The 72,089-nt window shown below is 39.6% G+C and overlaps 1 protein-coding gene across 6 annotated transcripts; it reads right to left on the bottom strand.

Annotated features, from left to right (window-relative positions):
- Positions 1-34,437: 34,437 nt before the first annotated feature.
- pax2a (paired box 2a) lies at positions 34,438-68,207 on the bottom strand. Of its 6 annotated transcripts, none has more exons than XM_027015796.3 (12): positions 67,905-68,207; positions 63,502-64,226; positions 61,550-61,715; positions 60,508-60,705; positions 56,999-57,084; positions 56,591-56,710; positions 55,626-55,670; positions 49,384-49,559; positions 46,784-46,904; positions 39,468-39,569; positions 37,642-37,728; positions 34,438-37,186 (listed from the first exon to the last, which is right to left on the bottom strand). In XM_027015796.3, exons 2-12 carry the CDS (start codon positions 63,542-63,544, stop codon positions 37,110-37,112), a joined length of 1,221 nt encoding a protein of 406 aa, XP_026871597.1. In that variant the 5' UTR covers positions 63,545-64,226; positions 67,905-68,207; the 3' UTR covers positions 34,438-37,109. The 6 variants fall into 6 exon arrangements, with proteins under 6 accessions (XP_026871597.1, XP_081580220.1, XP_026871598.1 ...); XM_081724094.1 differs by having other exon boundaries at positions 34,438-37,167; XM_027015797.3 differs by lacking the exon at positions 55,626-55,670.
- Between the last annotated feature and the right edge of the window lie 3,882 nt (positions 68,208-72,089).

The raw sequence follows: 72,089 nt of genomic DNA, 5'->3' as shown, positions 1-72,089 counted from the left end.
AGCAAAAGAAAGGGGGGAAAATCTTTCTCCACTAGCTAAAACCTGAATAACCCAAGTTGTGATCAAGTTTCTGTGTTTTTGGGTCTGCATTAGCTTAGCATATTTGTGGAAAACAAAACCCCTTGTGGCATAGTACGGCCCTTGTTGTTGGTAATGTGAGTGCTATTGCAGCTCCTCATTTATCCATTGGTGACTTTATTAAAGTGTATAGTTTCAGACCCCTGTGCCTGAGCCATTGTATTCTCACCCCTGGATAGTAGGGTTAAGTCCTTTGCTGCCTGGGAATACACAAAACACCTCTCAGCCACACTGGCATTCTAATCCAGCACACAACAAAGAATAAGCCATTGCTTTTTTGTTCACCCAAATGCCCAATTATTAGCAGAAATGATCAATATTCATTTTTATTATTAATTTTTAAAAACTAAAATATATATTTGATCAATTTTGTTGTGCTTTGTTTACCAATAAAACTAATGTACTTGAATATTCAGAAGGGCTTTGTACACTTTCACACATCATTTGTTAATGGAATCTCTCATTCACTAGAGACTGTCTGTAGTGGGAGATTTTGCTTTGCTGTGCTGAGTTCCCAGAGTCTGGTTTTGCCAAGTGCCCTCTGGAGGGGAAGACACAGTGGCCTGTCTGATCTCAGGTGCTAAGTGAGCATGTAATATTCACCTCTGGGCTGAAATGCAATCAGTGGCCAGTAGTTGGAAAATTATAGTGATGAGCACAGCTATCAAAAAACGCTCTGTAATGCATGGTTGTGCTTGTTGCTTGCAGTGCAATTCACTGCCAGTGCTGAGATATATATCTTGGTAAATAAGTGGCTGTTATGGGCAATGATCATTGATAAGCAAATACCCAAACAAAAAAATCCCTTACAAAAAAATCCCTTACCAAAAAATCTACATATTTCTTAGGTTTACAGTTTTGTAGATTAGCAGTTCTTCTCAAATGAGTTCTTAAAAGCAAGTGAACAAACCTAAAAATTTTTTGGATATAGCACTCTGTCAGTGGGTGTAGCCCTGTTACTGTTAATTCACTTACAGTATGTAGTTTGTCACAAGAGGTGTAAAGTAGGAGCGTGAAAGGCTGGCTGTGTGTTAATTTATTGTGTGAAATTTGCCACACCAGCATAGCACATTGCCAGGATGTGAGGAAGATAAATTAAGTTCAGTGTTGAGTGGGGATGATCATAACAGATGATTTTTACTCATGCAGCTGAGGATGACTATGCAATATCTTTTAATAATGCAAGTAGGCTATAGGGGGCAAAAAGTATAAGGAATTAGTATTTATATTTTTGGAAAAATATTTTTAGAAAATAGCTGTTTTTTTGGTGTATATGTTGCTTTTTCATTTCGCAAATTATAGCGGCATTTCTAATAAAGCTGTTGGTTTAAGTAGTTGGCCAGTTGTTATTTAAATATTTAAATTTCCCCCCGTCATCTTACTCTCCCTCTGCCTCTGTCTGTATATAACAGTGATGTAGAACACAAATGCAGTGAGGATACTGAATATAAACAGTTGTCAGAAATATGTTTGGGCTCAAGTCTATTTGTCACAAAGTAGTTTGTTGGCAGAGCCTAAAGATTCATTTTGCCTGATTGTTATGTGCTAGGCCTGCATTACATGAGCATGTGTATTTTTTTCTTTTAGTATCATTGATGTCTGCTGGAGCCAGAAAGCTCTTTAGCAGTGACAGCTATTGTTGGTGTCCTGGTAAGAGCTCCGCTGAGCTTGCAGTAACATTTAAGTGCCTGAGACAGACTCTCTTAGAGGACTGCAGAAGTCAGTGGAGAGGACATCATACCTCTTCACTTAGCTAAGACTCACTCAGGAGATTTGTGCTGCTCTCTTAGTTTTCCTTAAGATTTTAGTAAACAGACATAAAGAAAGCAGACCTGACCACTTCATTGTTAGGCACCTTACAATATATAATATATTAGCATATGAAAAGAGGATACATTGGTTCTTAAAAATATTTTTTATCATTAGCTGTTATCTTGTTTTTAATTGTCACATAGTGGCCACAATGTCATTTACACATTTTGTACAAGGATTTTGAGTGAAAGTGAAATACTCAGACAAAATGTATTAATTCAGTTAAATTAGTGATACACATCATTGAAAATTAATGTTTTCTTTACCCTTAGGTTGCATCCAGAAGACTTCCATGATATATTCAAATCACCAAATAAACATATAGCCTGGATTTCCCCCATACATGCTCAATAAAATGCAAGGTTATTGATTTGCTGCAGGCTTGGCTATCATTGTGCTGCTGTTCTCAGAGATGGGTAATGAAGACTCACTTCCTGAAGGGTGCTTGCGTGCAAACAGGGATTGAAACAGACATCCCCCTCGCATTCGCAGCCATGCGTTATTTAACTTTGTTTGTAATGTGTGACGCTGTTAGGACGCCAGCAGCAGGACCCTACAGGCCATGTTTATGGGCTCTCGCTGCACTCGGCTAAGTGTGGGATCAAGGTCATCTCCAAGCAGCAGCCGAGTGATGGGCCATCAAACGGAGCACTGAAAGAGCTCTGACAGACACAAGAGGGCTTTTATTGACCAGGGTGGCGTTCCTCAGGTAACAGTGAGGCAGTGCTGAGACAGGACTCTCTTATCTCTCTCTCTCTCTGTGTCTCTCTCTCTCTCTCTCCCTCTCAGTGGCTGAAGTTACCTCCGCTGCACTCCCTGCCATCCTGCTCAAATACACTCACTGTCTGGAGAATTCAGGGGTGGATGCAAGCTTTTACAAGCTTGACTGCGGTATTTCACAGTGGCTTGGGAAGGTGTCCGTGCACTGTATATTTGATTATGTCCAACGTTAACAGAAAGCATGACAAACAGTAAGCAAACACATCCAGTAAAAAGGCTGAAAAGGCTTATTAAATCTGACCATGACTTGTGTGTGCTGCAGCTCAGGTCTGGTGTGTTGTGGGTGAGCCTCGACTTAGAAGCTGATTTGAGCACCAGCGACAGATGCCGTATGGTCGCCTGAATTCCCTGCTGAAAGGGAAGTCCCTGGGGGCTGCTGACATCTGACAGTACACCAGGGATCAGTGGTGACACTCTTGTCTCCTGATGCCATTGCATACTGTATACCAGGGTGCAAACACAGTGGTCTATGCTGGAAGAAGCTATTAAAGCTGATGTCATCTGTCAATGTATGTGCATGGTTATATGCTATAGTTTTTCTTTTAAATTAATAACTAGTATATATTATATTATATATAAATATTTTTTAAATAATAATTCAGTTTACACAGCTACTTCATTTACATACTTAATTGAGAAGAGTGGTGCATACATGTTGAATTTCACTCCAGAATGTTTTACATCCAGAATGTTCATTTTTGTTGAGAATTTTCCACATTTGAGTTCATTGTGAAATAGTGCAGGACAAACCTGTGCCTCCTGCCTCGTTCATGTACGCTGGCTTTAGTCTTGCAGATAGGCCCTAGAACCTTTTGAATATCAAACACAAAAATAATGGAATAATCAAGCAATTTGGATTACTTCTACATAGTTCTGCATATTTGGTGCTGGTTGGGGCAGTAAAGCGCATTTCAGAAAAAAGCTGCATTGCCCATGTTTGGCCAGCTGAGGCCATGCTTTCCCCAGATGGGAGTAGAGAAGTGAGCATGCATGAGCCTGGGAGTTCTAGCCTCTTCCCAGTACTAAAGACTACAGATTTAAGCACCTCTACATAGACAGTGTTTAGTCCATGTTGCCTTTGGACATCAAGCTTGCATTTCTACAGCATTGTATTAAACAGAGATAAAATGAACTAAATCCAGACTTATTAGCTTTGTACGTGTACTACAGTTTAAGTTTAACCCTAATCTAGGAGCCATTTATTTCCTTTTTATCCCCCTTTTGGGGATTGTGTCTACTATTGCAAGCCTGTGGAACTCTGAGCAGAGGAGCCCCACACAGAGTAGCTGATTGGAGACAATTTCCCTCCTGAAAGGTGGTCTACCTGCGCATGCCAGGCCAGGGGCAGCTGCATGTCATTTCTGTCCTAGCCGTCCAGGGTCTGTCAATTAAGGGAACACAGGGCAATCTGTGGCCACTGAAAGAGATCCCCTCACCCTGCTTGGTGGCGGAGAGACGGCCCTTTGTTCGCTGGCATGTCTCACATACTTTCAGAGGCCAGATAAGCCTGGGCTCCATGAAACCCGGCTTTATATTTGGCCACTGTAATGTCCCCGTAAGGGCAGAACGTAGTTAAGAAAGCACAGGCAGGGAAAAGGTAATATTCCCCCCCTCATTACTGGGTCAGCAATAAAAGACACAGGTTAGGTGGTCCCAAAGTCTGGCTCTGAATATTTGCTGAATGATGCACTGCCCCCCTCTCTGTCCCTCACATCCTCCCAGCGTTGGTGTAGAAATAAGCTGAGAAGCTAGAGGGCGGCTTGGCTGTTTCCTGAAATCGGATTAGCGGCTACTCTACACTTAGATCTGCAGGGGACGGGGCTATATTTGAGCCCAGCTCAAGACCACCCATCAGGTAAACAGGTACATTAATGTTGGCCTAGAGAAAGTCAAGGCTTGAGAGGGAGGAAAAAATAACAAGAGACTGGAAGTGATGGAGTCCTGGTCAATGAGATGGGATGGGCTCCAGAATGTATAATTGTTTTCCCTGCTGATTTCTAAAGAAAATGTTTTACTTGACCTCGAAGAGCAGGTGTAATGCGCATATTACCTGTCTACATATAGCAAATGGTTTTGTTTTCTTTTTCCTTTTGGGGACCCAGAATCTCCCATAATTTAAAAATGATTAACACAACATCAAAAGGATATTGTTTTAGTATTTTTGACTGCATTTCTCCAAATGTTCAAAATGTTCTGTTCAATCAAAATTCTCATCTAATAATCACAAGCATGCTTCACCTTTGCCAAAAAAAGCTTTTTTTTTGTTTTTGTTTTGGTACATATGCATCTCATGTCATTTATTTTTGTGCTTTACACACGCTGCATCCTCAAATCCCCTGTGCCATGATATCTAAAGCCGGACATGTCATGGCACTACCAAAGCATCCTGCAGAAATCCCTGAGTGCTCCTGAAAATGAGTTTTTGGCAAGTTGCTTGAAGACATGCTCTTCCCTGCAAGTCACCCAGGCTTTGTTAGCATTGCTGGTCTGAGCCTGGAGCCTTCAAGACACCCATTATGCCTGACTCAGTGGGGCAGAAAGCACGAGAGCCTTTGCTGCAGTCATGTGGCCACACTGGCATTATACACAGTTCAGTATTAGATATTTTGTGAGTCATATAAACAGAGGCTGTGAGGGTGTCTGGAGAAGTTTTGATAATTGGGAGTTATATAAGTGCCCAAATCCTCAGTGGAGGTTTGGAGGACGTTTTTTTTCCTTTTTCATTTTTTCTTTCTTTCCTCCTATTGTGTATTTTTGAAAAGCTAAGAAGGCCTCACAGTAGAGGTGACAAATCCTTTGACATAAACTGTTGTGTAAAGGTTAGGGGCAAAGCAAAGTCCTCAGGAGGAAGGCTACTAATTGCTCTATTCGATTAAGTTATTTTTTCTTTGGTCAGTGTTTAACAAACGAAATGAGTGCTGAAGCTTGTGGCACAGACTTGTCCAGCCCTCGATACTATTGTAACCATGCTGAATGGTTTGCTCACTGATGTTGTTGTCAGCATCAACAGACAACGTGTGTGTGCCAGTTGGGTGCCGGCTGGGAGAATGGAGATTTTATTAATCAGTGATGGGCAAACCACACTACGGTCAGCTGTCAGGAGGACGGGGGTGCTTCCTCCAAGAAGGAGACAAAGCTGCTCTGATTTGCAAGATTCTGTTGATACAACATGGCACTTGGGAGCGTTTGGTATTTGAAATGCAGGGATGCACGGTCCTCCCTTGTGTGTTAATGCATGAACTGTTATCAAACCTTGCTCTTGTAGCACTTTATATGTTAATGGGATTCAGACAGGAAAAGAACACAGATGTAATTCAGGGCCAACATGAGTATTTTCATAATGCGCCATTGGAGAGGGAAGCAGCTGGTAGACCTTATAAAAACTTTGCCTGAAATTGTGAATAAACAGAATGTCAATATTTTGTAATGCAAGGAGTATTGTTGTTTTCTCAATAGTTTACATTAAATGAATGAATTTCAAGTTGTGTTCTGGTGAAATTCTCACATTTACCTCATACTAGAGATTAGTTTCATTGGGATAATTTGATTTAGTGTTTTTTAAATAAAGTTATTGATTGTTCTCTAAAAAAATGTAAAGAGTGAGTCTTAAATTCCGCACATGCACAGCAAATAAACAGAAAAACAGAAATTGCTTGTCTGTTCATGTCAGCAACCAAAACAAGAGGAGCCTAATGCATGGCCTCTTGTTGGCTTTGGAAAACATTTCCCACATCCCCCTCCACTTCTGGCCCCAATTATAAACTACATGAATTTTTCCCAAACGTGTGTGTCCTCTTGCTCTGTGCAGCTGCCCAGTGTGGATCTGTACTCTTTGGCTGTCTATCCCCCAGTTGCCCTAGCTGAGAGAGGTAGAAAGAAAGAGAGAGAAAGAGAGAGTGAGAGAGAGACGAGGGGGAGCAGCTGTAAATGGGCGGCAGGCCAGGGCACTCAGGCATGACCCTGACCATGTCAGGCCGTGTGTGCTGAGGGCACAGAGCAGAGTGCCTTCAGCAGTGAGCTCCACCAAGCCCACAAACAGGGATTTAGCTGGCAGCAGATACCCCTCCGTCCCCTTTAATACACAACACCCTCTGCCTGCTCATCTCCTACATAGCTCTGCATCCCTGTGGCTTTGGGGATATGAGATTCTGTCTTAGTGCTTGTCCTAGGTAGCTTAGAAGTTAAAGTTGCCACTTCACTCTTCAGTTGCTAATTTTTTTTTTTTTTTTTTTTTTTGCAGCATGAGGCTTGATTGTCATTCCGAAATAAGATGGTATCAAAACTATGGGTGCTCCCAACCATATCCCAGGATACTTGCGATATGTAATATCTTCATTTTTTCATAGAATATCAAATAAATTCCATTTTGTGCAGATGGGATCTGATGGTCATTACAGATAATTATTAATGGGTGATGTGCAGGGAGGGGTTTGTTTGATGTGTAGTGCTTACAGTGGTCAACATAGTGTTTGGGGTAGGTGATGGACAGTGGATCATGAGGGTTTAGATTCTCCAGCAGTGCACAGTAGACAGTAAGGCCTTGGCTTATGTCTGTGCGGGCTGCTCTCTGTAGGTTGCTGGCCTCACCAGTGCCTTCTTGGCATGGAATTCTGCTGCTGGGAATGTCAGCCTTGGGCAGAGGCTATTGGTTAAGCATTTTCATGGCAGATTAGAAATCAGATTATATATATTGGTTTGCTCAAATGACTTAATGGATTTTAAGAGACTAGATCCTATTAATAAATAGGGGCTGTCCCTGAGGCCACACAGCCACCAGTAGTAGGCTAATCTGGCATGCAAATTAAATGCTGTCTCAATATGCTTGCCCATTTAATGCGATCCATTACACACTTTTTATTTGTTTAGATCTAATATTGTTTCAGATATAGGCCCTGAAACTTGCCTGATGGAGGAGCAACCATAATTACTTCAGAAGATGAAGTGTGATCTGGGGCTCTGTGTGCCTGAAGAGAAACCCCATCATTCTAGAGGAGCGAGTCTGTCATTTCTTTATTTTAGATCGACTCTCATTTCTTTATTTTAGATCGACTCTCATTTCCCCTCTCTTTACTGCCGCTCTCTGTGGGGATTACCAAGCAACAGCCACTTAGGACTCTAATCCAAAAGGGCGCCACTGTTTGGCCTGTAACTGAGCTTATCATGTTTTCCTTCCCCCCTTTCTCTCCTTCTCCCTTTTTTAACTAATGACAGAGTGCATTGCTTTACATCCTGTTTCTGTGTGCCTTGTCTAATGTCAAGGTGTACAGCCTTGCTCATGTCACATCCACTAATCGGCATTGGCCTTAATGATGACAGAGATTATACAGTGCACAAAGTTTTGACTCAGGTTCTCTGGGTGGTGTCTTAGACAAGGTTCATGTACCTGAATGAGCAGGCACATTGCATTCTGATCAGGAATGAACAATACATTGACTTGGTTAAGAAAATCCCCAGGAAGTATGGTGTAAGTGACTAAACATTATGTTGCTCAGAGACACAACTGGTATAAATACAACTTCTTTGTTCCCCTCAGCAAGAAAATAATTCGTCATGATTTTCCATTTTTTAGAATCTGAAACACACGTATAGGGAATCATTCACCAAGAATGCTAGTATAGGGAATCAGTCACCAAGAGTCACTGAATCATTAACTAAATCAAACAGCAATCAAACATTCAGTAATAAATTATATCATAAGGACTATCTGTACAGTTTCTGACTCCTTATTTAAAAGAGTCATTTTGAGGTACTGTTAAAAATGTTTTATCCAAAGATGTAGTGGACAGGTGTGGAATGAAAATATACTATGTTTAACATATTGACAGTTTTAAGTACACTAATAACTGCATTTGAAATGGAAAAAAAACAAAAACCATTGAATATGGAATATTTCCTGTTCTCAGATATCAACATCCGGCCAAATAAAAATAAATAACCACCTTTCAAACAAAGGTATGCTCGGGAGTGTGCACCTCATTTCAAGCACAATTAACTTGAAATGGAGTGCTGCTGGATCAATAGTCCTCAGTTGATCCAGGGGGGCTGTCACTCTATGGAAATGGCACACATATGGTAATACCCTCAGCTTAACAACAACTTAGAGGATTTACTGTTGCCGTTTTCAGACCAACATGAATAACAAACAGTCGCCCACCCCTTGGGAGACATTTTGTTTTATTCCAGCCCCAATTAATCTTTCTGGGGGAGGATACCATTTAGGATAAATTAAGGGGGAGCTAAGCAGGCTGTATGGAGAATCTGAACAGTAAACTATGCTAATTTTGAAAATTATAACTAAAAGAGCATTTTATGTAAATTATATGCAGCTCTTTTAAGCCCAATTGTTTGTCCTAATAAAAAAAAGGTTTTCCATTATTGTTTCAGATGATATACTTTGCAACACAGTCCTCTCCTCAGAACCACAGTGTAATATTTGGACTCAAAGACATTAGGTATATCATGACTTGGCTTCTAACTTGTTTAAGTTACCATACATCAAGCTTAGCCTAGTACTCCAGTGTATGTGTTTCACTTGCCCATTGTGTTTTACTCACCACAGAAAAGTTCATTTTATTCTAAGACTTCAGTGTCATGGACTTCTGTAGGTTGTGTGATGTGCAGAGTTCTTTAGAGCTTGCTGAGGTTGGCTGAGGCAGACAAGCATATAAAGAGGACTGCCATCTTAGATGATGAGGGAGTTGAGGCCAGTTCCCAATTGATTTACTTCAGGTGTAGAATTGATGTAGTCCATTTATGTGAAACTTGGCTGTTGAAATTGAATATGCGCTTTTGGGGCTTATATTAGAATCGAGCAGTGTGTCGAAGTGCACTAAAATTAGGGCTGCCACTGAGCCATGTAGCATGTATGATCAGCCATCAGCAATTGTATCTGTACTGTCTAGCCATAATGTTAATTGGCTTTAAAGCTAAAGTATCAGGGGCCAGTTGAGTTTGAGAGAGAAGTATAGATTCGAAGCCATGAAGGGCTAGCATGTCTGTTGCAGCCCTGACTCACAGGTCAAGGAGTGCTGTGGGCTCTTCTGCCTATTCCCTCTCAGAGTTCTCCTGAGCTGCCAGGTGTGAGTGGAGAGGGAAACAGTCAGCACAGAGGCAATTCCCTGTCCCCTCTCTCTGGGAGTATGTTAAACCAAATCTAAATTGGTCCTATGATTTCCTCAGTCGCCTCTGATGGAAAGCGAGTGATGTTGGTAAAGAAATGAATAAATGAGGAGCAGCACTGCTGCAGGGCTAGTTTGCCGAGCCTCTGCCTTTATCATGTAAATCAGAGAATTGGGAGTGGGTTAGGAGGACAATTCCCAAGCCGCCACTTGAGCGAAATGCAACTTTCCTGTGCTTTGAGGGCCCACAATGAGGAATTTATTTGGAAGACTCAGTTTTAATTTAAAAGGAGCTAGCAGTGACTCGAGGGAGCAGGACTGTGTGTGTGTGTGTGTGTGTGTGTGTGTGTGTGTGTGTGTGTGTGTGTGTGTGTGTGTGTGTGTGTGTGTGTGTGTGTGTGTGTGTGTGTGTGCATGTGTGCATGCATGTGCATGCCTGCATGCATGTGTGCGTGTGTGCTCTCAGGAGGCAGGGCCAACCTCCACTGACTTTGCCCCTCTAACACATCATATCTGCAGTCCAACCAGTGCAGATATGTCTGCATGTGCTACTGATACGTCTCTGCAGCTTTTTACAGCAGGGAATTCACCAGACTGTTTTTTTCCTTCCCCAAATGAAGCAGTGCGATTCAGATTCGCTTATTATGTTTTAAAAAATCCTCTCCCACTCCCTGTGAGTAAAAAAAGACTCCACTAGAGGCAGTACCTTGAAACTGACAGCTGTTACTGTGCTCCGATGTGCTGCACCATCTGGTGCAGATGCCAGACAACAAAAAGGGTTAATATTCTATGATGTTTTCTGTTGGCACTGCCTCCACAGCCAGTCAAACTGGGCTTATCTGTGCCAGAAGGATGTAGCATCCAATAGAAAATAAACCTCCATTAGCCTAGCACGCTGGCCGGGGATGTAGTTCACCCAAAGGGTCAGACATGTTTGGGGCAATGCCAAGTAGAGTCCAGATTCATCTTACAGCAGATTGTTTTGTACAACCCATTGTTATAAACCCTGGATGTGTTGAAGAAGTAAAATAAATCACTGAGACACATTTACAAATTTTTTGACATAATATTAATAATTGAGATTGAGAAGTTTTGTTGATGCCTTGAGTGCTTTACAGATATTTTCCTGAAGTCTATAACATGCTCTCTGACTGTGTTTTTGTTTCACACATTGAGTGAAATGTGGTCTATTAAACTATTATTCATTGACCACAGATGTAAATATATTGAAACATTGGGGTACCTGCTATACATTGATAGCTTCTGGAGGGGACAGACCTCACTGAAATTAATAGGCCTCCTGCAGTTAAATAAGCAATGGTAAAATAATACTAAATGTCACTGAATTGTTTGACAGACAGGGCTCAGAACAGTGGGTAGCTGTTACGGAGTACAGCAGTGCAGGGATGTATTGCAAAGCATAGATGCCACATCTGAAGTATCACACTGCCGTGGTCATTGGGAGTAGTGGCTCGTCTGCCACAGATATAGTGGCTGACAGTCTTTTTTGGTATTTATTTGTATAAGGAATATACCACTGCAGTGTTAGTTATAAGAGTATATTTGTTAATTTTTAGATTTAAGATATTAAGATTTATCTATTAAGATATGAGTGAAAGGACTGCTTTCTCATGTAATAAAAAATACTACATATGCTGCAATACATTTTTTTTTATGGATACTGTGACAGGACATGCAACTGAAGTGTATTAGAGTTCACAGAACTGTTCTGTGAACAGAATATATCACATACGGACAATCATTTGCCCAAAGGTTTAGTGTTGACAAAAAGCTAACAAATATGCCCATAAATATGTGCTTTAGCTGGAAGACAGGCTTTTTTAAACCAGTAGCTCATTTAGCATTCTGCAGAATGGTTCACAAAATGGTCCAACATATAAAGCAAGCAGTGGGGGGTAAATTAGGGCTCTGAGATGAATTATCATACAATTAAAAATTCCAGACTGTGCCAAAAACAAAACACAATATGGAGCAAATCGATGCACTTTTTTCCACTTCTTTCTTCCTGCTTTGAAATGGTGAGTGTATTTTGCTCCGGATTACTTTGTTTACATGCACTGTTTGGCAGCTGATTTACACTTTATGCTGAAGGTTGCATGGAAATGGTACAGCATTTTTTTTTCTTCAGCCTCCAGTACGAGAGGCAGTCGCTCGTTAGATAAAGCGCAGTTACATGTGTCTTGGGATGCTAGAGAGAGCATTGCCCATGCTGAAACAAACAGCTAATGTTTCAGCAGTGTCCTCCCCTTTACCTTACATTCTGCATTATGTGTGTAATTCAGCATTTGAAGTGTGAAATGTGGATGAGGTGGTTCTTTCTCCATGGCTGGAGGCTTCCTCTGTAGTAATAAAGAAAGCAGCAGGGCTCTGACCACATGGTGAGATGAGACTTGTGCGATGGTCAATAATCTATTACTGCACATCGGCCTCCACAGAGTGACAAATGCCCATCAGTGAAATGGGCCTGCAGAGGTCAATACTGGTCTGGTGACCTCAGCCCTGACAACAAATACTAGAGTGGTTTTACACTGGCAGCTTCAGTCTCCAGGGGCAAACATAGCACAACCCAGTCTATACACACATACACACAGAAAACTGAAAAACGTGCCCTTAGACTTTAAGCAGAGTGGAACATGATTAAGGAACATGATTGTGGAAATTTTAAAAACATAAAAAAAATACAAATTAAAAAAAAAAATATATATATAATTATTATTTATTTATTTTTTTGTATTTGAGAGTAAGAATTATATTTTAACATTTCTACCTGAACCTTGATCAGTCACTGAATTTTGGTATACTTTAGAATTCCAGTTGTAGAAAAAAATTCTCAGTTTACAGTTGCTCACTTTCCCTGGGAAACTCCCACCCAGAGATTCTTTAAGAATATATATGACTTATGGATTGATATATCAAAACAGTGTACTATGTTGTATTAATATGTTAATGTTCTTTTTGGTTCTTTTTAAAAATCTTTTGCTTTTGCTTTTATTTTGCACAGTTGGTTGCACTCATGGCCTACCAGTCATGGATGGTTTTGACATTGCTTTGAACAAATATCCATTCCTAGCGATAGTGTGCAAACTCCTTTTCTAATTGTTTAATGAGGCCAAATAGTCTGTACAATACTACAAAAACCTGAAATAAGATTTCAGATTATAATTGAACTCATAAGTGCTACTTTCCATTCTCAAGAAATCCTTTGTTCTAATATTTTTGGGCTACATTTTGTGATAAAATTACAAAGGATTAAGCATTAGTTATAGCTTCTGTAGGCTACTTGCACACAAAAAAACACTTGTGTTGTTGTCAGAAAAAGTCTGTCCCAGTGAATGGCCCCAATTGTGTGTAAGTGGGCTTTAAGGAGTGTGCAGGGGCTGCAGGTGATACTGGATGAAGGGAAATCTTTAGGATTCAGGACCAGGTAGAACATCTTGCCAGTCTGCCAGGCCGCTTATAGCAATCAATTTATGCCACTAATTCTAATTCATAGCCACTCAAGCATTACCCACTGAGTCGTCCCTTTCTTAAAACACTTCCCCTGTTCTGCACACCCACTCCTCTTCCAGCACCGCCCAGCCGCTCAATAAACACCATTCAACCACTCCAAATATGCTTCAGCAGGCTGTTATTGCTTGCTCAACAAATCATAAGCCCCCTTTGTCAGTGTTAGCATCCATTTTGTGGTTTGGAATTTTACATTCCGCAAATGTCAGATGAGATGGAACAGGAGGAGGAGGGGAGTGGTACTTATCAAATCACAAAGCTGGTCAGCCTTATCATCAAAGCACTTGTTTAAGGGAGAGTAAAATACACCGATCTGTCTGGGAACATAACCTGCAATACTAAATGCAATATTGTGTGAAATTTAAAGCCAATATTTGTGCAGTTTCTTGCCCAGGTTGTCCCCATGGCCTTTAATGGACGGACACTATCTAGCTTAGCTCGTTCTAGACTGCCACCTAACATTATTTAATACAGGCAACTAGTAGGTAATGTACATGAGCATAGATTAATTCTATAGGCTCAAGAAAGATTAACATATGCTGTATCTGCTATAGACGTACTACCTTTTAGAGATTCCTCTTTATTGCAAACAGTGAGCACAATTAAATTTATAGTCCCACATATTATGCCCTATGTTCTTGCCATGATCTCTACTAGCAAGCTCAGAGCTGATACATTAATGCTCATGGTACAGCTTTCCTTACTGTGGCTTTAACTGCAGAATCACCTGCACCTGTTTGGTGGTAGGCAGTGTGAAACAAAAATCAAATAAATAAATAAAATGTAAAAGGGTTGGGGTTCCAGGGTGACCCTTTGGGGCAAAGCACACTTTGTGTAGAGACAAAGCTAACATGAGCAGTATGAGATATCTGCGGAGAAAACAAATAAAAACACAGATACTGTTTGGTCTCTAGAAAATTCATGCATGTCAGCCAACCTAACCAGTGCTAATGTTGCAAGTGATTGGTAAAATGGCAAAAAGGCAAGAGCCAGTCTGTCAGATGACAACTACTATTGATGAGGTACAAATGAAACCGAACCACTTTGCTCGTTTCAGCTCCACCACACATCTTGAACACTGACCCACTGTGAATACTTCTGTGGTGCAGAGAGAGTGCTCTCTCAGTGCTCCCCAACTACAAACAGAAGCTTCATCCCTAACTGATTTAGAGATTGCAACTGGAATAATATTTTAAAAGATGAGGCTCAGAGAATAAGATGGACCCCACCATGAGACACAAAGAGTCCTATGATAGTATCTGGCCTATGCTGTTCCTTAACATAAAGATATGTGATCATATCTTTATATGCATATAAGAGTATATGGTGTAAGAAAGGCTTGCTCTAGTAAAGTATGCAGTGTGAAAGGCCATGTTGATCTGACATTCTTTGTACAAGAGGCCTTTACTCTGTTTTGGCATATTAAGAATCCCATTTGTTTAAATAAACTTTTGCCTTGTCATGTGTAATATGGGAAATGCCTTCAGTATGCAAAATGGTATATTTAAATGGTAATATTGCCTCTTTCACACTGTTTGTTCTTGTTGATGCTGTTGGAGTAAATGACCATAATTTGTGGGATATTCTCATGTGCTCCACACAAGCAGGCTCAGGCTGTCTCAGAGCACACACAGTTAAATTAAATTTAGATGAATGTTAATCAGCCTGTTCTCTTGCCCCACCTTGTACATGTACCGCTGACATGCTGAGATGTCAGATTCTGAGGCCAGGTTGATAATCAGGATTAATACGATGTTCGTGCTGATTTTTGCTAAAGAAAGCAGCTTGTGCCTGGCCCTGTGCTTTGATATGTCTAGTCTCTCTACATATTGGCAGTGTGGCTTCCATGTAATAATGATAAGAATGGACGTGAGGCATTTAAGTAGCAAATCAATAGCAAATTAAATTTTTCGGCTCTGAGGCGCACTTTCACGATCATGTGTAATTAGCCCTGACAGTCTGGCTCTGGGTGAATTAGATTGCTGCCTCTTGTCACGTCCCCCCCCCCCCCCCCCACCCAACACACACACTCTCTACCCTCTGTTTTTAAGTCCATTTTGGATCAAGGCATGTCACTGCCTTATGTTGAATTACAATGGCTCCCTACAAAAACAATGCCTGAGCTGGGCAAACACTGCAAGTCATGAGGATTTCAAGGGCAAAACCTTTCTCTCAGTTTTAGAAACAAACCGGGTAATATTTCAAATTAACCTCATATTACAAACCCCCTGCCATCCAATACACACAAATACTTTTTAAGGGGAAACATTTTTAATCTGATCTTGAGACAAGGGGAAGTGGGAGGGTGGATTTTAGGTACAGATGCCTTTGTCTCATGTAGTTTTCTTAAGACATGGACAATTATTTTAGCAATAGGTTGGCAATGTTGCTTCTTACCTGGTTATTCTGTTCCTGTATATTTTATCAACCTTAGAGTTTGAAGATCTGAAATAACAATTGACTCCTACACTCATTTCATTTTACCAAGAATAACCACAGATGCTATAGTTTTTTCAAGGAGATCACTTTGAAAGGGCAGGTCTTGAAGACTCATCCTGAAGTAGGTTAATCATAGAACACATGGCTCTTGCCTGGCGGTATGGGAGAAAATGGGCTAGCACCTGATTTAGATAAAGCATGATGACCCACAGGCACTCCTATATAATGAATTGTGGGACGACTATGTCCTCCAAAACGTGCTACTTGCTGCAGTTCATTTTTCATCTCAGTCCTCCATATGAATAAACAGGGCCTATTTAATTTGTATCTCTCTCATCACTTTGCAAGGCATATGGCCCCATGCTGCACATACAAGCCCTCAACTTAGCATTCACACACATTCATATTCAATTGTACACACATGCAGTATACACTCTGAAGTGCTGTTGCTTACAAACATACCCTGCAAACGAGAATTTATGTATATATTTTGATATTTTTTCTTCCTTCTATTACTTTATCTTATAGAATTAAATCAAATAAAAATATCTAAAAATTGCTAAGATAATTATCCAATAACTATTTCTATTACTCTTACTCCTCCTATTTTTAGATGCATTGCTGCAGCATTATATACAAATGCACACATATGAAATACTCTTTCCTCTTGAATATGTATTATCTTTAAAAAAAGACCTCATATACCTTTTATGTTTGCATAGTTTTAATTTAATGTACTTATTTAGAAATTCAATGCATCCCTGCATGACCTGCCAGATATCTTGTGCTTAATATGTAATAGTTACACTGGCAAAAAGTAGGTCTGAGGATCATTATGACATACTACGAGATATATAATAAGATAACCTCTTTTATGCATAGTAATTTATATAAAAAGTCTCAAGCATTGTCTGGTTTCCAGAATAATATGAAAAAACACCAAGAAATTAAATAAAATGGAGTTCCCATTTAAGGTTGGTCTTAAGTATAGTAAAGAGTGGTTTTAAACCTCTGGTCTTGTTAGCGAAGTCAGTTGAGAACTTCACTCATCAGCCTCTCCCTTCCCTCTCTAGTGGTATTGTCTGTGCGTTGTTGATCAAACTGAAATTAACTGCACCTGAATGACATGGCAAAGACCCCCAGTGGGCCAGGAATCTGCACACCAGCTCCCTTTTAATAGACTTGCACCTCATTTGGCCTCTAAAGCCCATTGAAAGGTCCCAGAGGATGAGTGGAGGCTGGCCTCCTATGGGCCTGCAGGCTGGAGTTTGCTCCTCCACAGCCGCTGTGAGAGGCCAGAGTCTGATTAGGGAGTGCCTCCCTGCATGAGAAGGCTGTGCAGGACAATGCAGAGCTTTCCTTTTCAAAACAACAGGCCATCTTGTCTGACCTCTGTCAATGCCAATGTTTGTCACTGAGAGGATGACACACACACACACACACACACACACACACATACACACACACACACATACACACACACACACACACACACACACACACAAAGGAACAGAGAAAGCCCTTGTTGACAGATCTCATATTTACTGGAACCTCTGTGTACTGTAAATTTTACTTTGTATTCACTATCCTGATGCAGTGTTTGATCTCTATTTATAGATGTCAACAGAATGTTCAATATAGAATAACATACATGCACAAACACTTTCACTCACACACAACTATTACACATGTATTTGAAATTGGTGATAAAATATTAACCTAATACTTATTTCACAACACAATGTCTTTGTCATCTCTCATTCGTTCTTGTCATGGTGAATGCGGGGAAATTCTTAGCAGCCCCTACTGTGAGAAGACAAGTGGAGTGAGAGGAAAAGCATTAGGCTTTATAAAGACCTTACTAAAGATGGGGACAGAGTAGAAAGAGTGCATGAAGACTTTGATGCTTATCTGGCCTGGTGATAAGAAGTAGTGGTGGTACTGAGGAACCCAGCTCCAATCTAGGGGTGACAGCCTTTGAGTGTCTAGTAGTGGTGTTCTGTATTCAGCCTACAGCTATTTATCATCCAGCTGCAAATCTACACATCACCACGTTTTTCACATAGTGTACATTTTTGTATAACGTTTATGAATAGTGACTAAATAAAATATTGTCCTTCTGTGAAAATTTGGATCAATAAAAGATAATATATGAAGATGTATTTCCCACTTCCCACAAAATCTGGAAGTAATCCAGCCATAATGGATTAGAGATGGTTAAATAGGTTCAGGTTAATGCATTATTGCACATTAGTTATGATTTTATAACTAATATTATATTAAAAGTGCGACAGGTACTAGATCTTATACTTGAGCATGTGACTTGACAATCCTGATGACAACTTTTTGTTTTTCACAAGAACATTTTTATGTTGTATATCTGACAGAATTAGCAGATAGCTAACTGATACTAGTATTGTCCCAACTGATGGGTGGAGGTACAGCAGGTTTCCATGAGACAAACCTCGGTGAAGTGGTCATTAGAAACAAACATTGTCATTTGGAATGGATCGTTAGTCATCTGAGTATTGCTCGCTCATGTTAATATGAAGATGACCTTCTCAGGAGGGGGCTAGCTTTACTTAGCTCTAAATTGTGGTGCATACCAATTGCTATTTAGAATATACCACAAAATGCTTATGCATCATAGTGTCATATTCAAATTGGTGCCCATAACCTTGCAATCCCTAAAAAGTCATATGTTATGAATTTGGTTTGGTGGCATTGTTTACGCTGCATTAATCATGCAAACATGCATTTGGAAAACAAATGGCTTGTGCAGTTTTTGGAAACGATTCAAAAAGGTTGTCTTCCTCTAGCACTGAACACTACACAGAAAGAATTCAGAATGGGTGTGGGAAGGCTATGCAGAGGCTTCACTATTAACGTTTCTCTCCTAACGGTCTGTAGTGAGGTTCAGAGTTGTACCTCATTATAGGTCTATGTTTTTAATACTGTTCCTATGTAAATACAGTCTAGATGTCAGTGTTGACAAACTGTACCAAACAGTCAGCTCTGTGTGAAACATCAAATTGGTTTGATCTAATGTCTTCATTGTCCAAGAAATGCTTGTATAACTTTTTGCTTATTTTCCGACGTGCTGATTTTTAAGCGTAAAGTTATTGTTGAATTGTGCCTGGTTTGGTTAATCTTTTGAAATGGAATTATTATTGCTGACATTATGCATGCTGTCAATTATGGGTGGGCCTGACCTTAGTTACCTAGTTACCCATATTGAATGCAGGTCAGTAATTGAATAATGTGGCAGGCACGCACCAATTTCTTAGTGTACTCAGCAGCTGAAAAAGCTATATTGTTATTGCTGTCTGTTGAATAGGTTACAGCACATCTGAATGAAGGTTATTCTTGGCTGGGACAAATAAAAGGGATGTTGGTGATTTTCATGAATCATAATGAATATGTGATGTGAACATTATTGAGAGCTTAACCAAGCGCAGCCTCGGGTTCCCTCTTCTCTCATTTTGAAAGGTGACGGCCGAGTTTCGATAAGGCAGTTAATGTACACGAAGTGCCCTTGCATAGCTCATTTATTCATCGCCTGTTTCAAAGGCATCCTTTGTCTACTCAGGGGGCCCATTGTCTCCATATTAAGTGGAGTTGGGGGGAGATTTGAACAGCATCTTGACTCGCCTAAGTTGAAGCGCGGCTGAGGTTAAGTGGTCTCTGTGCTCCCGGCACCCACCTCCACTCCGCCATGACAGCTGGGGACTAGGCCGTTGCTATGGTTATTGCTCCCTCTGTTGCGTTGCCGCGCCCCAGACTGCTCATTTGAGACAAGAGCAGTCCATCCAGACACGAAACAACAATCCGCAGATCTGTACACTCGCAGACAGGCGGCTGTCCTCCCCACTCCCCTATTTCTGATTCGCTCCTATTTTTCGGGGGCCTTTGGCTGCAGCTGTGCTTGCTTTGTTTTCATGCATTTGCAACTTTTAATTGCGCAGAAATTAAATGAGTCATGTAAAAATGGAAAGTCATTTTTGGAACACTAAAAGTAAATTCCAATCATATAAGATAAGCTCTGTTCAGTTTGTACTGCTCTCTCTTACTGAGCACAGTAATGCAGATGGAAGCCTTCCAATTGATAGTGAGGCCACTGATCAGGAAAATTATTTCCAAAACTCTGCCAGTAATATGGCCCACAGCACTGGTCTTTATAATAGCTAAAGAACAAGGAGTATGTTCTGCACACAAGGCTTAATAAGCTGTTTTTAAATGTAGACATACCTATCTTTATGTAATCACATCTTAATTCAAATTAAACTCAGCATTTGTCTTCAGCTTGTCCAATCTTTCTTTTACTTTTTTTCATTCAGTTATTTGGTCATCTTTGGATGCTTCAGGAATTGTATAGATGAGCAGAATCCCCCAGTCACCCACTCACACCCTACCAAAAAAGAGATGATACAGCGAGTTTACAGCATAAATTAAAAAAAAAATTCAAAATTTGAATTAAAATGAACTTCAAAGAAATTTAGTGGCGTATATTTTGCATACTTGATATTTATCCATGATTAGCCAAATCATAAAGAATGAGTGTATAACTCCCTAGTGGTGTTTTTCCCAGCATGACTCCATTAAAAATACTTTATCCTTACTATTCAAAATATTTTTTTATTAAAAATTATTTATATGTTTGCAACACCTTAAAGAATGCTGACATATTTTCAGACTCACTTAATGTTATTTCTGAAATAGAAATATGCCTTACTCTAGGGCTCTTTCCTTTAATACATCATTCATAATTGCAGGGTTTAATCTGTACAATGATTGGAAATTAATGATTAGTGTTGTTCAGTAAGCAAATCTGATAGGTTGTTGCTAAAGAAGCAACATTGAGATACACCACTGCCTTCATTCTGAACTACTAACTTAACTGATCTTCTACTTCAAACACCTTGAAAAAGGCATAATGTTATCTTTAAATCTCAAATCAAAGAGCAACACAAGCAACGGGCAAACAAAACATTTCCATGATCCAGAAGCTTGTCTCTCACAGAGCAAACATTAGCAGTGTTTTGTGGTGCTTTAATGTAATAGCTGTTGTTCTACTGAGAGTCATAAAAACCAACTTCAAAGAGTTGAAAAAAATGTTGTTCTAAGCTGATAAGAAGTTCTGTTCTTCTCACAAGGCTCTCAGCATTTTCAAAAGCAGCCTTTGGTCATTTTGGGTAAGAAGAAATGTTTTAAATTTACTCACAAATTGAAATGCGTTTTGAATTATCTGTCAACACGCAAAAACATTTCTCATGTCGATGCCTTTAACACTAGTTTGTAGATTTGTAGAAGTAGATTTGTAACCAGGCTGTCTTGCCTAGGTTCAACCCCCATGCCTGCTGGCCTACTCGGCCTGCTTGATCCCCAGTCCTGGTCTGGCTTGTCAGCACCTGTTTGTTGCTGGACTGCAGTATTAGGGCCATGGAGCATCTGGAATTCCCCGCAGCCTTCGCCTGCCTTTAAGAGTACCTCCGCCATGCCAGCGGGCGGCCTGCGTGAAGGGGAAACGGGGGCAGTACGGCGGCAGGCCCCACTGGAGCCTCCGACCAGCAGGCTCACATTAGAGCACATTTGTTCCACAATATTGCCGCCTCCTGCTTTCCCTAGGCTGGGCTTAGCACAGAAGGTAGAGGCAGATATTTGGGCAGCGGCCAAAGCGTCTCGGTGGCCACCTTGCTAGCACTGCAGGTGCTGAGCTGGGCTCCCCACTGCTTGTGCTTAGGGTCCAGAGCCCACACCGCCTGACGGAACAAATGCCGGCCGCGTGCAAAATAAACTTATCTTAGTTGCATGACAACACATGCCCCCAGGTTAGAACGCTGCACTAGTTTTGCAAATCAAGTGGGGTCACTGGCTCATCTTCAGCTTTGGGAAAAGTGGGAGGGGTGGGGGGCAGGGGGGAGGGGGGTTCTATTTCAAATGGGTGGCATCTACCGCCTTCAAAACTGGCTTTTGTGTCTTCGTGAGAAGATACTGATTTAAAATGCTAATAATAAACAACATTAATAATAATAAATATAATAATAAATGTAACTCCAAAAATGACAATAGTAATAATAATTTGAAAAATTACATTTCTGTATTTTTTTTCTTAGTTCACAAAGAAAAAGAGAACCACTGTAACAATTTGGAATGCACTATTGTAGCTATACCCAGGTGTTCAAGTCCCCTTGTGTGATTATAAGCTAGGATGCTTTCCAGTGATTAAATGGATTTTAATGTGAGTACAATGGCTTTAGCTGAGATAGAGTGGGGTTGACATGTGTTGAGTGATCTCTGTGGAATGGTTTACTCCTCCTACTCGCCAAGAGCCCGATGGGGCTTCATCACAGCCTGATGTAAGGGTGCCACCAGGCATGATTGATCACCCCAAAAGATTACCCCCAATTCTGGCCACGGCCATGCGTTGCTGTCGTCATGTTGGGCTGTAATGATTTGCGATGATCTGGGGTGAGGAGTTCGATGATGGATGAAGCTTTCCTAAGAGGTCATGTGGTCAAAGGAAAAAGAATGTTGACCACACAGGGCATTTAAACAGGCAGCAGTGAGGAGCTAGCATGGTGCCGTACGTCTTTATCATAATTAAGTAGGGATACTTAACCCTGGACTGCTTTGGCTTCTCAGGTCCATAGGGAGGTCCAAGCAGACCTCCTTTGGGAAACTCTTCCACAAAGGCTGACCATATTGCCAGATGATATGTTAATGCTGGTGACCTCTGCTGCGTCAGGGCTACTCCCACATCTGAGAGGCTGCCCTGATGAACTGGGCTCACCTATTGAAGGTCGGGATGTCGTTTGACATATAAACTGGGTCACACAATATAATGGAGTGAAAATCAACACTATTCAGAACTTTTTTTTACACCACAGGAAAAGTGATTTTAGTCAAATTAGATTTTAGTGGTTTTGCAAAATGAAAAACTCTAAAGAAAATGGAAAGTGTGCAGTGGGTCTATATATTTGAAAATTCTAAGCTATTGGATATTTTGAGTAGCAATGAAATTATATGAAATTATTATATTATTCCATTTACGGTTTAAGTTGTAAAATAAGATAACATTCACCAAGATTTTATTTAATTTCTATTCCCTTGCCATATGGTTTTTACCATTTTCACTTATTGTATGTTTTCCTGGACTTTATACATCATTCATTTAGTGTCAATTCTGGTGTTTGGTAGGGGAAAAATATGTATAGCTGAAGAAATTGATACAGTCTGACTGTGTTTAATGCTGGCAATGCCTAAATCGGACCTTGGATTTGGAAGGGTCGTCACTGGCACACATGAGTGCATGCATCACAGAACAGGAGTGCTCAGCCAACTCCCCCAAAAAGCCTGTCCCCCCGGTACGGGGAATTACACCACCTCTCTCAGCTCACCGTAACCCCCTCATTATACACACACCAATGAGCTCGGATCATATTTTCCTGGGCAGTGGGAAAAAAATGGAAATGGGAGGTGGGGTGGTGCCATGCATTTGAACAATGCCTTGCTGTTTTTTAAAATGGCTCCATGGAGAAGTTTAGGAATGGAGTTCTTGGGCATAAATTCCCATTTGTGTGCAACTTAGAGCATTCTTTGGGAAAATTGTCAGTTTGTCTTGGTTTGGACACAAAAATGCATTTAATCCGGTTGTGGTTAAATTCTGTGTTTCACATCATGTTATGTACATGGAGAGCAATTTAGTAACTACAGATTTTAACATTTAGAAGAATTATTTTATTAGACATAACTGAATAAATAACAATAAATCAGCATTAAACTTCATTTACTTTGGCTTATTTATCACATTTTCTCTTGAATTATAATTAGTTTAATTTCACTTTAATTTTCGGTATATCTCGATTGAAGCACAATGTCTTGGAGGCTGAATGCAGTACTGGAGTGGACATTGTGTATCTGAGTCCCCATGTGCTGTCCATGGCCTCTCTTTTTTGGTCCCTCCATTCATTTTCAAATTAACCTCCTAATAGACCTCATCTGTCCATAGAGAGCCTATTAACTAAAGATCTGTTTTCATCTGCTGGACAACCTAGGAGAGGGGAAACCCCTGCCATACAGACCCACACTTCTCTGAAGTGAACAGCACCAGGAAATAAAAATCGAATAAAAAAAATGGGGGCAACAAAAGGATTTCATTATATATAGTTAATTATCTCCTAGGCCTGGGCCGACCTTTTCCTGGCTAAAGAATTAGAAGGCCTTAATTGCTTTATCACCCAGCTCTGCGATTTCCAGCAATCAGGCTGACTCCATTTAATTTAACTGCCATCGCAGGGAAGGGAGTGTGCTGCTCCCTGGCTGCTCTAGAGCACTGGAGCAGATGTAGAGTGAGGAAGCAGAGAGCTGGGGCGAGGGTTAGACCCAAACTGGCAAATTTTGTGTCTGTAAATTAATGAAAATCAACAGCAATGGCTGATGGCTGCCCCTGAGGTGGGCTGGTGAAGGAAACTCTACTGGAGAATGGCATGGATACACAGAGCCTGTTTCAGTAGCAGTGTGAGGCGAAGTGAGCTCTCGCAGTTGCTCCCACTGGATAAGTGAAGGGTCCGAGGGATTTGGATGGCGCTGCCGATATCTGAACAATTAACACAGACTCTGTGAGCAGAGGGAAGCCTGCCAGTGTCTTCCTGAATGTCAGCATGTCTGATTAAAAGGCGTATATTAATTACAGACATGTTACTTCATTAGACTAAAAAGGATTAACATTCCTTGTCTATGAATACAGTTTTAAATTTAAGTCTAGGGGGAAATAAGTCCTTAGTTATGAGGCACCATCTCTGTATGATTTTATAGAACAGGATTAATGGCATAATTTATGCACTAAGGCGCACGTGCAGATGATCCTACACATATTTGCAAAATGATTACTGATTGATAGAAAATTCTTAATGAATTAATTTATCAGCATATGAATCGGTGCTATGCATGTTTTTGTATGAAATATTGATGAGCTTTAAAAGTAGTGTTTGTTTCAGTTTTTAAGAAGTTTAACTACATTTGTTTTGCATTGTTCTTCAGAAACGTACAGATATCTGCTTGTAAATTTGGATACAGACCCTGTATGTAGATATCAGTGCTACTTAAAGTTTGTTGAGGGGAGGATGTAGAACATTATTCTGCTGTCCCTTCCCTTTCTCACTCAGCGCTGTGAGGCTAATCAGGTCAAATTTAAATTCAAAATCCCTGACAGTACATTTTGTGACACTGCTGCTGCCAGGTTCTGCATGGCTGTTTGGATCAAAGAGTGGTTATCTCTTATATTGAGCTGTTCTAACCTCTGTCCAGTCTGATTAAAGGGAGAATGCTGTGGATTTCCTTGTTAAGCAGCACCAGCTTTCAGGGTCACTTAGCGCTTGAGACTCTTTAACAAGCAAAAATGCAAAAAAGCACTAAAAGTATAGGAGTTAAAACAAATATCAGTCCCCATGAAAACTGTGTTAAATTGTCTTTCTGGAGCCACCCGTTGTAGGAGCTTTCTGTAGATAGTAGAATGCTTTCGATAGAATGCTTCTTTTTCCTGTATCATAGTACAGTTTGTATGACTTGTGCATTGTGGACTAATGCAAATAATAGCGATTTTTCATTCTCACAAGGAAGGGGCAGAGGGCTTGTGGATCAAATTGGTAGTCTCCAGATGTGTTTATGAATTCCTTGTGCACCTGCTTGTTTAACAAAACTGTTGCTTTCAAGGATAAAAAAATAAATAAATAAAATAAATAAATAAATAAATAAAACATGCAAATGCTAAGATTTAGCTCTGTTCATGAACATCCAGGACTTTGCCATTAATTAGTGTGAGAAAAAGAAAACAAGGTTTTTTTTTGTTGTTGTTGTTTTTTTGTTTTTTTTTACCCCATTGAAGCATTTTTTCCCATTTGTAAAGGAATTTTAAGTACACTATGAAAATATAGTTCTACAGTACTGCAGGACCAGTCCATTCAACCATTTATTACAAGATGGAAAATATGTTTTCCACCAAATTAATGCATCAACAATTCATGTATAACTTTTCCAATATGCCTATGCAAGATCTAAGGTTTGCACTCAGCTTCTACAGTTCAAGAAATTAGGTGAGCTGCTGGCTTTCTTTGCACATTCTGCACCAGGCCACATCATCTGGTCTGATGATTTCATTTTGATTTAAACTAACTGGGTTTAAAATAGGCAGAGCAAGATGAACTTTAAGTTTGTCTAGTCCTTGCTTGCAAATTACAATGTATTTCAGATTGCAAAGACAAAGTGAAAACTCTGTCGAATATGGTATCACCAAAGTTGTCTCAACAAAAGATCTAACTATAGATTGTCAGTTCTTGATTAAAATGTTGACTTCTTAGCCAGAATTAACTTGATTAATGTAATTGAATGTAAAAGCCCATAGCTCAGCACAGGGCATGATCAGTGAAGATGGATTAACAGAGAAGGCTTTCAAATTGAACACAGTTCTTCTCCTGCAGCCTGTTAATTGTGCCGTTTACCACTACCTGAGTCCGTGACCACTGCTGCTTAGTCTCTCTAATGATGATGCACAGTTGGCTTGGGCTGCAGATAATTAAAAAAAAAACGCTGGGCCTACCTCTTCCTTTACTTTTGGCCTATTGACAGCTGAGCTCAGACGAAATATTGAGCTGTCCTCTTGGCAGCCTCTTGACTGCTAACATCAAACTCCTCTACAAACAGTCTCTTGTGCTTTTTCTAGAAAGAGGCAGAGAGAGAGAGCGAACAAGCGAGAGAGAGAGAGAGAGAGAGAGAGAGAGAGAGAGAGAGAGAGAGACAGAGAGACAGACAAACAGACAGTGAGAGAAAGAGAGAGAAGAAGAGAGAGAGAAGTTTTATTGGTTTTTAGTCTTTTTGCTCCTTATTGAAAGAGAACCTTTAAATTTTCTTTTCTACTTGTCTAAGCGTTTCTCTGATTTGTGATGTGAATATAGATTTGTTGACTCAGAACTTTCTCCCCATCATTCAATTTCTTTGTTGAGGTACTTTGTTATAAAAATTAATATGGTGAGTACAAGAAGTGCAAGTATCTTTTATTAACAAACTTGGAGGACTTAAGTCTTGTCTAAATAAGACTCTCTCTCTCTCTCTCTCTCTCTCTCTCTCTCTCTCTCTCTCTCTCTCTCTCTCTCTATATATATATATATATATATATATATATATATATATATATATATATATATATACTGTAAATGTTGTTCTATTTCAAACACATGACCACAGGATAAGTTATATCAAACGTCATTATATTCTTCACATGCCACATTTATAACCTGTTATTGAGTAAATTGTGATAAAAGAAGCTGATGCCCAGTTTTGTTCTTGTTGGCTATGCAAAGATGTTTCTTTGGCTTGAAATTTTGCATGGGAGGGTTAATTGGATGACTTTCACCCTGTTATTTTAAAGTAGAGCTTCTGTCATGGCTTCCACATTTCAAACCTTGACATTACAGAATACTGTGTGTCTTGAGGAAAACAGCAGCTTGCTGGTCACCTTAGTGAAAATATGCCCTTTTTATTTGCTGAGTGTGGCCTGTAGTGCTTAACCCAATCTGTAGTAAACAGATAATGTCAGTGGATGAGGCTGTTTAATGAACTTGTTTGTTTTTATAACAGAAATGACTCTCTGACCTGCTTTTTCATGTGTTAAGCTCATAGAGAGGCATGCAGGACTATGATTTCCTCTAGTTACATAACCCTAACCTGTTATGCTTGTTACAGTATTATTAGTGGCAATTGCCTATAATATAGTTAGTGTTAGGATAAATTCAGTATTCATTTCAGTACCATTGTTCAATTACTCAACAGTGTTTCTAATCATGCCTGGTATTTTTTCTATAGTCATGTGGTTCAGCAGTCATCTGATAATGACTGCAGTTACAGAGTAGTAAGCATGAATTTCAGTTGGCTTGCTGTCCTCACAGGGTGAGATTATTTTGCTATTACCAAGGGTCACCAGCAGCAAATAGCTAATGCGGAGTTCACATCTGAATGCACTATTAGGAATGACTTTCTCAGGCATTTACACATAGGTAATGTCTGCCATTGTTCCAGATGGAAATTGTAACTTAATTGGTACATTTACACTCACAAATCAAAATATGCTTTAGAAATTTGCAGAACATATTTTCAAATATTGTATTATATTTACAGCAGAGATAATTTACATGTATCCATCCAAACTGTTTCATTTTTTCTCTACATGGTGGTAAGGCACACTTAATTCCATTTACAGGTGTATGAAGCAGTGAATATTGTCACCTTGATTTTTAAATATGAAGTCTCACTTAAGCTCTCCAGAGGGGGGACCACGCTTGATTCTTTTCCTTGTAATAGAGGCAGAGAAGAGATGAGGAGAAAAAATGCTCTCAATTTATGCTGCCACCAGTGCTGAGCATATGCTGAAATAATTAGGGGGAAAAAATCTTGTGCTTGTGCAAACTTCCAATTGCCAAAAATATAATCTGTCTCAGACAAAGGAAAGACCCCCATGGTGCTAGGGTCCACAGTTTCTGTCATATGTATTCCTGTGGGGTTTCACATGACAAAACGCAGAAAGTTGTTTTGTCCCTCTTCCTGTCATGTTACACCCCTTAACCGGAGTGTTTTCTCCCTCCCCCTTCTCTCTCTCTCTCTCTCTCTCTCTCTCTCTCTCTCTCTCTCTCTCTCTCTCTCTTTCTTCCTCTCATGTTGTCTCGCTGTCTGTGCTGTCAGCCCATAGCCTGGCACCTGCTCTCATGTTCCTAATTAGTCTCATTTAATTAATTATATTCTGCTGCACTTCTTCTTATCTGCTTCTCTGCTCATTTTTTCCATTTAGTCTAGGCTGAGAAATAAAGAGCTACTCATACTGGTGAAAGTATGTGTGTGCTTAAAAAACTTCCCCAGTCCCTGGAGCAGTGGTAAAATAATAGGGATTCAAGTGGTTATGTTCAATTTAACTTAGAGTAAGTCTGAAGAATATTGTACATTTTCTTATATTTTTATACACAGCCCTTTATAAATTTAAACACTTGTATTTTGCCTGCCCCCCCCAAAATAGATCCAGGCTTTTGATGACTATACATACTGTTTTCTTGATCTTGCATGTGACATATTTGCTTTGTTTTAGATGCACGTGACATTAAAAATATCACAAGTTTTCAATCACTCTTTCATGTTTAAATATTGCTGATCCTTTGTATATTTGTGGTGCTACTTCTGTCATCATCCTTTTATGAGGTGACGTGTTGTCATGGCAATGCACAGCCTTTCAGTGCTCGTTGCGTACAGGGCCATGAGTACAGCACATTTACCTACTGACACGCTCACGCTCTGGTTCTTTAGCTTGCCCACAAAAACAAGTCAACTTTAAACACAGTGTGTGAGCCGCAGCCAGGAGAGCACTTCAGCAAAGACAGTTTACCTAAGCACCTTTTTCTTCTCTGTTAGCTTCTCTATTTCATTTGTCAGATTCACTCAGCTTGGATGCCGATGTTGTCTATCAGGCTGAACAGGTAAACAGTGGGCTGCAGCAGAGTGTGGACTGAAGGAAGCTGAGCAAGGGGCAAGGACATAGGCCAGAGTGGACCTAATGTACCCACCCCAAACTCAGATTGCACAGCCTATAGGTAATCACTCCTCATTTGATCCATGATAGTGGGGTTAGTTCAGTTCCACAATATATAGAGACTATGGGACAGAGGCTGTCAAGCACAAAAGATCTGTGACTGTGAGAAACATTGTTGGAAAACTATCAATGTTTGCCATGAAACAGGCACAGTTTAGACCATAGATCACTTGCTAAAAATGTATTTGTAAATATAGTATGTCACTTTAAATGCTATGCTGACATACTATAAATATGGCCGTAGTACAATCTGCTATGGTGTCCTCCTATTGGGTGCCCATTATGAATAGATGTGGCTTCCATTTGGCAAGTGCACTGCAACCCTTTTCATTCAGGTGACAACCATAGAAGGCCATCCAAGGTACCAACGCCTTCACTCCAGAGGCAACAGCACAGTGGAAAGAGCCTCGAGTTTCACTTGCTGCCAGTGGCAAGGGCAGGAGATGGGCCCTGTGCTGAGTAGCTGCCCCCCACCTGCCTCGCTCCAGCCTCCTCTTACAGCAGCTCCGGTGCTCTGCTCAAGAAAGGGTCTCATCAATAATTCAGTCCGCTGATCAGGGCCTCCACAATGGAGAAGATCAAACTTTTGGCTCAGCTGCGGCAGAAGCAGCCTGATAGTATTTCCCCCGCTTAGATAACTTTGCATTGACCATATGGACATCATAATTACCAATGGGATGAGGCGGTAGCCGCTTGATCGCCAGCCCAAAAATCACACGACACCTTAATTAGTTTGTGCTGCTCTAGAGCCCTGCCTGGGTGAACTGGTGTGGTGGTGCCTTCTTCTTTTTCTGTCTCTTTCTTTTCTCTTTTTTCGGAGATAGTTAAGATACAGATCTTAGGTTCTAGTTAAATTGGTCTCGCAATATAAAAATAAATTTGTGAAAAAGCATGCAAACTGTAGGAAAAATGACTGTAAATAGGACTGGAAAAAACATGCTAGTTCCTTTTTTATTGCTTATTTATTGTCTGCTCAATTAAGATATGTGGACACGCCTGGGTAGCACTATGCAGAGCCCAGTTATGCCTGTTACGTATTTTGAAGGTTTGGCGAGATACAGTAATGTTCTGTCAATCAAAAAAATAAATAAATAAAAAATCAGCTTGCAACATTTTATTTAATTTATATTTTATATATTCTCTTCTTTACAGCTTGCTTGATTTTGATAATTCTAACAAGACAATTAAAAATTGTCATACCTGAATCCCCCTCTCCCCCAAACGAAAAGGTTAACCAAGCCCCTAAGGCTGATTAAACCCTTCATAGATCCACACTTTAAGCAAATGTAGTTGAGAAATATATAGGTGATTATTTTCCACCAAAAATGATTATTTTTAAAAACTGAGAGATATTCACTAATACGTTTTATTAAACTCAGTGTGGTGTTAAAGAATCTGTTTATGGTAGGGAAATGACAAGAAGTCAGGTTGACAGGCCTGGAGTGAGACAGTTAAATGCCCCTCGCTGCTTTGGATAATTAATAAATAAAGCACCAGGGGAGCCCTGCCATGCCTTCCTGTATGACAGGGGCTGTCTCCAGTGCGCTAAAGCATTAAATGACCAATTTCTGTCAGACTAACTTCCACTACGTATTCTCTCTCTCTCCCTCTCTTTCTCCTTCCCTCTTCATGCCTCCCTCTTCCCTGTCTCACTCCCCTTTTCCAAAGTAAGCTACTTTGCTCTCTTTGCACTGAGTTTTTCAGCGACTGATGGCTCTAGTTCATTTCTGCTGAATTAATTGGTCCCTGAATGAATTCTGTTGACAGGGCAATTCATCATGTGTTTGGCCTGACAGTGACTGGGTGTTGGGGAAGGGTTGGGGGATGGAGGGAGAGAGAGGAACTGGGAGCCAGGGGGAGGTTGGGGTTAGGGGAGAGAATGGGGGTTGCTGATCCTAGCTTCTGCCCTCCCCTGCCCCCCCTTTCCCATCTTGCTCTTTTTCTCTGACCCTTAAAAGGCATGATGATCCTCAGTGTACAGACATAAGAAGTGTAAATGGGAGATTGAGTTTGTGTGTGTGTTTTCTTCTTTCCCTTCTATGTGCAGGGTGCCTCCAGGTTGCAAACAAACAAACCCCTTAGGCTGAGTCTTTGTCAGCTTTAAGAAGATCTCTACTTGATTGGACAGTTAGGTCAAAACAGTGTTTTCCTTTTAGACAATACGAGTATGGTTTACAGTCTCCTTATGTCACATAATCACATGGAGAAATGGATTGTATTAGCTCTTAATTACATGATGTGTCACACAATAGCCATTAGATGCAATCATTTAGCTGCTGAAAGAAAATGAGTTTTGGCTACCGATTGAAGTGGCCAGATTTGGCAGGGATGAGGCACCAGGTCTCAGATCAGACAGGCTTTGATAAGATTCCTGTGCTAATTATATAACTAATAAAACCACCCCATTGTTTAGAGGAGGAGCTGAACTCTGCAGTGCCTCAGTGCCACCCAAGCTGATCTTTTTACAATGTGAAGTCAATCAATGCTCCCTCATTAGGAAGCTCACCAACTTATGTAACTGTCTCCTGGATGGGCTCACACAGCTCAAGTAAAAATGACCTCATAATTACAGAGCAGCTATCAGGAGAGCCGTGCTGCTCCACTGACGCCATGCTCCAAACAGCAGGAATGCAGGCAAAAGTGAGGGCTACAATGAATTCCTAGCCTACATTACACCCAGTTAAATGCAATACATGCAACAGAAGACTTTGAAATAATTAATGTAAAAAAAGATGCTAGAATTTAGACTTTGGGCTATGCTCCCAATGAAGTTAATATTTTTATAGCATGGTAGTTTATAGGTATTTATTTCTTTTAATGAAGCATATTGTCTGTTGTATGTGTTAGTATTATTGCACATTTGTATAGCGGAATACATTGGTGTCTTGAAAAAAGTTTTGTTTGGGAGTCTTGAAACGGTAGAAAAAAATCCCTCATCTAATATATGTTTTAGTCATTTCATGCCATTATGTATTCTGTTTTAATCCTGCCAGGGACCATGAATATTACAAAGCCCTGATCCTTCAAACTGAAATTTGCAGACATCGTAAGTTATGTGTTTTTATGCGGGCAGAACAGCAAAAATATAATACCTAAATTCTGTCCTAGACCTCTCTGGCCCTCTCCAAAAATGTCATAATTAGCCCTGGCCCTAATGAGGAGGATTTGACTGTCAGCTCCAGCTTGGCCTTTCACCTCCCTAGTATCAGAAATGACAGTGATGATGATGATTTTCACGTACACAGCTGACAGGATATAGCAGTGAGCGCTGTCCATTGCAACTACTCTGATACCCCTCCTCTCCCGTTGGTGACACCTCGTGACAGATAAGGCTGCTTTCCCCCTGTTCAACCTTCAACCTGCTTTTCCACTGTGTTCTAAATGTCATCAAATCTTTATCACATGCCAAAATTTGCATAAAGCTACATGGATACATTTTCCATGCTATTACCATTTCCGATAATGCTTGATGGGATTGAGGCAGTGTCACACTGACTTGTCAGCTGCTAACACGTATGTAGTGTGATCAGTGGAACCTGCACTGTGTAGTGAATGATTAGTTATATTAGCATGGGAGCTTCCTGAATTGGAGCTCAGGCTTATACGCATTGGAAATGTGAACATAATGTCATAATGTGAAATATGGATTTTCGTTTATCGCTGTTTTTTTATACTGTGCTCACTGCCTCCTCACAGGAATAGAGGCCAAGTTTTAAAGGCTTTCCAATGCTGGTACAGTAAATACAACAGGCAGTATCTACATATTAAACAGTATTTAACATAATATTAATGTGAAATCCAGTGTCTCTATCAAATGCATAGGTGTAAGGTACTCAGCTGCAATGGTAATAAGTGTTTTTTTAGTGTATCCTCATTATGCTGTTTGTGTTTTTTTACTGTGTTTGTTGTAAATAAATCAAATTAAGGAAATTGATAAGCAGAGAGATGAGTACTGGACAATTAGTCAGACAATCATAATCCTTGACCAAATGCATTATTTGGTGTGAATAATAATAATAAGAATAATAATAATAATGTCAGTTTTTAAATTCTTAAATTTTCAAGCTGCATGTTTGAAGGATTCAGAGTTGGAGAGTTGCTGGTATGAAGTGAAACAGTAAATAGCAGTGAGAGTGACCAGGGGGGAGTGTGTGTGTAGCTGTTTCTCCAAGCGCAGCAGTATAAGGCTGGGGCCCCTGACTGGGTTTGAGGAGCCTGGAGGATGACAGGTGCTTTTTGTAATGCCTTTCTGATGAGAGCCAATCAGCTGATTCCATTCTGCTTCTTTTTTTCCCTCTCCCTTGTTGTCATCTGGCATGCTAAAGTAAAGATGAGCCTGATTGACAGATGCATCCGGGTTCACAGTTTATTGGTTTCAGCAAAAGAGGCAGATATGCCAATTTAGACAGGGTAGTGACAAAAAAAAGTTTCCATCTAAATGGAATAATTTTACCACTGGGAATTCTCAGCTGGGGGAAGAGTGGAGGCGAGGCTCTTTTTCGTTATTTTAACAAGGCCTGAATGACAAACATATATGACAGTAAGAGGCTCACAGAACAGCAGCTTTTGATGCTTCACAGGGGAGCTATGAAATAAACAATAGGCAGAGCAATTGAATTACAACTGGACAGGATTGTCTGCCTCGGCCGTAACAGTAGGCAGTGCTGTGCTGCAGAAGATACCCAATGTATCATTACATATCCTCTACTCTCTGTCCCCTTTTCCATCTCCGTCTTCACTTCTCTGGAACTGAATGTCTTAAATAAAATGATAAATATACAGTAAATAATAAGCATATAATATGTATCCATTTAAAACAATTTCAGCACTCCTAAAATAAAATTACTTGACTTCAATTGCCTCTATTACACAGCACACACACACACACACACACACACACACACACACACACACACACATGTTTTGTGTGGTATGATGTTTATACAAACTGGCATTGATACAGCTGGAACCTGATCTTATCATGTGGGTCTATGAACCTTGAGTGTTTCTGTCCTGAAAGGGTTAATAATAACTACTGCTCTCACAGGTTGTCTTACAAAAAAATTTATTTCTTATGTGCACAAAAAAGGGATTTGGACAGACGTTGAACAGAGCAATGATTGAGACCAAGTGGCTTTTGTTATAGATTTTCATCAGAAATTCTTGTTATGTCCATGACACATCTCTTGTATCATCTTAACAACTGGAGAAGAACCATGTCCTCTGCCTTGCGCTACTGATGTAGGTCCTTTCTGTCTGCCTCTTGTAAAAGACAAGAAAATGAAGTGCAATGAGGGGGACAAAAGTCTTTTCATTCTACGCTGTACTGAACTTTTGACCTTTTAGCTAAAAACAGCATACACTCTCCTTATTTTTAACTGCAGTTCTCTCAGTTTCCATAATAAATGTTTTGAACTTGTATGTTTTTGTGTGTGAGAGAGAGAGCGCCTGCATGCACACGAATGATAGTCTGTCAATGTGCTGTTTTTCCATGCTTCTATGACTTTGCAACTTGTCTTGTACAATCACCTTCCGGTCAGTCTGGCTAAAAAAGCTTAAAGACTGCAATCACAGGTTACTTTGCTGCATGTTCAGATGTGGAGCAAAGATCATAGTAAGACAACTTGTGAAAACAGTCCACGAAACCAGGCATACAAAATGAATTTGTAGAGCCTCATTGAAAGAATGAAGGATCAACTGGAATTAAATGTCAGTTGAATGCAGTAATGAAAGACAATACAGAAAGCCAATTCACTTCATTTGCATAGTGCTTAAAAAATATTGAACAAGTCAAGAAAAACTGAACCAAACATACAACCAGCTATGATATGATGGGTAATGTGAAACCCTCAGAATAATAAAGGACACATTTAATTTTTTTGTTGTGCTTTTATGCAAAGCACAACACTTAAGACACAAAAGCATGTAATCTTTTTTTTTTCTTTCAGTTTGTATATATACAAATGGAATCAGTGAATTAGTTCGATACTGCAATGGTCAGATGTAGGTGATTTTATATACATAGAAGAATTGTCTTCACATTATTCACAAATTCTACAAAGCAGCAATTTGTTGCAAATGACATAACATTAAGTAACTGAATACACCTTGTTTGTGTACACTGCAATGTGCATTTGATGGACCTTTGTGTTTTGTTTAACATTACCACATACAATCAGTGTTGACTACTATTAAAACATAATACTGCTTTATTAATGCATACAGTTACTGCAAATAAAATATTAAATATCAAACTAAGTCTTTGGCAAATGTGGTAAAAAGTACATTCACAATTTCCAGGAGTGTATGTAATGAACCGTTTTCACTTCTGTCTTTAATGTCCAACCTAGATTTACAGAAATATTGATCAACAACACAAATGTTGTGTTACATGCACGTCTACCTCTCAGGACCAGAGCCAATGTTTTCACCCCAACCCACCCCACCAGACTCCCCAAATGAAAACAAAAAACAATAAAAGCTGTAAGGCAGTACAATGAGTGTTACTTATGATTTCATAAGTGTCGAAACAACAGGAAATAATTTAACAGTAGGACTCAATTTGCAAATGTGATTTTAGTTCAGCTCATACTGGCTCAGCAATATGCCATGAGCACAAGCCATGGCTTTATTTTGTTTCATTCATACCCAAATGAAACAACACACAATGAAAACAGTCATAAGAGGTGGAAGTAAAGTACAAATTATTTTCTGCTATTTTGTTCAATTGTGGTATGTGGTTAGCATTTACAATGACCATTTAAATGCTTCTTTTAAATGCTGTCTGGTATTCTTTGCAAGCTTACAGCCCTCTTTAAAATCTTGTGATTAAATAGTGCAAAAAGCAACAATGCATGATGTAGGATGTGATGTATTACTGAATGAACTGTAATATATAGGACAGGTGTAATTCTGAATCCATATTTAAAAAAAGAGAAAAAGAAACTGAAAGATCAGTAAAACCAAAAACAATAATAACAATAATAACAATAATTTAAGAAATTTATTTTTTAGGCCATTCAGAAACACAGTTACCTTTTATTCTTAGCATTCAGACTTTTACATATGATTGTGTATCACAGGATATATGTTTCTGATATTATCATGTCATCATTCAGAGGCCACAGATGATCCTTTTGACAGCGGTTGGAGCAAAAGCTTTCTACTGCAGTTCTAGCCTTCTCTGTAACTGTGCCCATTGCATTACTGTCCATGAGAGGTAAGACACAGGTAAAATGGTAGGACATTGGCAAAGGACAATTCCAGATACCTCCATCAATCCTTGGTCAAGGATACTAAGTACAGTATGTAACTAAATGCATTGTTGATGAAAAAGCAATAAAAAAAAAACCACCACTTGTTACGTTGTATTTTTCACACTGTTTGTATTGTTTCGTATCTTATAATATATATATATATATATATATATATATATATATATATATATATATATATTCTTTCAGAATCTTCCCAGAAAATTGTTCAGTCAGTATTCGGCGAGTTGAAGAATGAGAGCTCTTGGGTTGATGACTATGCGACGGGGGGATGGGTGTCGAAGATATGCATGAGGCAAAACCCACCGTTGCTTGACACTCCTAATCTCAGCCTGAGCCCGTGAAACTGAAGATTGTGGAGCCACGTTCAATCCCGTGAACCTTAATGCCATTCAGACTGGTACAATATGGAGGCCACAACCATGGTGCTGCAGTTTGATTGGGTTGCCATGGTAACTAGTGGCGGTCATAGGCAGTGGCAGCAGTGGGAGGGGCAGAGCCCCGGGATGCGGCACTATAATAATAAGGGGAACCTGGAAGTTAACAGAAGAGCGGACCGTTTGAAACCACCCAGTGCACCACAGCAGAGGAACATTCAGGCCCACTCAAAAGCAGGATAGAATATAAGCTCATTTTAAATCATTATCAGGGAGTTAGATCTAGACTGAGAAATGAAACGTATTAATTGTTTCATAGGTAAGGTAGTCTTTATACATAAGGTAGAATTTTTTAGTCTTCCGAAAAAAAACCCCAACTTAATTATAATTGAAAGATAAAAGTCAAATTTGCTGTTACATCGCTGTTCAGATAACTTGAGGTCAGGATTGCTGCAGTACACTATGATAAATGTAAACAAATTAAAACTGAAAATTTGCCTAATGTCATAAAATCAAATGTGAATATAGGAATTAAACTATACTGAAGTTTCAGTTTTCAAAGATTATTTAAGATATCAGATGACATAAAGCAAATAAGTGTTAATACTCACTTAATAATGCTGGGTTGCTGAATCTCCAAGCTTCATTGTAGGTTGTATATTGTGGATGGGAGTAGGGGTTTCCTGAAAAATCACTTCCTAAAAAACCAAGACAAACACACAATTACATGTGATTTACTCCTACCTGAAAGTAATAAAATATTCACTTCATTTTATGTATCTCAAACCAGAGATAATGGCATATTGTGGCATTTGATTATAATGATGTGGTGCAATTTTGGATAAGCAGGTGAAACATGATGTTGTTTCATTGCTTGTGAAGTTTTAAGTCTTTCTGCCTGGGCAGCCCTAGACCTCATCCTGGTGTTCCTTTCTTTGATTTCAGCCATTCTGCTGTTAAGAGTTCCCCTTCCCTGCTTTCGTCAAAATTTAACTTCCAAAAGCTCCCCGACGGACTCGTTGCTGCTCACACACGCCTTCTTTATAAAGCCTGGATTGGACTTGCAGGGAGCAGGCGTGAGTGTGAGCAATGCTGTTGGTCCCCCACGTTTCTTTCTTTTATGAGACAATAAAGACTGGGGTTTATATGAAGCCGGTGAGGAATGGCTTTTGGTTTAACAGTGTTTGGGGTCTGTCAGTAAATCTTAGTCTTTTGGGGACCAGATGAATGGGAGTGCACATTAAAGCCATGGCTCCTGGATTTAAGAGGATTTCACAGCGCGTGTGCCCACTGAAAAGGAATCTTTGATGAAAACAAATTTGATGTACCTCTAAAGATATGTTTGCCCAACAAATGAATTCTGTCACTGAATTAAATTTGCCCAGGAAAAATGTATTCATGTTTGTAGACTGGCCAAACTCAGAGAGGCTGAAGCACTCAACAGTGAACAGCAAGAATCCTTCCCTGTTTGATGTAAAATATTTGTTCTCCAATTTTCACCCACTGTATGTTTGCGCACATGCTATGGTGTGACCTTTGTGGTCGATGTTATCACCTGTCCCAGTATAAGGTGTCTAAACCATGCTATTCTAAAGGAGCTATAGCAGAGTGCTGTTTGGGCTCATACGGTATTGTACAGTACAGAACTGGTGTCGTGTGTGTGTGTGTGTGTGTGTATGCTATTTGGGGAGAGGGCACCAGGCTGTTGCCAGATTGCATCCTGTCCTGGTGGCTGGCAGTGAAACTCAAGCTGGGTCCCTCAGAGAGATAGTGATTTAAATATTTACAGGCCTTCCCGCCCGCTGTTTTGTGACCCTTAACTGTTTGCTGTGAACCTGAACTGCAGGTTAAGTAGAGGGGGAAAGAGATACGCTCTGCACCACTGGAGGCTGGGGCCGAGAGAGCCCTGTTTATCGATGGTCCGTGAGAACACTGGGGAGGGGAGGGGGTAATGAGCACTGGAACCCGAGTGGAACTGAGAGGAACTGTCCTATATCCCGCGCCCTGATCACTTATTGAGCAGCACTAATTTGCTCCCACGCAGCCAATAAGCAGGCTCATGCTTCCTTACAGGTCAATTACGTGTACAAGCCGGCCTCTGATTCACACTACCCATCAGTGTCCTTAATAAGACTACATTCACTTCATGCCTAGCCCTCCTTTTTCAGAACGTACTAAGCATTATGGGAAAACACAAGACAGGTATTTAGAGGGTTTTACCTGACTCTGGATTTAGACACCAGCTTCAGTAGGCATTTTTGTTTTGCGTCGCAATAAAAAGTGAACCCCCCCCCCAAGACATTTCTTCATGAACTTTATATTGGTTTTGAATGACCTCAGCTTTCCTGAAGATGGCCAATTGGTGAGGACTACTGACTGAAAATATTATGAGCTCTCTTAAAATTAACAGCCTCATAAAAACAGTAATGTCACTTACCAGGGACCATTCCAGCAAGTGTTGAGGTGGGGTAGCTGCCTTGCCCAGTGGGGGGGACGTGTGGGGGATACCCTGGAAGAGTTGTGCTGGCCATGTCTCGACCTGAAAGGGAAGAGGAAAATAATGTATGAGCAGGTCTAGGACTGAGCAGGAGCAGGACGTGCTTCAGTTCTACATATACAAATCTGAATTCTAATAAGTATTCTGTCCTTGATTTTTAAGGATATTTTATATATATGAATATATGCATTGCAGGTAAAATCACAATTGCTCTTTGATGTACTGTAAGGTATGGTATTGTGTAGACTACAAGGCTTTTCTCAGTAAAGTTTATGGTGCATAAAATAAACTGGAAAACTGCCCTAAGCATTAAATAGTGATAAAGTAACACACTGGGAAGATATGTGACCTTGAGCACAACAACAATAAATGCTTTCAATCATATAAAAGCATTTCCTCTTCATTTACACTACGCCAATAATTCTGCAATTCTTAACCTCATCAGTTATCAAAGAGAATGCCAGCAAACCAACCACAGATCATTAGAAAGACAAACAACGAGGCTATATTGTCTACAACTCATTACTGTGGTCAAAGATCATCTCCACTCTACCCCACCATTCAGAAACTGCTTACACAGCAGAACTGGAAACCACGTCCATGGCTTTTCATTCTCTCCATGTCATCCAGGCATTCAACCCTCCTGCGCTTCCCAGGACAACACAGACAGCCCTGTCCCACTCAGCCCTGTCTTTTTTTTTTCATAAAGTTACAAAGCTGTAGAGAAATGCTGTTTTGAAGTGGAGCTAGTAAAGACCTCAGCCCTCCTGAGGACCAGGGGAACACATTCAGTCCCATAATTGTGGGTGGCTGGTGGCTCTTTTGGCTGAGCCAGTGGCTCTCACTCTGGAACATGTAAACCTCATGGCCCTGGCTAGGCATTCACAGGCCCCTCTGCTGGCCCCCTGGGTTTGTCAGCAGTAGTGCCAGTAACAGTAATGGAAGAAAGTGTCCCCTTAGATCCAGAGTCATTCATTGTTTACCTACCATGAATGTACTAATGGCATTTCAGAACAACTACACTCCCAGCTACCAGTCCAAAGCTACTGTCACTACAATAGTGATAAGGATACAGGATTTAATAGCTGATTTCAAAAAGAGGCAAATTTAATTATGTGAACCTTATAATAATCAATGCTGTCTTTTTAGCACTGTCTCCAAGATACACAAGACCCTTGTGGAATTCCACACCCTTATTTTCCTGTACATCCAGTTCAAAGTTCACAAGTCTGAGTAGTAACCTCCCTTAGTGAACATTCACTTACACTTGCATGCAGCACAGAGCAGAGCTTATTCCGAGGCCGAGTAGCAGGAGTAGTTTAGCATGGCATACAGCAAGGGCAAACTGAGCCATTCTGAAATTTTGAGACGTTTTGAAATTTAAGCATCTTCAGTTGATTTTTGAAAATTTTCTGAAAATGTTCTGGTAATATATGCAATTGTGTATACTGTGATATGGATATTTTTAATTTGCAAAAATAACAATTTTAACATTCTTTGGTGCATCTGTGCATCAAGGTCAGCAAGGCTTTTAATAAATAAATAAAGGACACAAAATACACAATAAAATCTAATACCTGCTAATGCTACCTATCCCTGCTGGTACTAGCCTAGATAGGATGTTTTGTGTTTTTGTGCCTCCCACAATTAATATGAAGAAATCATAATTTATGAAAATGGTAAAGAACGTCCATGGTTTTAGACAAACATACAAAGACACTCTCACACACACACAAAAAGTACATGCAAAGATCAGTAATATGCATAACTGCAAATAGATCTGGAGGGATGGGTGAAGATATATCACCAGACCTTTCCAGATTAAAATGGCCATCATTTATGGTAGCTCATGGTTCTGGTAGCTAGTGGTTCTGGGCTAGAGTAGGACAGTAGCTGTCTCCCCCCAACCAGCGCAAGGTACATTTTTTTTCTCTCCAGTGGGGCTGTACCTGCTATAATAGGCTGGCTGGCATACTGGCCGTAGCTGGGGCCATGGTGGGCATAGGCACTGTAGCAGGGGGTGGAGGCGTCTACTGACACGCTGGACTGGAAGGGCAGCAGTTCCGCTAGGCCCAAGGCTGCCAGCGAGGAGGGGGTGAAAGGAGCCAGCGAGGCCTCGTGTGGTTCTTGCTTAACACACACCGAGGACGACTGGGACTCTGCCGGGTGGAGAAACAAAACAAAAAGCCACACACCCAATCAGACAATGCACAGGCACACACACAAACACAAAACAAACAAACAAATGAAATAAATAAATAAAAGGAATGATGAAGAATGGATGTGTTGAATGGGACCAGTTGAACAAAGCCAACAGCAGAAAGATACATAATTTGGATTTGTCTTTGTGTTTTAAAACAGAAGACAATAAGCTCTGTGTGCTCTGCTGTGTGTGCAATATGTTCTGTCCCAATCATTTAGATATGTTCTGGAGTTTGAAGTGTTTGTAAAGACCTTAGAGACATATGTAAGTATGAAGTGAGTGTGTATAGGTATGTATATGTGAGTGAATTGTGAAGTTAGCAGGGGTGGAAGAGCAAGACACACACATGCTGTTAGAGCCAATGCTTAGTAGCTCACATGCAGTATTCAGGGGGGCTGATCCCCAAATAATTACACTGTCGATGCGTTAAACACACTTTGTTAATGAAGCTAAATGCAGTCATCTCCTACACCTTGTAAAAGAGAGAGAGCATTTTTTGTTTATAAAGGGACAGATCCCACTTTCATTCCAAACCCTTGGGCTTTTCTTTAGAATTCTTTAATCAAAACAAGGCAAAGTATGAAGCCAGCGACAGGTATGGGTATGTAAATGAGCTACCCAACTCCAGGACAAAAGTAAATTATTGTTGTGCAAAAACAACAAAAAAAAACAAAACATGTGCAATGAAAAAGCTCAATCCTTATTATCTACATGAGCAATAGGAATTATTTTAACACATTGTCTGATGTGTTGTTTCATTACAAATGTATATTTCACATTTTTAGGTAGTTTTTGTGTATTAAGAAATAAAATAATGCTAAATGCCAACAACCAATTTTAGGTCTCCTCGATCAGTCAAACTCAGATAGTGGGTAAATTTCCCATCTGTTGTAGTATTAAAATTCATAAAAGAAAAAAAAAAAAAATTAAAAGGATGAAACCCTTCAATGAAACACCACAATTATCATCACCTGGCTGATGAGACTGAACATCTTTCATTCATCTTACTGAGTTGCAGAAGCATAGATAATGTAATTCTCTCTTTCTCTCTCTCTCTCTCTCTCTCTCTCTCTCTCTCTCTCTCTCTCTCTCTCTCTCTCTCTTTCTCTCCCTCTTTTGCTCATTCCCTTTTACTTCCTCTCCTGGTAGTGTGGTCTATGGGGAGGGCACTCACAGCTCCATGATAGCCTCATTAGCTGCATCCCAACTATTGTTGTTTTACAACCAAGCTGTGTGCGGAGAATCCCTCATTAAGATAAGTCTCCTTTATGCTGGATGCAGCCCTGACAGCCTTTTCAAACTAAACGCCAGGAAATCAGGAAACGTAACTGGCCCCTTTCACAGGAACGTCCCTGTCTGTGTCAGCCTGATGTCTGCATCCGCCTGTAGCACGTGAATAACAAATGTTACTTTTTAATTGAGAGCTTGTTGCTGAATATAAAATTGTGTAACCATCCACACAAAACAGGTAGAGGGGAAGTGTAAAGCAAACAGTTCAGATGACTTTGTTTTACAGAAGGACATGTTGGCCATGAAGCCCAACTTTAAAATACAATCTATGGAGGCCAATCAGCAAGAGGAAAATAGGATTTTGAGAAGGGAATTAGGTCTCCTGTTTTCATGCCCTGGACTATGCTGTTGTCAGACAGACACGGGCACCATGCTACGCAGACCCAGGCTTAGTGTTCAAGATCAGTGAACTCTGAAGCTAATCAGAAGTGCTGTTGCTTATTGTCCCACAGATGAGCACAGCCTGCAGACAGGAAGGCTGTCAACCTCCCGATGACTGAGATGGGAGATAAACCCAGGTCTGTGCAGGGGCTTTCACACAGCAGAACACATCACAACACCAGCCTGAGCTTTAGATTCCTCTGTGTGTGTCTCCCTCCTGTGTATGGTTTCACATGGGTGCAGATAGTCGGGGGTGGGGGAGGGGATGACCTTCCCTTTTTAAACCCAGCAGCTACAGCAAAGTCACCCACGTGAGACTCTTTAGGGGATTAAATATTTTACATTCTTCATGACAGGGACACCTTCATGTTTGTAACAGTAACAGCTACTAAAATCTTTGACCTCAATTTTCAAGATAATGAGACTAACAGTTTATTATAGGCCCACCACAATAAATAAATAAATAAATAAACACCCCAATGAATTATAACTAAGCAAACAAATTTTGGAGAGGAAAATTAAAGTTGAATTCCTTATCTATGTGTTAAAAGTCATTCATTATCTAATGTGTGCTCAAAGGTTATCATGCTAGTGTTAGGATGAAATAAGCATTAATTTGGGCTTCCAGAGCTGCAGGGGCTCTGCTGTGCTGAGAGACACAGGTAGTTTGTCACAGGGCCACACATCAGGCGCCTCAGCCTAACCGGCTGCCTGTTGTTTGCTGCTCACTGGAGAATAGCAAGCCACACTTAAAAAATGGCTCTCTGGCGGATATATTTCAGGCCGAGTTCATCAGCGGCATAGGTGGACACAATGCAGCCTTTTCTTCCCCTCAGCCTGTGTCTGCTGCTTTTCCTTCGTACTTCTCCTCCACTGTGCTTTTTCTTTCTTTTTTCTTTTTTCTTCCTTTTTTTCATGGCCTCCAGACATGGAGCTCTCTTGCTTTCAGGCATGCTGCTGCCCACCCCCACCCCCCACCACCTCTCTGAAGAGATTTGGAACAAGGGAGATCCCTTCAGCACCTGCTCAGGTTTTCAGTGGGTCAGAGGGGTGCCCATTTACACGGTGCCATCCCACTGGCACCAGGAAGACTTCCATTATATGCCTCTGCAGGGAGGGCGCTTAAGAATGTGCACTGGCCATTCATTCTGGAGCTATGTGCAAAACGGCCTTTTAAAAGACAAGTCATATCTGGAAAGCAGCCAAATTCTTTTCCATACTTGGAATAAATCATGTCTTTGTTGTTTTCCTTAATGTTAATACATGTAAGTGTAGGAATGTGAATGACTCATATAAGAAAGTGTCTTTGGCCCTGATAAGATGGCAGGGCAAAAAAATGTAAAGGAGAATTTACCCCAAATTGTCTCTGAGCTTGAAATGTAAGAAACAAATATTCAAGCTATTTCAATTTTAATAATTGCACTTATTTTCTGTGACAAAGCACATATTAGGATTAGCTGCAGCATGAGGCATAAAACACATGTCTCTTTTTTGTTTCCTCCTCCACTGTCTAACTATGCAAGTGAATTGCTCTATGCATTTACTTCAATATTCGTTTAACTGTTTAACTAAATCAGCTGTGGAGAAGAAACATCAGACTCTGCCAGAACCAGGTCTGCTTTGCAGTGCGTTAATCTAACTAACACTGCTCCCTCCCTTTTTCAGGGATGGAACAGCAGTCCTAACTTCTTGCACTAACAAGATAAGGACTAAACAGAAAAGAGTCATGTCGGCTATGCCTTGTGCTGCCCTTAAAATTCTAATTTCTGTTTTGCAATGAATAGTTCATTAATCATTCATCTTTAATAGATTATGCAAATCTCATGGCATAAAATCAACATGATCAATGACAGCGTGAATTTTAATTGGCTCAGGAAAACATTGCAGGGAATTGCCATAATCTCCAGCTCTATCCAATAGCATAGAGTCATTTATTCCAAATTGGCTCTCAGTTTAAATGCAGAGGATAATTTAGCACCTCTTTTAACTTAGCCCTTATACCCATTTCCACAGTTTATCACATGCTGGAACACCATAACATCCAGTTATTGCATATCACTTTGCATTACTAGCCCCACACTACATTATAAATGGATGAATACAGCCAAAAGTAATTTAAAATCCTATGTGCCACAACCTTATGTTGTACCTTTCCAAAAAGTGTGCCTTTATGCTTTAGAATGGTAGCTGCAAAAATAATTACAGTATCATTACATGTTTAGTAATACATATAATGACTTAGCATTTTGCAAGCCCTCAACCCTTTTTTTTACGGTTTGACAGAATTTACCACATACTGAACAAAACACTTTCATTATTAACCATTAGTACATGCATACTAATAAAGACTTCTGCCACTATTGAACTAATAAACATCCTTGTTTCTAGATGTGGAAAGTTTTGTTTTCTGGCGTGCGAGGTGGTCTGCACAGAGACCCCCTGCGAAGGCCCATCCCAGGTGCAAGAAAGGCCACCTGCCATGAGGGTGCTCCCCAGACCGAGACTGCTTCCATACAAAGGACAAAAACACACCTTTCTTCTCCAGGGGCCCAACTTTCTGGAGGGAATCCTACCTCCCACATATTACTGAGAGGGGAAAAAAGCCCTTTCTTTTCACATAACACTGGCCAGCTATCATTTGAGAAGGGGGCACAGCAATTTTCAATCATCCTGTCCTACGCCCACACAGAACTCATTGGCTTTGATGGCCCCTGCATAATTATGTGAATTTTATTAAAAGCTCAGCGTATTAATCTCAGAGCGACAGTTGGCTATCAGTAAACTTAACCTTCTCCGAGGTAATAACAGCCGCTACAATGAAACAATATTTCAATTAGCCAGCTTGACATTAACCACTACATACCAAAAGACGACAAGTAGGGGGAGGGTGGTATTGCTACAGGACTGCAGAGCAAAAACACAGAACCCTGGTTCTTGCCCAGTATCTTTAAAATAGAATCTAAAGAAAATGTCCTTTATACAGGGGTTTCACAGAGGAATGCATTGCTTGCTTTCATCCTTCCTTTTTCGGTGGAAAGGTGACAGGTGGAAGAAGCGCATCAATTACTGCATAGTAACGTGCTTGACACTGTCCATCAGTACTGCCAGCCTCAGCTCAGAAGATCCCACCCTGCCATGCAACTGCAGCTGTCTGTTGTGAGAGGCATTCTCACACACTGTCAGTCAGGTCACACTAATCTGAGCACTTTAGATACAAATGCCAGATTCACAGAGTCTCAGCTCAACATGTAAAGCTCACTTTAGCTCTCAACACAAACGAAAAAAAAGTCACAAATACACACGCCAAGGATGAACCCGTATTCTAGCCGTGTAGCAAGAATACTAACGGCCTGGGCCAGGACAGGTGATCCCGCTCTCTTACCTGTCACTACTGGGTAGCTCTGTGACACGCTGGAGCCCAGTTCTGAGCTGGCGCTGGTCGACAGACTGGGCTTGACCTCGTCCAGTCCTGGGTTCAGTGCTGGTAGTGAGTATTCATTACCCTGCCAATGAGGGGGACACTTTAAACAGGCGCACAGCAGAGCTCTGTCCCTAACTCTGTACACACGAGTTGTCCAATTATACAGCTTTTGAACTGCTTCTGAATTGCCAGGCACTGGACATGTTCCATTATCATATGAAGCAATGTTTATTGCTTTGTCTGGAATTTTTCCCAAATGACTGTTGTATGTAGGTTTGGGTATAGCACTAAGATGGGGGTACAAAATGGAAAATGTGCCACCAGAGAAGGCACCAACAACATCTAGGTTAATTTACTAGCTGCTCAGCTGATAGGTTTGCAGCTTTTTAAATGAGCACCTGGATTACAGTGATACCAGAATTCTGGAGTATCTCCCGTCTCCCCATTCACACAGAGAGAGACTGGCGGGCCTGCATGTGTACTTTAGTGAGAAAGCATGTGCGTTTAGAGCGCATATATTAGTCGTTTTTTGAGCACGGCTGAGAGTGGGATTTGGAGCACGCTGAAAGGCAGGGGTGTCAGCTGCCTCTTTGTGCTTGACTGCAGCCATGCCGCTGACCAGCAGAGGCAAGAGGCGGACTTGCTTTGTTCGATTACCGACATGTGGCCCCGTTTCTAGGGCCACAACCGACCACTTGTAATTGTTTTCTTTGGAGGGAAAAATGATGACACAAGCAGCAAAGAGAACAATTAAAGAGATTTGTATAATTTTGGTTGCACAATAGATTTATGCCCTATTTGCTGAATTGAATTTTTGGTGTGCAGTGATTATCTAAATGTGATTTGTATAATGATGATATAAGTTGTTTATTAAATTAGTCATTACATAGTTTCCTAAAAGTTTCTTGAAATTTTCAGCAAAAACAATAATCATGGAGGCTTCAGATTCTCAAAAAGTACTGACGTTATGCTAATGTTTGCACATGATAATAGGAATGGCATAGCTTTTATGAGGGTGGGAAAAAGCTTGTTGTAAGTGTGTTACTGCATTCTTTGCACTATAGAGCTTTTGGGAACTCAACTTCTCAACTTTGCACTGTTGTTATCCTGATGCAATGAGACTTCCGGGTTCTGTGTTCATCTTGTGTGTGTGTGTGTGTGTGTGTGTGTGTGTGTGTGTGTGTGTGTGTGCGTGTGTGTGTGAATACAAACACACACACAACACACTTGGGTGTGTGCAAATGTGTTCGTGCATCTGTGCTCCTCAATGGACTGGCGTTCCCAAAGGGAAATGCTGTGACCCCGGTCTTGTCTGCCTCTATCCCAGATAAACTCTAATTGTCTGATACAACTGTTCAGTGGGCCAGCGGCGGATGTTCCTCTCTATTCGGCCTGGCCTCAGATGCACGACAGCCATTTTATCATGCAGATAGGGGCAGGTTGGGCGTGGGGCAACTGAAGGGCCATCTGAAAAGGATGACCAAATGGCTGGCAGAAGTGTGGGAGGGGTGAGTCCATTGAGTTCAGCATTTCCAAAATTGCTTTTTAATGTCTCGCTTCAGACACCAGACATTGGCTAATAGATCCGCCCTTTCAAGAGTTAAAAAACGGGCCAAAAAAGAGACCAGTAAAAGGGACTGCAATCTGATTAATATTATGCTGAATTAAAAGTGATTTTTCTGGACTGTTCCATGGCCATTTTTTCCTCACACTTAACCTTTTTCCTTGTGATTTTAATACTTTCTCTGGTTCTCATTGTGATTGCAAGTCATTTCCAATTCGTTTTGGTATTGATCTTCCAATAGAAATCAGTTTTGTAATTAGCTGCAAATTAGGCCCTCTACTAGGGGTGAGGGCTGTCCTCCTGATTTATCACCAGTGTAATTCACCACGATTGGATAGAAATTAAAATGAACTCAATTAGGCCACTGCTTTTGTGTTATGGGCCTCCATGTGGAGTTTCAAGGGAAAAATTAATAGTCACTTACTGTTTAATAGTCTAATGAAGGTAAATAAAGGTTTAAGTTTAGGACTTTAACAAGAGGTTGCATACACAATAACAAGAGGTTGTATATTTATTTAATCATTTTTATCTTTTTTGGTGAGGATCTAGCTGTAAATTAGGCTGCACTAAGGACCTAATATACTAATGCCTTTATAGAGCATATGTGTTTAGTGTGTACTCAATTACAAAGGATAGTTTTAAAGATGATTTTATGCATTAGTGTGACAGTGAAAATATATGCATATTTTAAATCTATATCATATTGATTTATTGTTTCAGTAGCTACATGGGACACTAAATATAAGATTGGATTTAAAAGTAAACAGGAAATATAATTTAAAGATAAAATATTTGGGCTATTTTAGGATTTAAAAATCCATTTCATCATGGATCAACTAAATGGGTTAATATTATTTTATGGCATTATTAAAGTATCTGATGCATTTTTTAGTATAGTTAAATTAGATGTTTATCCATGAGAGAGAGACGTTTGCTAGCTGATTTTTTCATTGTATTTGATCATGGCCATTTGCCAGTTAGCCTTGGTGTTACTGACCTGCTCTGGCTTGATGTGCTCTGACGTTGGGAAGACGTCGGGGTATGATGGCCGCTCAAACACCCGGTCCAGAGCCTCCAGCTGCTGCTGAGTGAAGGCATCAGCCCTCAGGTGCTTCCGTAAACTCTCCACACTACCCTGAGAATCACTGTTTGGGCCAGAGCCATCTGAGCCATCTATGAGAGGAGAGAGGGACAAGGCCACATGCTAGTAGCAGTCATTATGGCCCCATTTCACTGAGGGGCAGGCACCCAACCCCATCACCCCCTCACAGCTCAGGCTAGTGCACCTCTCAGCACCCGCAGTGAGAGCGCAGGTGAAAGATTGGAGCATATCAGTTCGAATTCATTCAGCACTAGCCTCAAACAGATCCTAATAGCTGTGGAAAGACAGCACGAGAGGGGGAAGGGGAGAGGCAGAGGGAAACGGGAGCCACAGAGAGAGAGAGAGTGTGGGGAAGGAGAGAGGGGAGGAGAGAAGGTGAGAGTCTTCCTCCACCTCCCCCTCCTGGTTCAGCATCAGCACCATCATCATGTGAGAGGTCTGCAGTAATTGATGGATTACCTTCAGTGCAAACATAGACTTGTTGGGAAGACCATGCTTTAGTATGAGCTGTAGCAAATAGGGGGTGGAGGGGGTTTGTGCTCTCATTCGGCGGCTGGTGGAAATGGAGAGCTATTATTTAAAGGCACAATTTCCTTTAGAATGTAATACTGCTTTCACTTTCAGATTGCTTTTTCCTGGAAAAATGGGAGGCTGGCTACAGCTTGAATACAATTACACTGCTTGACTGCTAGCTTATGCATTTCCTTCACACCCACTGTCTATAAACAAATGAGCATTTTCCTCTCAGATTCTGACCTCATCACCTTGCTGAAGCAGACGCCTTGGATTCTGCACTGTTTCATTTTGCTCTTGAATGCCCCCAGTAAACCCCCAGTGAGCCCCCAGTGTGCCCCCCACAAACATACATGCAACACGCCAGCCATGGCAGTGGCCACCAGCCCACCCAGCCTATGGCTTTACTTCCCTTACAAATCTGTCATTCTAAATTTGCAGCAGATTATGTTCTCTCCTCAGTGCGAGTGTGCTGATATATGATATGCAAGGCCTCTATTGATTGCCTGATCTGGTGGCAGGAGGGAGGCGAAATGAACTTGAAATGAACATCATGCCTCAACTCATTGTGTGTATAATACTCTACTTAATCCCACATTTTTCTGTGCTATGGAATTCAATTGATCAATCATGTTCCACTGATAGTACCATTTCAGGGGCATTATTGCCATTCTACCTGCCAGCTTGACCTTTTTTCAATGGCTGAAGCCACAGGATGAACCTGACTTTCACAGAAAAATGGATCCATAGAGGGTTGTGACAGAGAGCTGTATGAGTGTGTGTGAGTGAGAGAGAGAGAAGTAGAATCCAGAGTAGGGATACACACACACACACACACACACACACTAGTAATCCCTCTTGTGACATGTATGGTTTTCATACGTTTTTTCCCTGGCATTATTTGAATCATTCCATTTTTGAGGTCAGGCATTTCTTACAGACTGCTCCCTTGGGGGCCTTTCATATGGCTGTGTGTTGTTGCTGTATAAAACTCAATTGTTCTCTTTGGTACAGAAGAAAATAGAGTCATTAATTACTTTCTATCAGTTGGCCTAAGTGCAAACTGCGATCAATAAGCAAGCGTTTGTCATTCACTGTGGTACAGCATGCTTCCCATACTCAAAAGCCCAAAGCGCGCAGAGCTTGACACGGGGGACACGGCTACAGCCTGCTGTGTGGGGGCTGGGCTGCACTTCACTCCTCTACAATAGTCAGAGGAGATCTGGGCTAGAGCAAGGTTATATCAGCCATTCCTGTTCTTGCATATTCTCAATTCAGCATGCTCTGCTTACCATCACGTTTCAAGTATATAAAAATGCGTATCACTCTGACCACTAAGAAACCACATAGCTTTTGATGAGGAATGCATAGGAAAGAAATTGTGTGGTCCCTAGTGTTTCCTGCTGACTGATGTCTCTTTAGTTGTGCCGCATTGATCACGTTGGGATACTTTTGGGTGTTTGTTTTGACATCCTCTTACATTAGCACTCTGGTGCTATGGGAGCAAGACTCTGTCAGATCAGATAACCAGAGTCCATAAAACACTGCCCTCCTGGGTTTGCTCCTCCAGAGAGGGTAATTCAGATAACACTAGCACAGGAGAGAGCTAGAATTTCATCACACTAGAAAGATCGCAATAGATATCGTCAAAGATGCTGTAAAGGCTGACGTTGTCAGTAAGGAAATCATCTCTAGCCCACCAATTATTTGATATTGTTTTTCTTAGACAGAGTTAGCATATTCAGACCAGCAGCAGAGAATACTAGCTGTGAATATTTTAGTTTTTAGCTTTTGTATGCATTAAGAGTAAATGGGTTGTGTGGTAAGGGGTTGTCTGAGCAGGAGTGACATCCTGTAAACAGAGGGACACTGCTTCTCTCTTTCATCTCCAGCTCTTTGCAGATAAGATCTGAGTGAGAGAGGGGAGAGAGAGAAAGGAAGAGTTTTTGGAAGGCAAATTATGTCGTCCTCCTCTTGGCCTATGCCTGACCGACATGATCATATGCTTGCTTTTGGTTATTGTTTGTTTTGCCCTCTGAGGTGACATGTCATTTGGTTCTTCAGAGCGGAATCACTGAATTCCTTATATGAAAAAATTATGCTAGTAAATTTTGTTTCCTGAAAACCAGTTTGACACTTGGTGTGATGACACACAAGTACACCTTGAACCTCCCCCCCATGGTTAAAGAAATCCATTTTAAGATAGCATACCTAAAAGCTCGCCATGCAAGAGAGTGGGAGCAGAGAAAGAAAGAGTACATGAGCAAGGGGCAAATACACCTTCCATGTCAGCTGTACTTAGTTTAGTTAGAAAAAAAAACTATTTATGAAAGCCATGGAGCAGAAAGTCTGCACAGCAAATAACTGTATTGAAGAGATGAGAATAGGAGAAACAGAAAGAGAAAGATTGCTAGGAGGATATAGAGATAGAAAAGGAGAGGGAAAGAAGAGAGGAACAGAGCCAGAAAGAGTAGAGAGGTACTTCTTCTGCTGCTGCTGGTGGACACAACACTACCGGGGCTGTTAATTTCCTGTTATGTTGCAGCTTGTTTAAAAGCTTTATTAATTCAATTTAGCTCTGCTGGGCAGGGTGCAAGCTGACAGTGAGCTGAAAACCACCAGCTCTGGCTTTAACTCTCGCTTGCTCTATCTCCAATCCTCTCCTTCTCTCTCATTGTCAGAGGGGGTTTCTCCTCTCACCCATATCACACATCCTGTACTATACTCACACCAAGTCTGTCATTTAGCACACCGGCCTCGTGTGATGCAACGTTCTGGAACGCAATTAATGAATGCATCTTCCTCTCTCCCAGTCGCCGTCTCTCTCACTCTCACTCTCTCCCACTCCCTCGTTCTTGCGCCTTTTAAAACCTGAGTAATGCAGCGCACCATTAATTCTCAGCATCAGTGCCCATAATTGACTTTTCTCTGACATGATTCCACTTCAAGCGAGCCACCCTGTCCTTAGACATTTCCATGCTGCGGATTTGCGAGGTGTCGTTTTGTGAACGGCCTGCCAGCAGACGGCAAAGTGAGTCTGCTTGAATGCAGATGTATCAGCAGAGCAGGGCACAGACCTTTTGTGTCCTTTGATAAGGAGTCCCGACACCTTCTTCTCCCACGGTTCCGCTCGGTGGCTCTGCTCAAATCTGGGCTTTCTCTTTCATACAGAGGCCATCATCATGATGAGATCGGTGGGATGTTCTTATTCGATTTATACTGAGGCCAATCCATTTCTTGGTTTGGATGTATTTCATTTCTATTCCTCTTTTTTTGAGTAGAATCCATATTGACACAATAGAATCTTACAAGCCATGAAATGGAAGCACAGGCTAAAGAATCCTTGCTGTAGGCCATACTATTTTAGCATGGGGATTTGAGGTGTACCGGGGCTGTGCTCTCAAAGCCACGCCTGTCAAATGAACAAACAAGATACAAAGGGAAGTGACGAAGCCTTGCGTGCCTTGACCATGATGGCATGGGCCATGTGCATGTAATCTTTTTATCATGATAACGTCAAATAAATAAGCTCCAGTGCCTTTTAAATCACACTGCTTTAATTTTCCTCACACACATGTGCACACACACTTGTCAACTCCCACAGTGGTTTCAACTGCCACATCTGTTTTTTTATGTAATTTATTACAACCATCCTCAAATGTTTAAACTCCCCGAGTAGCTTTGTGTTTTCCTGACTCGATTTATATTGAGGATAAAGACAGTAGGGAGAGTTGGGTCACACCAACCTGCTTATCAGCTATAGCAAGGTCACAATCAAAAGACCACTGGTGAGGGTGGGAGTGACATGTAGGCACATATTCATATACGCCTACATGTTATAACTAACATGCACTTAATTGTCTTATTCTGTATAGAAATATTAATGGTAAAATTAAAAAAACCAAAAAACACACAGGCTTAATTTCCCTCTTTTGCCATTAATGCATTTGGCATGAGAGGCATTCTATTTTCCATAATGAGATACACAAATAAATCTGGCAATGGATTGAGGGGCCTGCGAAGGCAGCAATAAGGTTGAGGCGCATTCTGGGTGTGCTGGCGTAATTGGTATCACTGCTTGCAGACATATAAACCAATCTTCACCCAGATAGGACGGCAGCTCGCTCTCTTCCCCTTTAGGCTATTTCTTTTGTCTTTTCAATAGCTTGTGCATCCCTGATAGAGGAAGGGGGATGTTAATTTGTGAATTAATAGCTTTTCTCTCTAGAATTGCAAATTCTCTTAAATGTCACTATGTTCAACGTGCAGGGAGCTATTGCCACCAAAGAACTAATCGAGAGTGCCCCCCCCCACACCACGGTTAACATCACCCATAGCCAGCGAGTGTAACATGCTACTTTTAATTTGCAATAACACATGAAAATGGCAGATTAATGACTCTTATGACACCTATGTCCCTGAAGCTCCCCTTACGAAGACCTGGTGTACATAACGCGTGTCACACTACATTATCTCCACAACCCTCTTGTAATGGGCCCTTTTTTTCTTAAAGGGCACAGCCAACATCAAATACGGAGGCTTCAGAGAGTAGGGCTCTGGAAGCAAACCACAGTGGCCTGAGGCTCTCTGTAAAGAGCCAGCATTTCTCTACTCACAATAAAACTGGCGAGTCAACTTTTCTGTCAAATCTGGCAGTTTTAGTCTGTGTTTCATTTGGGTTTCTCAATAAGCGCTAGTCTACCTACCCCTCAAATCGGATTAGCATATTTTCAGTTATGTCATCATCTAATGAAGGTGACACATGCATTTGCCAGCCAAATCTGGCTCAGGTAGCCCAAGGCTGCTGTGCTGCTATGAAATTGAAACCAGGCGCTGGTGGAGGAGCTCCTCCCTGATGTCTCTGTGTGAAAAAAGGGCTAACTTTAAATAACCCACAGCTTTTTGGACAATTGGCACAGTATCAAATAACCAGCTATGAGGTCTTCATTGGGGTCACAGCATGTCATATGTAATCAGTGCAAAGGTGCTAAGTATCTACATGTAGAAATTCTTCCAACCTGTAATCCAGTAATGCACAAATAATATATATGTATATGTAATATCAGCTTCACTGCTAACATTTACATTTGTCATAACAGTGGTGCTAGTAGTCATCATTGCAATAAAAATCATAGTAAAGTTGTTAGGTTATAATAATATCAAGATGTTTATAAACATATTTAAGTTTTCCAGGTAAGTGATCTGCAAAACAATTGTCACCTATCCACTCACACTTACATTTAGTAAAATGTAATTAAACTGTTTACCACCACTTGCATTTGAGTGTTCATATGACTTGCTATTTATCTTCTACTCTTCTCTGGTCTTAGAGCCAGGCAGTGGCAACAGTGGGGGAAAAGGTTCACTATAGCTCTAGTAACAACATACCATGCTGTGGCAAATGTTATTTGCTACAGACACTTTCTCTCAAAGTTTATATATGACTCAGTACTCTCCCCAGAAAGATATCATTTCTATCTATCTGTCTCTGTTTCTATCTTTCTCCCCCTCCCATCTACACCCGGGTGTCCACGCACACACACACACCCTCACATGGCCACTTGATCAGAGTCGAGTGGCCCGTGATCGAGCAAGCAAAGAGAAGGTGGGCTAACAGAACTTACAATATCCTATTTTCCTCCCATCCAAGTGGTTGCCACTCCAGAGAACTAAAGAGATGGAAACATAAAAGAAGCAAGTAGGCCTGCTTTGATAAATGCTTTAAGAGATCATTTCCAACCACTTCCCCCTCCCTCCCCTTAACTATGGCTGTCTCTGTCAGCTTGTCTGGCGCAGTGCCACACTGCTGTTTATTCACTAGCATTCTTACGTTGATTGTTTGAAGCGCCGAACAGCCATTAGGCTTCAGGCAGTGTGTGCCCTCTCATTTTTGAAAGGAGAGAAAATGCTGGTCAGAACAGGTCAGCATCCCTATTTTTGTATCTTATGTGGACTATGGCTTCAGGTTGTGGTCATTTTAAGAATCTCTAATGCAAGAAAAGCAAGACAGCCAAAAACTCATAATATCTTAGTACATTAAAAAATTTACTACTCTAACAAAGAACTCAGCCTTCGTTATTTAAGTTGTAATAATGTGCATGATTGAAGCAATCAAAAAAGAAATTTTCAATAAATGAGAAATTAATAACAATTAGTCTAAGCATGACATTGTCTATGCTAAACTAATTCAAGAACTTCACAAACATACCTTTAAACGAATCTGAAAAACTAAAGCATCTGATATTTACAAAGGAACTAAGCTCTGACTACTGCCATGAAGCCCACCAAATGACAATGCTGCATGCAATCATTTTCTAGTTAGTGCTGAGATACAGTATGATTCAAAAACAATGAAGATTTAGCTCCACAAAAAGCAGACTAACAACCAGCTGAATGAAACAGTCCAATCTGCTTTACTATAAAACAAGTCCTCTAAAAACGCTTAAACAAAATGCTTCTTCCAGCATTATTAAACTGCCACCTTCATCTCCCCTCACATGCAGTATTTGAAATTACTAGTTGTTGTAGAATGGCAAAGAAAAGAAGCTTAAGAGAGGTGCAAGCAATAGATTGTAATCCATTCTCTTACCATCATCACGCTTTCTCTTTTCACCATTGGAGCGAGGGATGCCGAGGATACCATTGATAGAGTAGGAGCCCACTGGGTCATTGGAAGCACTTGATACAGGTGGGGAGGCTGTGCTGGGCACTGACAGTGCAGAGAAGAAAGGTGACACTAAGGAACCTTCACTACACTACTGACAGTAATAACAGCTCCTTCACTACACTACTGACAGTAATAACAGCCCTTTCTCTACACTATTGACAGTAGTAAGACACCATACTCTACATTACTGACAGTTGAAAGAGACCATTCTCTACACTACTGACAGTAATAACAGACAATTCTCTACACTACAGACAGTAGTCCCTGTATTGATTTGGCTTAAGTCTTGAAATGAAGTGCCTTTTGTTATGAGCTAGTCATCTGCCTTACCTATAGTGTGTCCTGCTGTGGTGAGTGTAGTTCCCGTCCCATCTGGAGAGGGATGAAAAGGCTGTTGAACTTTGGTCCGTATTATCCTATAAAAGCAGAGAGTGTGGTCAATATACTACCAGATCCAACAGCTACATTGCCCAGCAGAGGTCTTTTGCATACATATACAGATCAACTATGGGATATGACTGCTGAGTTGTTTTGGGGCCTTTCTATAAAGAATATCTGATTCTGTCACAAATAACCAATCCAAAGGCATTAGTGCCAATAATAAAAAAGATGTTTGAGCCCGAGTAGGAGCTACCCTAGAGAGAGCAGATTCAATCAAACAGGATCCAAGCTTTAGAAATATGATAAAGTCTCCCTACCTCAAAGGTGTGATATGAGGGAAAGTCTTCATTGCACTTTGGTCTGAATGATCTTGCAAACAAAGCATGAAATCACATCAATTCACCTCAATGATGGGCTTCACTGCCTCGACCTGGCCTCAACTTTAATAATCTCTCTCTGCCTCTCGCTCTTGCTCTCTCAATCTGTATTTCTCTATATCCCTCTCTCTCTCCTGGTATTTTTAAAAAAAAAGTGAAGATTGCTTGTATACTGAGACTGCTGACTTCCCTGATCAGACCTTTTTTTCTAGCAACAACATTTGGGACTGCCAGTGTGGACGAGGTCCTATTGATTGGGACTTGCAGATAAAAAAGTTGGGAATTAATAGTAGAGGAGAACAGATGCAAATGGATGGCTATAAATTATATGTGACAGGAAAGCAATAGTGTCTCATTGCCTCACAAAAGCCCACTGCAACATTTGATGTCTTTAATCTGGGATATACTTCCGAGAAAAGGAGTTGTCACCCTATGCTGCAAAAACACATTTATATTATTTGACTCCACATTCTTAACATTATAACACACAGTATATATATATATATATATATATATATATATATATATATATATATATATATATATATAATTTGATGCTAAATTATATTTGAAATGTAATTTTGTAGGACATGTAGTTTGAATCAAATACATGCATGTACATGTGTTTATGTGCAGAAAAACTAATATCATTTCCACAGATAAAATAGCAGCTTCTGTGCAATATTTTAGGGTCGAACTCCTGTTATAGGTTTTATTGATGTAACTTGTACAGGTTAACTACATAGTTAGCACTTAAAGAACTTTTCTAATATGATTGTTCAGTTTTTCCCTTTCTGGTGTTTCACCTTGGTGTGCCCTTTGGCAAAATCTACAAGCTTTTCTTGGAAAAACACACATCAATATTTTATTTTAATTTTTAACATCTAACCATAACAATGATTTGACCCTTTGACTTAGACAAGCTATATAAATTCAAGGACTTTATCTGGAATCCATGTTTTTTCTATTGAATAAGCAATCTGGAAGGTAAATTAATGACTTGCCATAGTGTTGAAATTCCCTGTAGAAATACGAACGTATGAATCAATAACATTGAAAGGCACTTAGGATCTTGGTGTTAGCAGTGCTCAGAAGTGAGTGTGTGCTGGTGACTCCTCGCAGCTTGGAGGACACTGCGTCCACCCACCTCTGCGTCCACCCACCTCATGTACAAATCTTTAATAATTCATGCAGAGAAAATGTACTTAAAGCTGGGATGTCTTCTAATGTCAACAGAGCAGAGGTCAACTACCTAACCTCACAAAGTATGAGGGGCATACTGCAACAACACCTGTTTGAAAAGCATGAGGTCTGTAGCCTGACCTTAATATTTCAGCAAATTGAGGGTAATGGGTTAATGTGTCCATGTCGATCCTTAAAACACGGTAAAGTTGAATAAAGAGGCTATCGCTTTAGATTTTTATTTTTTTTGGCCGATATCGTATTCTTGACCAGTGATGCCGCCTGTTCATTTACAACTACACAATTTGAAGCTAGGTTCATAGTACAGAGGCATTACGAAATAAACAGAAAAACATTCATCTGATTAATTATGATTTAAAAATAAAATTATTTTTATTTATTTACTAAGTCCATACATAAACAAAGGTCCACACGGTGTTCTTTCAAAGCACTCATTTTAACATGATTTCACGAAAGTTTATTGGTTCCGCTTTTTTTTTTTGTCATTATACGCGGATTTGGAGTTTACCACATACATGTGTTGAGTCCTGTTCAAATTGCCCTTTTTAAGCAGTCACGGTGCATGAAATGAATTTTTTAGCTTCTCTTTCTCCCACTTTTTTTTTTTCCGAGGAAATGTCTATAACATGGGACGGCCCATGATCTCTTTTCAGCTCATTAAAATGTAATGCTGCTGGCCAACTCTATGGAACAGTGCTTCCTAACCAAAGTTCATTACTCTCGCTCGCAGGTAAGCCTTTTTCACCTTGTTCTACCACCTTCCTTTTTTTCTGTCTCACTTTTCCGAACCTTTCGTGTTTAAAGAGAAAATTAAAGCAATACCCGAAGAGCTGTTAATATTGTTTGTTTTACATGGGAAGTGTTAGGCTAATATTAATAACGCCTGCATTGCCGACCGTAAGGATTATCCTGCAAAGGTCCGCACCTTTGGATTATAAAGTTTCCGCAAAATGAAATAAATTGAAATTGAAAAGACTATCAACCCCCCCCCCCCCGCATTCTCCTAATATTCAGACCAATAATAATAATAATAATAATAATAATAATAATAATAATAATAATAATAATAATAATAATAATAATATCAGCTAATATCACATAATGCAATAATACATTAAGACAAAACAAGATTTAATTTACTTAAATCTGTAGACCACATTTTCCCCCAGGGTTTATGCGTTTACTCACACTCTGAAGCCTTATTTCACAAAACAATGTAAAACAATTCCAGTCAAATATTTAGCATACACAAACTGAACTTTCATTTGGTCGCCACGTACTAGCCTACGCTTGATTTCCGAACTACTGAATTGAACAGACCAGGCTGTGCCCGTAATACAGTACAGAGCAGTATTGAACGACTTTGTCGCGTGTTTCCCGGTGCCATTGGCTCTGGTTACAGAGTATTGATTAGTTTTAATCGAGACAGATGTGATTTTCGCGGTCTCGACCATAGATCTGTTGTTCACTGCGGACAGGTTTGGGATTGAATTGCACGTTTGAGACCACCCTGAGAGGAACTTAAAATGGCTTAAACTTTATATATAGAAATATTCCTTTTATAACGTCATGCCTACAACCACATTTTCTGTGTTATCTGCAAAATATTACATGCCATGTACTATTTATACATGTTCCATGTAACATTTTTAAGATTTCCATCTTCCACTTAACGATATACTACAAAAAGTCGTTGGGCAATCGATTACCGAAAACTGACAATGGAAACAGCGTTATTATGATATTATTTTACCTATTGCCTTGTCTAATATGTCAAGGGAAATATCGACAATGCTTTCATGTGATTGTTATTTTTAGATAAGTGTCATAATGAATCTGGGTGGTGTTTTTTTTTTTTTTTTTTTAATCTCTGTTTACCTGTTGATAGATGATACGCTTGGAACTGTATCGTTGTCACATACGCCTTCGGCGAGAAGTCGATCTCTGATTTCCCAGGCAAACATGGTGGGATTCTGCCTCTTATATTCAGCGATTTTATCCACAACTTTTGGAGTCGCCACTTTTGGTTTGGACCCCCCAATAACTCCAGGTTTAATACTGCCAGTTTCGTAGTATCTGTGAGACAAGGATGATAATTCATTGAATTTACTTTTCCCCAATACATTGCCACTTCACAAACGAAGCTTTATTGTTCTTGCCCAGTTTTATTAATAGTTCTATATTTTTTATTCATTTTTCTTCAGTTTAATTGTTCACATTATACCAATATCTTACCGAGGTTTCCGTGACCTTTTTTGTACCCACCGATAGGCTTAATAATACAACATGAATATCATTAGAATTAGAGGTGTATTGCCAACCAAGATGACCAACACTAGAGAAGAGCACATGTGCATGTATTTATAGTAATATTTGCATAGTAATATATTACTTTTTAAAGCGCATTATCCTTTTAAATGGTATAATGTTGTCTCCATTCGAAATCTTTTTCTAATACATCTAAAAAGGTTACACTACGTAATCGTATTTCATAAACAACTGTAATTTCCCATGCACCCACGATTAACACATGCCACCAACATATACGCTAACTCATCTTTCTATCGAACATTCCTAGTATATAAAACAAAATACCTTAGCAAATCCTTTTGATAGCTGAAAAATATGTCAGAAAATTTAAGATACATCTATAAGACGTTCCAGATAAACAGTTTGTTCTCTTTCCTGAGAACAATAACTCATTATGAAAAAAAACTAAATCTTATCACCAACGGGGAGCAACTTAGGACAAAACGTTTCCTACAAAGTAATAACCGATAAATGTGAGGCTAATGTTCGATTAGGCGTTAGCCTTCTTCAAATTTTTGCCGACCAGATATGGTTTTGAGGATATAAATGGGTAAATGGCTGCATAGCTATCTGTGCTTGATTTATATGGGGCGACTTGTTTTTCGCCTACCTGCCGAGAATTTTGCTGACACAGCCATGGCTGACCCGTAGTTGTCTTGAGATGTCACAGGGTCTGACCCCTTGATGCGCCAGCTCCACGATTCTTTGCCTAACCACGTCAGGTAGGGGTCTGCCATTCACAAACACCCCGCCTAGCTGGTTTACACCCCCATGCCCTATATGGGATACAACAGCACAGACACGAAAGCGTAACATTACATACATATAGAAGACACGCTGCATTGTAGCTTAAACCTGGCCATTATATATGCAGTCTCGCTTTACTGTTTTTATATGTTTGAGTTCTCTCTCTCTCTCTCTCTCTCTCTCTCTCTCTCTCTCTCTCTCTCTCTCTATCTATCTATCTATCTATCTATCTATCTATCTATCTATCTATCTATCTATCTATCTATCTATCTATCTATCTATCTATCTCGCTTTCTCTTACACTCACAAACACAAGCGCACACACATGCACACGCACACATACACACATATTAGAACCTATGAACTAACCGTAGGGCATAGGCCTGCTTTAAAAATGCAATCACTTAAACACCAAAACACGGAATCAACATACGGCAAGTTTCAACATACAAATGACAAAGTCGGTGCATAAACGTGTTTAATCATTGGACCTTTTTGTAGTAAGAGTAGAGTGATGTTAATTGTCAGACTTAACCAGACCTACTTCTACACATAAAACGCAAATGATTAATATGATCGATCACGCAATTAAAAATACACATTTATATAATACTATTATTATTAATATTATTATTAATAATATTATTATTATTATTATTATTTTGTTTTTGATGATGATGATGATGATGATGATGATGATGATGATGATGATGATATTAGTGTTAGTATTAGTATTAGTATGTAGCCTAGTTGTTTTGGTGGCACTGCTGTATTAGTGGATTAGTCTAGGATCCATAACTACTAAAAAGGATCCATAACCACTGGATTGTTGTACTTTTCTTAAGGACGGGAAAACTGATAAAGTCATTTGCTACTCTAACACAGTAGCGAGTTAGGTAGTATTTTTCCCTACTATTCGATTGCAGCCAAACACATGTCGCACAGATTATGTTTCAAGCTGTTTAATTTTCCTTGCACAATTATTGTAAATAATTAAAAAGAGCTTTGATAACTCATATTACAACGAAGACAAGGCAACTGCAAAATGATTAAGAATTAATTATTTAAATTGGACTCTGGTAGACAATCATCTTGTTACAAACTAAATAATCGATAAATATTTTTAATATTGCATTATTTGTGTTATATCTATTTTTAATGAAAATCGCAAAACTTGGCACATGATGTCTTCCTTTTGACAGTTTTAGTTCCAAAGTTCTTGCAATTTCCATACCCTGTTATGGGTTTTGCTTGTATATAAAATTATATAAATAGTCTAAGTGTAATTTAAGCAAAGATCACAACAGCGATCTTACATTTCACATTTTCAGTCAGTGAGTTGTTGAGCTGCATTTTTTTTTTTGTTTAAAATGTAAGAAAAACGCATTCGAATATTTGGCTTATAGTAACTAGCGCAACTAAATGATCAGCAATTTAAACAGTAAGTGTTCTTGAGCGTAATTAGCACATGCTATTTTATTGTACTGGATTTCATCGACTTTTTGTACAACTGTATCTACTGATACTCAATAAAGGGTAACAAGTACGCATACAGCAAATCATCTCAAGAACCGTTTTGTCGCTGCATTGTAGGCCATGTATTTATTATTATTACTACTCCAATCCTTCCTAAATTATGAAAAGTCTCATTAATAAATTCTGGAAATCCATATCGAAATCGTGATATATAAGAAGCCGTATAAAGTTGTTGCCTATATAAGTTTGTCCGTGCATTACACAATGCATAACGATATTCTCTTTTCCTTTCATTTTCTTAAAAAAAGATTTACAAAGAAAAACTAATCTTTTACTCACGGTGCATCGCCGTGAAGGGGTCTGCCTTGCAGTGAATATCCATGGGATAGCAAAGGAAGGAAAGATAATCGACTGAGGTCGCCGTTTCGCCTTGATTATGCAGGTTTAAATGCGAGTTATAAAATTGCTGTCCGTTAATAGTCGAGCGCGTCCGAGGCCAGTGGCTCGCAGAAGTTCTTCACCACGCGACGAAGTTTATCTCTGGTCGTTCAGTCCGTTTAGTGACAATGCAAAGCTGGATTGCAGATCATGTCCGATACTCAAAAATCTTTTACGCGGCAATATTTGCGTAACTGCTCGGTCAGTGGATGTTTGTTTGCCACATATTTAGAGGAACGCAGATGCTGGCGTTTGCGTCTCCTCAAATGTCCACACTTGAAACTGCAGTGTAAAATTCCTCGATATCGGGAAGCGTTTCTGGTTAGTCTGGGGTATAGTCACATACGTGCGGGGATGACATGGAAAAACATGGATACGGCGAGTGTCTCTAGCGGTCCCCCTCTCTTCAAGAATGGGATGTGCCTGTTAGAAGCTTTGGGCTGAGAATGAAAGCCCTCTTCGCAGTGTGTCTGTTTCTAAAAGCTGCAATCCACCGCCCCCTCCTCCTCAGATCCCCCTCGCATAGAGATGGATGACTTGTCAGACAAAGGCAATAGATTCCAACACTTTGTGATTCGCCAACGCAAAAAGCTGGAGCCCAAATGAGGAGGTCTCTTCATCTGACACTTCGGGAAGGGAGGGATGCAAACAGGGAAATGAGAAGAGTTTAGGTTAAGAAATCGAGGAAATTACAAGACAGGGGAAGCAAAACAACAATAGCAGCTAGCATTTTTTTTGTTTTAATTTCAGTTCAGCATGCAGTTAAAATAATTTTTAATCTCGTATGGCCTTTGTGCATTGGTTAGAGTAAGCTACAATAAATTCTTCCTTATGCATTTTCGAACTGTAGTTTCGGTTTAGGTAATTACTGTCATATAAAACAGGCCCATATTTTCATATCCTCGATATTTTGTGTATATTTTCCACAGTCTTGCTAATTGTTTAAAAAGTTAGTCCAAGATATTCCCACATTTACTTTCATTGGTACCAAGTCACAAACTGCTCCATCCCGTCTGCTCCATCGTTAAGATATCTCAGGGAGTTAAAAAAAACTCTCCAAAGTCGTTTTTACACATTTTGTAACCAGAACTCAGCTTATATAAAGTAAACTACTCACTATTTCAACTTTATACAGAGAACTGTACTTTATTATAGATGCGGTTTTAATGCTGTTTTGTTCAATTTGTTTTTTATTCTTATTTTGTTGTTTGTCCTGTCTGTAACTGTAATGTATCTTGAACATGCCATTTAGTGTGTTTAGCGTGCTGTATTGTAGGTAGTTCTGCAGATGGCGCTGCATAGTATGCTTTATTTGAGATTGAGACAGGGCTCTTGTTGGAGTGATGTGTAGTCGCACATAACTAGCATAATTGTAGCTGGCAAGTGTGTCAAACTACTCGAAAATACTTTTTTTTGTTTGTTTGTTTGTTTTTGTTTTGTAGGACTATACCAATTTACATGTCTGTTTAAAATTATAGGGAAACATGTTTATTAAACTACACTATCAACAGAGCATTCAGTGAATGATTCAGTCATTGCTAACACAATACTGTAAAACACCCGTACATTTTATCATACCCTGGTTAACATATGAAAATGACTATTTATTGCGATGTCCAATTAGTATCATAGCTGTCTTATCATTTCGTTCATTCTGTGATGTGTAGGATTACATATGTGATGTGAGGGCAATAACAATAATTGCTCTTATCTTCAGAAGTTATCCATACATTTTTACCGGATCCTGTTAGTTTTTTTTTTTTTTTAAATGTAATAAATAAGTGGCGTGAAATAAATTACTTTGTCACTGTAGTATTCTGTACCTTTAATGTTGTGCACTCTTCTTCTACATATTTAGCCTGCTCACAGCAACTGAGCAATAAAATATGTAGCGAGGTTATTAGGGTTGAGAGGTGTTTATATTTAATCATGTAAAAAGAGGTCATAAAGTTTTGTATTCGTTTTTCCATTGTTAATAATGTCGTTTAAATATACTCTCATAAGCCCTAACGCGTCCGTTTTGTTTCAGCAGATGCTGTTTCTCTCACGCCATATCTTTTATTGTTTCTGCTGTTGTTGTTCGTGCTGTTTTTCGTATTCTTCTAATAATATTCTTCATGTTCTAATAATATCTACTATTAGTAGTAGCACTAGTAGGAGAAATAGGATAATGATATTTAACATTTAACTAAAATGTAGGAAAATAGCCTACAAATTGTTCATGTAAGAGCGCAAAAGTCCAATAACTATGAAAGGGTATGCAACGACCAAAATATGGATACCAAATAAGATGCCTAATTTCAGTCTAAAAACTATATAGCTGTATTGATAAAAGGGCACTTTCATTTAACCACTATGTGCTTTGTGGTCGATGTAGATTCGGCTAAAAGAACAGGAGGCCATGTTGTGTTGTGCCTTGCGGCCAAATTTGGGGACGATTCTTCTTTTTGTTAGTGTTTTTGGAGGGAGCTTCTGGTACAATATGTAACACCATGGGCTGTAATTTCACACTCCACTACACATTTCCCCTAAAGCTGTTTTTATTTCCCCGCAAGACCCCTGCTTTTCGCCTCCACTCCCCTTTAGTGTATTAGTTACTTCCCGTGTTAAATGGAAGGAAAACTAATTGCAACTGATCATGGTACTCGTTGTATAGTAAAGATATTGTGACTTTTACCCAATCAGAAATATGGCACTGATGTGGCTCTGATGTGGCCCGATTATGCATTCATATATATATATATATATATATATATATATATATATATATATATATATATATATATATATATATATATATATATATATATATATATATATATATATATATATATATAGATGGAGAGAGAATGAGAGAAAGTGAGAGAGGTCTAGTGTCTGAGGTAAAGCTCTTGATCTCTTTCCCCGTCTTTAGTATGCCACACAAGTTTGTCAGTAGCTGAGTCAACCATGTGAGCAGTAATGAACTTCCAATGAGGAAGCGGGAAATCCGTTTCCTGCCATGTTTGAAAACCTATGGTGTTTCTTCCCATTCACATTAATATTATTATGTCTACGTCACCAATCGATATTTCACTCCACCAGAACTGTTCATGTTAGTCTGAGTCATCCCTGCGTATAAATTGCGTTGTACCTTACAAGTGGAAAACTATCAAATAAATATATAAAGCCTATTTACATGTTTTTTTTTTAAATGATTAAATGTATTTATTATGAATTACAACATTTTGAACTTTAGTACTTAGTAATATTTGGAAAAACAATTACAGTAATGCTCAATATGCTGGTTAAATTTTTGATACTGAAAAATTAGCACTCATTCAATAGCATGCTTTTTATTATATATATATATATATATATATATATATATATATATATATATATATATATATATATATATATATATATATATATATATATAAAATAACTGAGTTGTGCCTGAGAGGCACTGCTTCACTGTCCCAAAATCTCAGATGTAAGGTATCGAAATAGTTTGCTGTTTCCTGACAAACAGCAGGACGGCATCCCCAGCGCCATGATATCAGCTGCGTCCTTAGATTGCCTATTCATGTCGTCTATAGGGTGAACAGATGGACCATCAATTTAATTCTATCCTCGACACCATCAGAGATTGATTTTGTACTTGGTTTTAATTTTGCCATAATTAATTAGATCATTACAACTGTTTTTCATTGATCTTCCCATTTACACCCAAAATGGAAAGGTGAATTAGCATGTGATCTATGTTTTCAATTAACTGACTGGTATAAAACAATATTAATTACCATACTTGAATGATATTACTAATACTATCATAAAAATACAACAACAACAACAACAACAACAACAATAAATCACAATAATAATAATAATAATAATAATAATAATCATTATCATCATCATCATCATCATCATCTGTAACTAAAATCTGAAATGCAGAGAAAATACATGAGTTACAAAGAGCATTTAGGAGTACGCGTAATGTCAGCACTCAGGCCCGGGTTAGGGCATCAATGCTATGTTAAACTATTTGCCAAGCCTGCTAGATGGATTTAGAGTACCATGGAATTACAGTGGGTTCTTGCAAGGCAAATACCAAGTACTTTAAAACTACCGTATGAAAAGACTCAGTGACAGCCTTAAAAAGGTGGGTCTAGTGCCTCCCATCCAGCGCTTGAAAAGTAACCCTACTGTATGCGCTTACCTTAGCTGAAGGCGCCTCACCTCTACAGCCAGCAAATAAACACTGACACTGTTTGGCGGAGGGCGATTGGAGGAAAGAAGAAAAAGAAACCGGCGCTTACCTGATCGACCAGGGCTGTGAGCCATGGCTTTTCCCTGTCTAATGGTCCGTCTCGTTGATGCAGCCCACTAGATCTGTCCGGCCTCCTGCGTTCCGTCCTCGGCTGGGTGTCCTGCCTCTCCCCGCCGGTTGTCAGAAAATTTGACCGATCATCCAAAACTAAACGGTTTAGACGACAACAAAAAAGAGAGCAACCCCTGCTCCAGTGAACTAGGGATTGATAAAGGAGCGAAATAGCAATCAAAGCAAATAAAGCGTTGCAGGTGTTATATAAAAAGAAAGAATAAAAGTTGTCTGCTGGAGGTAAAAGAGGAGACTAAGTATGGAGATATGCTAAGATCTGCTCGCAGAGCTTTTGCTTTTGTAGGAGACTGAAAGGTAGGACTAATAGCAATGAATATTCATGATTATTTCAATCCGTATTACTTGTTTTTATATTATATATTTTATATCAACCTATACGCTTGTATTTTCACGTGAATAAGTTTTGTGAAGTTTGAGGAAAAAAGTTCATAGAAAGGTTGCAAGAATTGTCGTGATAACGGAACAATGTTTCTCATTGGCTGAAGTTAGAGATGAACCTGCACGTAGTAGGAGGGTCTACTTAAATAATCTACATAACTTGGTATTTGAATCAATGGTAATAAAATGGATTGTCTCAGAAACTTCACGTTGTTCTAAAATTGTTTTGAAATTTAATACAATGGTCACTAGTTTAGATTTGGCATCCGCCCAGTTGTTTTGCTCAGTTGAACAGCTTCAGATGTTTGCTCCTCTTCATGGTCTTGCAAGCTTTTAACTGTCCAGGCCCACTTTTCGGAAGGGTGTGTGTGTGTGTGTGTGTGTGTGTGTGTGTGTGATATATATATATATATATATATATATATATATATATATATATATATATATATATATATATATATATATATATATATATATAGATAGATAGATAGATAGATAGATAGATAGATAGATAGATAGATAGATAGATAGATAGATAGATACAATTTCTTATGAATTTGGTATCATCACGCTAGACTGTTTTTTGCAACTTTAGCTTTACATTAGAAGATTATTATTCTTTACAGTTAAAGCTTGTCCGGTCAGAATTGAACTCATTTGAGAGATATAAATTAGGCTCCTATAGTGATATAAAGACGGTACCAATATGATTGGTAAGATAAGCTTACAAGTTTATTAAGGTCATTCAGGTGACTTTATTAACTTTTAGGGATGGTATTAACTGGTAAAAAGCGACCCGCATTAAATAGGATTTTGTTCACATGAACCACAAACACGGTTATACGCTTTACCCACACACCCACCCACGCACACTGCACTTCATTTTAGAATAAAAGTTTAAATAATTTTTGGTAATTTTACTCTATTGCGGTATTTATTTTATTTTATTTTTACCGTATTTTATACTTATTTAAATAATCTTAATCCTTTTCATTAATTGTTTAAAGATTACAAAACACATTCTTCTTCTTCTTCTTCTTCTTCTTCTTCTTCTTCTTATTATTATTATTATTATTATTATTAATCATAATAATAATAATAATAATAATAATAATAATAATAATCAGCATCATAATAACGTTATTATTATTATTATTATTATTATTATAGTTGTTGTTATTATTATTTGCACTTCTTCTGATTCAATAAATCCTATTGATAGTTAAATTTGAGTGAATCAGCTAATGATTTGAAAATAAACTTTGTTGGCCAGAAGGGGCACTGCAATTCACGACTGAAGACAAATGGCCATTTCAGTTCCAGTGGAACTTGGAAATGGCTGTACTGACCATGATTGGTAGCGGTAGCTGATTATATATAGTCGTGGTTGATTAGTAGCCGAAAAGCATTGTAAACCAACGATTATACTACTACAGACGGCTTCCTGTACAAACAAACAAATAAATAGATAGATAGATAGATAGATAGATAGATAGATAGATAGATAGATAGATAGATAGATAGATAGATAGATAGATAGATAGATAGATAGATAGATGACAGTATACACAATACTATGCAATACAACGAATGTTTTTAGTCAAGATGTACTTTCCCTCTGTTTTGTTGTAATGTATTCTTCTTGCTTTTCCAGGCCAACTTACAAATGTAAATGCTGATTTTCCCTACTTTTTAAACAACCTTTTTATGTTAAAGATTCATCACCTGTTACCGCATTTGTGTGGTTTTAGATATTCAGCCATTGAAAAGAATCTGGACCCACTGAAAATGTTTGTTAAATAGGAGATATAGAGGCCATAATAATTTAATGTGGAATTTTATAGCTTTATCACGCTCTACCGTTCTTTTAGATATTGTATTATCGCATTTTTACACGTTACTCGTCTGTTAATGTTCCAGCTAGTAGGCTTTATCATCCCTTTCGGTTTTTCCTTTGTATTCGCTCGCACTGTTAAATTCTTTGGTAAGGTTTCCATTCACCCACACGCTCTATGTGTGCATCTGTAAGAAGACAGATGCATCAGAAAAGAACATTTGAAACATATTGCTCAAAACATAATTTTATGTCCGCCACTTTAATGTAGAGTACTGTGGCGTATAGCTACTGGGTAAGTGTTCTCCTCGCATAAACGGCGTTTCACAATAAACCAGCTATAACTTTTATGTTAAATCAGGTGGATATTATGCTTTATTCGTTTTCTGGGATGATAAGGAACGTTTTATCTCAACTGTCTTGTTTTATAAAACTGTTTTGTAATGACATTTTAAACGTTAAATGTTTGTATTTCAAGTTGATTATTAGCCTACACACATTTGCCTTCATTTGTCTCTTAGGTGCACCAAATAAAAAGTGCTATCTTTGTTGAAAGTAATAGTCGGCCACATTTAGAACATATATATTCTTCATTAAAAAGTTAAACTCTAATGATATTTTAAGATGAATGAAGCAATGAGGCAAATGGCAAAGCTATTATAAACAATACAACTGATATTGCCAATAAATTATATTTTACTATCAGCTGATCATTTCAGAGTCTTACACAGTGTATGTATTTAAGTGAAATGCAATATGATTTTAGTTTCATTACATTAATCAACAGCCTTGTTCAGTTATTTGAAGTAAAGATTCATTGTTTCAATTACATTTTTATTTGAATGTATTTTAGACAAAGCCCTTTCAGTTACCATGTAATGTGTGTGTGTGTGTGTGTGTGTGTGTGTGTGTGTGGATTGGCCCCTGAGGCAGTCTAGGGCACTCTCACCCCAGCTGCCACTGTCTAAAACAGACAGGAAACAGCTTCTACTTACATGCCTGCAATATGGAAAGCAGCGACCTCCACAATGGCCCCCATGTCATGACACACACATACATACACATGCATATACACAAACACTCAGTCACACAAGCAAACATGCACAGAAAGATTATTCCCATATTTTCAGACATTCATTCATTCACACAGTGACACAGAATTATTTAATTGTATCATTAATTGCCCTATCATTTTTTCAAGTTGCTTGTGGGATACTTTCTAAATTATTCAAGAAACACAATAGAAAATCCATATAATATTGTTAACAGTAAATGTATTAAAAATTACCCTTCCATTATTGTCTTCTGCATAAGTGCTTAGTGGAAATGTCTGTATATGTGGATCTACAGTTGTTGAACTTCTCAGAAATACAGAGCTAGCTGGATCCCTCAAGAGCCTGTGACTAGTTCCCTGTGAATACAGCCTGTCATGGTAAATGGTGTAATGATCATGGAAACAGTGACCTTGATCTATGGAAAACCATAATAGGGTATGATGAGCCTCCCTTATGCACACCTCTTAGCACTAGCAAAGGAACCCCAGTATACAGGAGAGGCCTGAGGAGTGATCTGAACAGGGCTGTTTGATTGGCAATAAAGGCTGTTGGAGTATCCATAATGGATGCAAGGTTTCTCTTGTTAAAGTCCATTTGGCCTGGGTATTGTGACTGAAGTCAGTGTGTCCAGACTGAAAACCCAGGGAGAGGCTGATTATGGTATGCGGTGGAGTTTTATTGCATAGTCCATTACGCCGACTGGCGTTTACATGCCACCCTGTCTCCCAAAGCAAAGGCTGGGTGGATTAATGGAGCACTGCAACCATGCACTTCAGCCCCCTCGGACATAGCCACCTTTCTTTCCTTTCAGGGAGACTCTGAACATGTCCCAGTT

This window comes from Electrophorus electricus, chromosome 12, assembly GCF_041902795.1.
Source record: "Electrophorus electricus isolate QZ-2024a chromosome 12, ASM4190279v1, whole genome shotgun sequence".
Taxonomy (NCBI): Eukaryota; Metazoa; Chordata; class Actinopteri; order Gymnotiformes; family Gymnotidae; genus Electrophorus; species Electrophorus electricus.
Note: the sequence above shows the minus strand (reverse complement) of the source record. Positions and strands in the feature narration are given on the sequence as shown.

Excerpts from the sequence above, each read along its gene's own strand:
- pax2a (XM_081724094.1), bottom strand. The coding sequence starts at position 63,544 with ATGGATATTCACTGCAAGGCAGACCCCTTCACGGCGATGCACC. Across the intron at positions 57,085-60,507 it reads AGCGTATCATCTATCAACAG|GATAATACGGACCAAAGTTC; the intron begins GTAAACAGAGAT and ends CTGCTTTTATAG. Across the intron at positions 46,905-49,383 it reads AGCACATCAAGCCAGAGCAG|GGTAATGAATACTCACTACC; the intron begins GTCAGTAACACC and ends CCTCATTGGCAG.